Below are 60,948 nucleotides of genomic sequence, written 5' to 3'. Positions count from 1 at the left end.
CATGGTTCTCAACCAGAAAAGGGTGGCTTGTCCTCTTCAGGTTGGAGGGGAGTTCCTGTCTCAAGTGGAAGAGTTCAAGTATCTTGGGGTCTTGTTCAAGAGTGAGGGGAGGATGAAGCAGGAGATCGACAGACTGATTGGTATGGCTGCCGCAGTAGCGATTACAGAGACAGCGTGTGATGCTGTGCTGGTTTGTTGTGGCGAAGAGAGAGCTGAGCATAAAGCGAAGCTCTCAATCTACCGGTCGGTCTACATTCCTACCCTCACATATAGCCATGAATTTTGGGTCATGACTGAAAGAACGAGATCCCTGATACAAGCAGCTGAAATGAGCTTCCTCCGTAGAGTGGCCAGGCACTCCGTTAGAGATAAAGTCAGGAGTTTGGCCATCCGGGAGGGGCTCAGAGTAGAGCCGATGCTCCTCCACATCAAGAGGATTCAGTTGAGGTGGCTCGGGCATCAATACTGGATGCCTCCTGGACGCCTCCCTCAGTAGGCACGTCCCACCGGGAGGAGGCCCAGGGGACGGCCCAGGACATGCTGGAGGAACTATGTCTCTCGGCTGGCCTGGGAGCGCCTTAAGCTCTTTCGGAGGAGGTGCCAGGGGAGGGGGAAGTCTGTTTGTCTCTACTGAGTCTGCTGCCCCTGTGGGAGAAGAAAGAACAAAGCTTCCACACCCCGGAGACCCGGTTTCGGATAAAGCAGAAAATGACGAGTATGAGTATAGTACAAGGAGACTAAACCTACCTTCCAGTCTTGTCTTGCAGCACTTTTTGCACCCCTCCATGTATGAGTATCCAGAGGAGGCAACATGCATATTCAAAAGTGAGAACTAATTCACTAATCACTTTGCTAAACGTGTTTGGCAGTTTAAAAGCCTCTGATTAAATTTTTATAATTTGGGGCCTTGTTCACGAGTGAGGGGAGAATGGAGCGGGAGATCGACAGACGGATTGGTGTGGCTGCTGCAGTAATGGAGACGCTGTGCAGGTCCATTGTGGTGAAGAGAGAGCAAAAAGCGAAGCTCTCTATTTACCGGTCTACATTCTACATTCCTTGCCTCACCTATGGCCATGAACTTTGGGTCATGACCGAAAGAACGAGAACCCAGATACAAGGGCTGAAATGAGCTTTCTCCGTAGGGTGGCTGGGCACTCCCTCAGAGATAGGGTGAGGAGCTCGGCATCCGAGAAGAGCTTGGAATAGAGCCGCTGCTGTTACGGAGTGACATTTTGGACTTTGTTTTATGGTTTCTTGTGATGGTTTATTTTGTCTAGTTGTTTCTATTAAGTTTATTAGTTTGTCCTTTCTCCCTCTTCCGCCTCCTAGTGTTTACTACTTAAGTTTTTTTATGGTTGTTTTCTTTGTATGTATTATTATTCTCCCTTGGATTTTTATTTAGTATCTCTGTGTTTCTGTTTATTTTGTTTATTAGTTACTTTGCCCATCCTCAGCCTTTGTATTTGTTTCACCTGTTCCTTCTGCTTCACTGCTTTACTGCCTCCTTGTCACACCTGTTCCCTGTTCCGTTGATTATCTGCCTTTGTTATCTCACAGTATATAAGTTGGTTTTGTGTCTTTGTTCTGGGCTGGTTCCTTGTGTTTGTCACTATCCCTTTCCCTACCATGACTATGCTTTGTTTATGCTTCGCTTGGAAACTTATGCTACGCTTTGCCATAGTACCTGCAGTGTTTTGTAAGTTTTGGATTTTGACTCTGATTCATACCTGCAGTGTTTTGTTACGTTTTGACCTTTTTAAGAATAAACTAAGATGCGGCTGCCAAGCTCTTGTCTGCACTTTGGTCCGACCCAAAATCCCTTCTCGACATTAGGAACCAGCCATGAGGACCAAGCGGACAAAGTTACAGAGCTGAAGCTATGGGTAAAGCAGCAAGTGGAGACGCTAAGGACTATGTACGGTGAGGAGGTGGAACTTTCGCCCTCACCTCTATTGCTGGAGGAGATGGAAGAATGCTTCGGTGAGGCCGACTGGGCAGATATGGGTTTTGAGCCAAGTCGGAACCGTTGCTCTGTTTCCATCATTGGAGAAGAAGCGGAGGTGGTGGAGGAGTGTAAATACCCCAGTGTTATCCTAGACAACAGACTGGAATGGAGATGCAACTGTGTTGCCATCTACAAGAACGGACAGAGCAGACTGAACTTCCTGAGGAAGCTTAGTTCCTTCAGTGTTTGCAGCAAGATGCTGCATATCTGCTATACGTCTGTTGTGGAGAGTGGGATCTCTTCTCCATCATCTGCTGGGGTGGTAGCATCAGAGCCAGGGACTTAAAAAAGCTCAACAAGCTAATAAAGAAGGCTGGTTCTGTTCTGGAACCTTTTGAAGATCATTGTGCAAAGAAGGATTTTTCATAAAATGAACATTATGGAGAACCCTGAGCATCCTCTTCATGAGACTGTCATACAACAACAGAGTGTTTTCAGTCAGAGGCTTCTTCAGATCTGATGTAAAACAGACCTCTACAGGAAATCATTTCTGCCCACAGCCATCAGCATTAACAACAACTCTTTGAAGAAACCTGCATGATTTGAGCTACAAAAACAACTAATTTCCCATTGGGATGGGTAAAGTATTTTTGAATTGAATTGAATTGAATTTGGGGGCTTCTCAGTGGCACAGTTGGTAGCACTGCTGCCTTGCAGCAAGAAAGTCCTGGGTTTGACTCCCGGCCGGGGGTCTTTCTGAATGGAGTTTGCATGTTCTCTCCTGTGCATGTGTGGGTTCTCTCCAGGTACTCTGGCTTCCTCCCACAATCCAAAGACATGCCTGTTAAGTTAATTTGGTATCTCTAAATTGCCATCAGGTGTGTGAATGAGTGTGTGCTTGGTTGTCTGTGTGTTGCCCTGCAATAGACTGGTGACCTGTTCAGGGTGTACCCTGCCTCCCACCCATAGATTGCTGGAGAATCTATGGGCGCTATGTAAGAAGCGGTATAAAAAAATGACTGACTGAATTGAATTTGAATCATAAAATACCACAATACTAGTTGCCTGAACATAAGTGTAAAATGCTAATTATTTTTGGGAATAATAAATACAGTTTAACTGAGATTAGCACACAACTGTCTGGATATGGCAAACCCAAAAAACTATTTTAATGTCGCCTGAGATACGGTATGCCAGAGTTAGGATCAGAACATGCCAGTTTAGGGCTGTCATCGAACATAACAGAAAAAATGAAGGAATTATGAAGATGCCAGTACCAATATTAGTGTGAACTAATAATCTAACCACTGGGATTTTCTGGATGAAAACCAAACATTAAAACTGAACTAAAAAGCACTTGTGTTGCTCATGATGCTAGCTTAGAACTAACTGAAGTTAACTTTAGCACACAAACTGATAGACACATGACAGTAGCTCAATATAAGCATATTAAAAATGTTTTTGATGCTTGATCAAAAGGTACCTACCTGGTGAAAGTCCTTGGTCTCGCTTTCTCTCCCATGAACATTTGGTCCCTGCTGGTTAATATCCCACAATCCTTGTTTGATTAATCTGTGGTTTCCTCAAGGACCCGGATGTGTCAGACAAAAAAACAGAATTTTGGAACTGAAACTGAATTATAGAACTGAAAGTGAAATAAGTTCTAAAAAATTCTTAATTGAATAATTAAATGCCACAATTACTGCACACGTTTGTCAATAGCTACATTTTAACACACTAATTTAAGAGTTAAAGCAAATTATAAATAACAGTACATACATTTAACTGATAAAATGTTATTTGTTTATCCGTCTTTCCATGCATATATTTTTTAAAGTTCACCGTTGCTGTTTTTGTTTTTGCAATTGCTCTGTATAATTTAATAACACCTAGTTTATGTAATCTATTTTACATATAAAATTCTTTAGGAAACCTTAGTTAAATCTAGACTTTTTTTGCCTATGAGATGATCTCAGTGATACACATTATTACGCCAAGCTGAACACATCCAGCTATTGGCTCAAAAAATTTTTTGATTCTTTACTTTTTTCATAACTATAATAATTAATTGCAGCTGCACCCTAAACTGAGCTCTCCTTTCTGTTCACCTCATAATAATTGTCTCGTATTCTTTGTTGTGGCTTAACCTGAGGTGTTTGTAATGTAGCCACAACCTCTCACCATATTGTAAAGTACAATGAGATGACATTGGTGCTATTTAAAAAACAGAATTTACATTGAAAGTAATTTGAATTGTTTACTATGGTCCAGTGATTTCTATCCAGCTTCTATAAATCCTCGAGTCTGCTTTTTGGTACCTTTAAGCTGCTTGATTTGTTTAAAAAATGCACCACAGCAGTTAGTAGTCTGAATCAGACAATGTTATCTGCAACACCTTTTCAAGCTCCTTATCTTGAACCACAAAAATGATAAGAAGCGTCAATTGCTATCTATCTTTTTTTGTTATTTCATCATATATTTTAGGGGTAGAGTTACTTATTTTGGCAATAAACCTCATCATCTCTTCTGTTGTGGGATGACAACATTGTTTGCTTGTACCTGGAGCCTGTAAATAATGTTAGCTTTGTATTCACAGCAATCGCACTGGGCAGGTTACCTGAACAATATGACGGGTTACAATTACAAGTTACTCCATTCAAAAATTAATAGCTGTGTATGAGTATTTCAACAACACACTACATGTCTCAATAATCAGCTGCAACTTAACATTGCCTTTTTATAAAAATGATGTGACAAAGTTCTGTATTTTTCAGCTTGTCCTGGAAAAACAAAAACTTGTCGCAATGGAACTTCATCTTTCAGAAAACAAATACTGTAATCTGGTATGTATGTTACTATTAGTTTATATATGATGTTTTTCTTTATTATCCAAAATAAAATGTTGGTTAAAATTTGTGTAAATGTTAGCACCAATGAAATAATAAAAAAAATAAAGTCTTAAGGAATTTCATTAAGAAGTTGTAAAATATTTTTTTCTTGTAGTAATTCTAAAGTAAATGGTTTGTTTATGTCAGTCTTCATTATTACAGGAAACAGTTTCAGATTGATTGTAAACATTTCCTCTGTTGCTCCCCCAGGCTCAGGTCATCAGTGAAGACAGAATCCAACCAGGGGGAATCAAAAATCCAAATCATATAGTCCAACATGACTACACAGGTAAAGCTTTGCCCAACTTCTGCCAGGTAACAAGGACTATATATACTAAAAAGCCTTTTTAGTATTTAATTTAATTCAATTTATTTAAATTCAATTCAATTCAGTTTATTAGTTAGGCCCGAGCAGGAAGCCTGCAAGGGCCTATTATAATTGCTCGATTTTTCGTTATCGTTATTATTAGAATTCCGTTGCATCTTTGCGGGGCAATTTGGGGGCTTTGCCATGGCCCTAGATGCACACGATTTTACCCAAAATTATCCCCCTGTGAAATTTTTGTCCTTTAATGTCATTTCAGTGGGCGAGCCCAAACCTCTTAGCCACGCCCCCAATTGTGAGATAGGCCAAACCGAAAGTCGTAGAGATCTGAAATTTGGCACACTGGTAGAACTCCTCAAACCACGAAAAAAAGTATCTTGGGGGTATGCCCTAAAATGCACAGGAAGTCAAAGGCTAATTTCTGGCCGTTTTTCACTTTTACTTACTTCGAACTTTAATGAACGCCTCCTAGGAATTTTGAGCTATCAGCTTCATATTTGATCAATATGCAGTTAAGGCATGGGGGATTAAAAGTTATCAAAATTGTTTTCGGCCATGTTTAGGGGACGTGACTGGGGCACGATTTTGGTATTTGCGCCCAAAGTGAAAAAATGCAATAACTTTCCCAACGGAACGCCAAATCACACCAAAGTTGGCATGAAGGAGGACCTTTGGGTTACCGACGAACCTATGGGGTGATATGCTGATCTGGCTGTCTACACTGAATCTGCTTCAAACTGTGTCAGGTGACTGATCTAGTGGGTCTAACTTCGTTTGAAGCACAGTGACTTTTCATGAAAGGGTGTGGCCGTGGTGGCGCGGCGAAGTTGAACGTCATGCCATGAACATACGTTTGGCTCTAATTTTCACATAGATCATCTGATCTGCACCAAATTCAATATGGGGATCCTAGTCCAGTCCCCAAAAGAGATCTGATCAAATATTTGGCACGCGTGACCTAATTCTTCCACAGCGCCCCCTAGAATATTTAAAACAATCAGCCCCAAGCCATGCTTTGACCGAAGATTGTGAAATTTGGTACACATATGTAACTTCTCAGGACCTACAAGAAAGTCTCTTGGAGCATTGGTCCAAGCTCCACAGGAAGTCGGCCATTTTGGATTGAACTTGCAATTTTGACCCCGGTTTTGCCTTTTTTAGCCCGCATATCTGAGCAAACTCCTCCTACAGCTTTTGATTTAGAGACTTGAAAATCACTCAGTATACTCCTAAGGTACTGGGGATCAAAAGTTATCAAAAGCTTTTTGCTGCCTGAAAGCCTGTAGGCGTGGCCAAGCCTCAAAATCTGACTTCTCGCCATAAAAGACGAAATTGATATAGCTCCTACAAGGAAAGTCATAGAGACCTGGAACCTTCTGAGATTGGTCTGCCTCTGGTTCTGAACAATATTCACTGATCAGATGCTGACATCATCAAAGCCTCTGAGAACAGGAAATGTCATGTTTTCCTTTAGAGAGTAAATTTTTGATGTTCTTCACCTAATCAATGTGAAAGTGACAGATAACATGATGGTCTAAGACAGAATCCAGTACTAACTGGTTTGGCTGGAGGGTGTGGCCGTGGCGGCACGGTGAAGTGTGATGTCACGCCAGCCCATACATTTGGCTCTAAATTACACAAGCATGCTCTAATTTACTCCAAACTGAATATGGTTGATCTTTGTCAGCCCCCAAATAGCCCTATTAGATTATATTGGAATTTGGAACAACAGTGCCCCCTAGGACATTTCAAGTGCTCTATCTCCCTCATACATCATCGGATCCACTTCAAATGTAGTATACATCGTCATGGATCAATACTGAACATGTTGGCACAGTCAACTGATGACATCATTTTAATCACACCCACTAATTAACAAGTGAGTACAGCTTCCATCAGCGATGTCGTACTTCGGCCAAACTTTTCATGCTTCTCGCCAGAGCAGAACTCTGCATGTCCAAAGATTGTTTAACAGGTTGTTCACAGTGTCACCTAGTGGCGACATGTGGAATCGAGCGGCAGTCTCGTCGGCAGCATATAGGCAGTGAGGCAGGCTCCCGGGGTCGCTGCACAGGCAGGGCGTCACTGAGCTGCAAGGGCCTACAATCCTGCTTGCAGCTTTAATTAATATTTATGTTTATTTTCACAACACATATCAAATATTACAAGTCATGTACATTGATAGGTTTTATTTAGTCAACTCAGAGGTAAGGAAACGACACAGTCAGTTATACTTGCGGCAAGGGTAGGTAACACTCTGCAGTGCAAAACTACAAAGTGTTGGCACCCCTCTCTCTTTATTTATACATGCTTGGTCACACACAGTTCAACCCTAACATTCAGGGTGGGTGTGTGTGTGTGTGGGGGGGGTCAGAAAGGTTAGGGTTCATTTGTCTTGATTATAAACAAACAGAGGAAGTGGGAAGTGGGCACCTGGTGAATAGCCCCCAGATGCTGCTAGTAAAATAATAAAAGAATAAAAGCATAACTCATTCTTGTGACCATCTCCCTTCCTGTAACATGTAAGGAGGGAAAAGCACTTAGATGAGTGATAAACAATACAAAAAGTCATAAAAACCCTAACAGTTCCCCCCTGTTTTATCACGAATAAGTCATGAGTAAATACATGTAAAATGAAACACTCTGTGTAAGCACAAACCCTCAGGATGGAAAACAGATTATTTTGTGGGAAACACTTACACGGTTCCTCCGCCCCTAGGCAACCACCAATCATGGCAGAGTGAAACAATATAATAAAGCAAAGAAACAAAATGTAATAATAAAAAATAAAAGAATTAAAACAAGCCTTGTTCATATCATCATTGCACTTTTTCTCATTTCACTTAAACAGCAACTTCTTTCGATTTTCTGCTTTAAGGTCATTTTATGAAGTACAAGTATGAATACACTCAGGCATGGAAGATATATTCATTTACAACATGTCATCATAATCACCTGCTTTTTGGGTCCAGTGTCCATCTTGTCCATCTCTTCTCGTGTGATGTTACATCCTGTGGATCCTGTCTTAAACAGAGAAAGAGCCCTGCTACCAGGTTTAAGCTCAGGCTTATCAGTCCTGTCCACACATCACAGAAAGCCATGCTAAATTGGGCACAGGTCAGTTGTTTTCTTTGCCGGTTTGAGATGTTGGACCATATGGGTCCAACCCCTTTGTACCCGGTCATTCCCCTGTTACCCCGTCGGTTGGTTTGGCTCCTGTAACAGTGATATTAGCTTATAGTGGATCTTGTGGATCCAGGATGGTCTCTCTGCGATTTTCAGAGCTGTCGGTGTGGTCAGGAGAACACGGTATGGCCCTCTCCAGCAGGGCGTGCTCCAGTCCTTTCTGTGAAGTGTCTTAATCAGAACCAGGTCCCCAGGCCTCAGGTTGTTCTGTGAAATCGGAGCAGAATTTACTGGCAGACTACTGGACAACTGTACTTCTTTTGTTTGTAACATCTTATTCATCCATTCAGCTAATGATGTTTCCTGCTGTGCTTTTCCTATGTCATCCATTTCTGATGGCAATGGAAAAGGTCTGCCATGTACTATTTCAAATGGAGTGAGACCAGTTTGATTTGGAGTTATTCTCATCCATAATTTAACCAGAGATAGAAATTCAGGCCATGGCCTCCCTGTTTCTTCCATTGTTTTCATTAATCTATTTTTTATTGTTCCATTTGTTCGTTCAACCAGCCCAGCAGATTGTGGGTGGTAAGAACAATGTTTTTTTAACTGAAACCCTAATGCTTTAGAGCACAGTTCTATTACATTATTTACAAAATGAGTCCCATTATTTGATCTTAGGATTTGTGGGATACCATATGTAGGGAAGAAATATGTCACTAAACTCTTCGCCACTGTGAGCGCATCACAGTGTTTTGCAGGGTACATTTCAACCCACTTTGAAAATGCATCTATGACCACTAAACAATAGTTCTTTCCCCCTGACCATGATAACTCTATGAAATCCATGTGTATTGTGTGAAAGGGATGAATTGCTGCTGGGAACTGGCCTCTTTTGGGTCTCATGTTCCCCTGTGGATTATGTTTGCAGCAAATAATACATGATCTACAAAAGTTTTTTGCATAGTCAGAAACATTTATGGTATGGAAATGTAGATTTACTAAGTGTATCATTCCCCCTCTCGACACATGGGCAATCCCGTGTGTCGCATGGGCCGCCATTTTGTATAAATTCTTTGGTAATATTGGCTTATTTCCCAAATGATAAATGTCATCTTTCTTTATGGCCCCTCTATTCAGCCAAGATTTAACTTCTGCAGCTGGTGCAGATTGTTGTGAATCTTTCAGCACATCTGTATCTATAAATAGGAGATCTGACATTTTCAAAGTGAGGGGAAGTCTAGAAGCTATTTTAGCAGAAATGTCACCAAAGGTGTTTCCCTTTGTTTCCATGGTTTCATCAGATTGATGCGCTTTACATTTACAAAGCGCTATCTTTGCAGGTAGCTGGATAGCTAACAGCAGTCATTTTAACAGATTAAAATGTGTCAATTCTGTTCCAGTTGATGTTTTAAACCCTCTATTTTCCTATATTTTAGCAAAATGGTGAACAGAACCAAATACATATTGGCTGTCTGTATAAATGGTTAGGATTTTTCCGTCATTTAGTTTACACGCTCTGATAACAGCATACAGCTCTGCAGTCTGTGCTGAGCATGTATGGGGCAGGGCCTGTGATTCTATAATTTTAGTTTCAGTGGTTACTGCATAACCAACTTTGTTTTTTCCATATTCATCTTTTGATGTTGATCTATCTACAAAGATTATTTGTGAGTTTTCCAGAGGTGTCTAAGAGATATTTTGCCTAGGTTTTGTGTCTTCCTCAACCTTTGTTTTACAAGAATGTGGTTTCCCATCTTCTGCTGTTGGAATTAGCGTGCTAGGGTTTAGTGGACCACATCTTTGCAGAGTTATATTTGGTTGTGAGAGTAACAATGAGGTCAACGTAATATGCCTTGCATGAGTCAAGAAAGAAAGTGAAGTTTGTAGCAATACAAGTGGCACTGAATGAGGAATTTTCAGTGTGAGTGGGTGGCACAATACAATTTCAGCTGTCTGTTGCACAGCTTCTACTGCTGCGATGCAGCTCTGCAGACAATTTGGAAATCCAGATGCCACAGAGTCCAATTTTTTAGAATAAAATGCTAAAGGTCTGTTTTTGGAGCCAAATGGTTGGGTTAATACAGCTTTCATATAACCCTTACATGCATCTACACAAAGTGTGAAAGGCTGGCTATAACCCGGCAGAGCTAAGGTGACTGTTGTTTGAAGCAGATTTTTTAGCTCTGTGAATGCTACTTCTCTTTCCTTAGTCCATATGATTTTGTCTTTTAATGTCATGTCTTTGTCCTAGATCATAGATTGCAAGGGTTGTACAATGGCTGCATAGTCTGGTAGCCATTCTCTGCAAAAATTACACAGTCCCAGAATGGACATCATTTGTTGTTTAGTTTGTGGTTTTGGGGCTTCCTGTATGGCTGTTTTTCTACTACTTAGGAGTGAACAACCATGTTGTGATAACATATGTCCCAAATAAATCACTTTCTCCTTGCAAAACTGCAGTTTATCCCTAGAGGCTTTGTGCCCCGTCTGGTAGAGATGTTTCAAAACTGTTATAGTAGCTTCCTCACAGTGTTGTTGAGTGTCTGAAGCTATAAGAATATAATCTACATACAACAGGACTTGACTATGTTCAGGCACCTCACAGGTGCTCATAGAGTATCTTAAGGCTTGTGTATATACATGTGGGCTTTCACTGAAGCCTTGTGGTAGTCTGGTGTAAGTGTATTTTTTCCCTTTAAACTGAAAACCAAATAAATGCTGTGACTCTTCATGCAGTGGTACTGTAAAGAAAGCATTGCTAAGATCTACCACTGAGAAATATTTGTCGTTGATTTCTTCTCTTCATTGGCTTGAGCATGGGTCGTAGGTCTGAAGAAAAACAAACATTAACTCTATAGTTCTCATACATCCAAAACTGGGGATATAAGAGGAACCGTCACCGTTGATTAAAAAAAACAAAGGCAATGTCGTCTCCTTAGAAACAAATCCTCTATAGGTTTTCACCTGCGCATGAGCTGCGTCTAATGGTATTCGATTGGGATATGAATCTTCTGATCTTCTAGTATCAGACAGATTTCCAGCTTGCAAGCGCTTCTGGGAATGGCCAGTGTGGAGGAAAAGTAAAGCCGCCCGCATGCTTCTATCTCTCCAGAGATTGCCCCCTTACGTCATAAACGACTTGGTAATGGTGCTTAAAAGTTTGTTTCCTCTGCTTTTATAGCTCTGATGACTCTGGATCAGTGCTTCTGTGTTTTTTTTTTGCGGCTCTGCTCTGTTCTCTCAAAACCTAAGTCGGTCGTGGTAGATGGTCGCTCACACTGAGGCTGGTTCTGCTGGAACTTTTGTCCTGTTAAAACGGAGTTTTCCTTTAGACTATCACTACATGCATACTCATTATGAGGGATTGCTTTAAAGTCAATGCAAGCGACTGTCAACTGTTGCAGCATGATTATCCAGCAGGAGTGAATGCTGTAAGTCACTGGCTTGATGCAATCTGTTGAGTTTCCTTTGACAGAAAACCTTTTAACCAATTTGAATAAACCAAATCTGACTGCTCTGTTTGATAGTTAGGATTAATTGGAATGTACGTACTCGACTTGAAATCTGTATGATTCGATTGAATTGACTTTGTAATGTGCCTTGAGACGTGTTGGGAAATGGCGCTATATAAATAAAACTGAGTTGAACTGAATTGAAGTGAGAAAGTGTAAAAAACTTCTGACAGGTAGTGTTTGTCTGCATTAACCACTTATACTGGAGTAGTTTAGAGTTAATATTACCCGTTTGTCTCTGGAAGTTAACACAGATTTGTTTCCATTCCTCTTCTGAAATGTCTATTCAGATTTATCTTCCAAGATTCACGTCTAGGGGTTGTTGATTCAGTAGACTCGGTTGTAAGCCAGTTGCAAAGAAATTATAATCCCTATAAATTTTTTCCTTGATAATTAATTCTTCTGTAAAATTGAAACAGGGATAATCATATCCCTCACTCTGAGGAGGAAAACGGCCTACCAGTGAGCTATTGCTAATTACCGGAAACACTTTGCTAAGGTATGACATGCAGGGTTTTCTTTACCATGAGTTAACAGAGTTATGCATTTAAATCCTATTGGATCCGCGTTCTCATATATGGGAGCAGGCATAGTGGCCAGAGTGGGTCTAGCAGCCGCACATGCTATACAATTGCTCAGGGCCGACTCACGTGCTGTCTGAGCCATCCATGTCAACCACAAATTGGACTCTAAATCCCAGAGCCCCTTGGATAACATCTTCCGGGGTTAAGGTGTTATAGTCTATCTGAACCACAAGGGTTTTCACTTCACCACCTTTGGCCATAACAGAAACAAGATTAATTCTAACATTTCTACCATGATCTCGTGCGATCCATCCTGGCAAATTTCCTCCTAAATACATATAAAATCCGGAACTCATATTTCCACCTCTAAGAGTAGGTGGCATTATTGTAATATTAGGGTTTTGGTAGGGGTTGCTCTGTATTCCTCCTCATTGCTGAGTAATATTGGATTAATACCTCCAGTTGTCAATTTACCCTTTGCTTGTCCTCTAGCCAAGGTCACCAAATGCTGAAATGTTTCTGCATATGGATTATCTGACAGTATTCATCCCTGTTTAGTGTCCCAAATAACAAAACCCTGGGCCGTTATGCCAATGTTCTCCATACCATCCACCACACCTTTCTGATAGATACTCAGATACACATTATATATAGTCCAGGCTAGCTCACTGCCCTCACATGTAAACACAGAACAGAGATCAAACTGAAATGTGGAGTATGAGCCAAGTACATACTCCAATTCAATACCTCCATGTCTTTTAATGCATGTATCTGATGTTTCAGTCATTTTCCGGAGTACATGACGACGGCTGCGGAAATTGGGACTGGAGGGTGTTCACCACTCTGGAAAACATCACACACCATGAATACAATTATTCCCACAAGTGTCATTATTAAACCTCCCCCACATTTCCATTTACAACTTTGAGAGCGAGCGGTCGGATCTCTGAGCCAAAATAATTAAAACAGTGCTCAGAAATATTCTCCCCTGAAACAGTCTTCACGAGAGGGTACTTTATTCTTCAAAAAGCGCACAGAATCATCTTCATCAAAAATTCCAGAAGTCACCCTGCCTCCAGTCTTCACGGGGCGGTTTTTATACAGATACAAAGCATTGGTGTGTATTTGGATTCTCTTGACCAATTGAAATACATCATATTCATTTACGTAATACATCTTGCATCCACAACATTACTTTCTCTATTTTTCCGAGAATACACATTCAGCCAACATCTGGAAGACATCAGATTGGCGTACGTGACATTTTATAATAACACTCTCATGACTTTATTTGGATGCAAACTCTCAGGTCAAATTGACCTGGCAGGACTTTAGGGATATCAAAACATTCCCAACTGAAACACAATGCAAGCTCTTATTATTCTATGTCACACTGGCCTGGCAGAGTCAGAATATCAAGATTTCCTGCAATAACAAACTCATCAGTCTTTACCTCTCGCCAAGACCTTTTCCCTAATGTAATCTGTTTCCAGACAGGCCTGTTTCCTAATGCACAGAAGAAAGAATTCACAGAATTCATCTTATAATGGTAAACACAATAATAACACTTTTAATCTATTCAAACACAGCTTTATGCCTCTACACAATTAACATCCCAACAATGCATCACCATTTTTATTCTTTGTACCAGATCAATACCACTTACCCAGGAGCTTACAACCTTCACACACACTGTGGGATTTACTCAAGAATGTCAATTAACCATCATACATCAAATACATAAAACAACAATAGCATAACCAATGCTCCAAAGATTAATTGACAGAAAAGACACCACATTCAATGATCACATAATCAAAATCAAGAGTCACATATTTTCCGATTCCCAGTCCTGAATTTATCGGTTGATTAGTTGACTATAATGACTCCTTGTAGCGGATAAATCCTCTTGAAAACCAAAAAAAAAAAAGTATCTGGAGTGGATAAATCCTCTTCTTTCAATCTTGAAAACTAAAAGAAAAAGTCTCTGGAGTGGATAAATCCTCTTTAGCTCAGTGCGATCACACCGGTGAGCCTCCAGGGGATTATTATGCCCCTATATGACACCTCTGGTGCCAGTGACTTTGTAGGCTCCTCACAAACTGGCTGCAATGATACCAGGTTTCTCCATTTCCTCTCAAACGAACCACCTGAGATGTTCTTTCCAGGACTTGGAACGGGCCTGTGTACCTGGGTTCCTGGCTCGATGATGACCTTGAGCCTCACCCAGTTGACTCCTGGTACCACATGGGCCTCTTGTTCCCTCAGGTCCTCTGGAAAATTCTGCCGCTAGGGTCTGCAACTCATTAAAGAACGTGTTAGAAGACAATTGCACCTGTTAGAAGACAAACAGGTGCAAATTCACCTGTTTGTCCTGGTATCTGCTGTCCTTATTTTTTCCAGGAGCCATGTCTGGAAATGTTATGATTAATTAAACATATTACCACAGAGTATCTCTTTCCCAGGTTGGGTGTCATTTTAAACTTACCTGGAGATGAATGCATAGTAAGTTTTGGAATAAATTATCCACAGATGGAACAGTTCATCATATCTTTTAAATATGGGTGCCACCATTGTTCTGGATTGATAAGCACTTGCGAAATACCTACATGTGATGCCTCTTCCGAAATGTGTTCTCTCATGTTTGGTGGCATCACAACTTTACCACCAGGGCCTCTCCAAAGGCCATCTTCTTCTTTTGGTCCTTTTCTCTTCCACACAGTAAGTTCCTCAGGGGGAGAACCCCTTTTGTGATGTTGTTTGATTTTTTTTCCAAGTTTAGGTGTTCAAAGTTCTCAGCTTCAACACTTACTAAATTGAAGCTGCGTGCATAACCCTAACCCTTTTTTAGGCAACAACAAGGCTCGACCCACAAATCTAATTTCATTTTCATATTTGATTGGCTTCTGTGCTGCAGTCACAAATCCACTTCTCAACCTTTGTTTCAAATCAACATGTCTTTTTCCATATTATCTAGCATACAGCTAACATACTGAATCACCTCTATATCCCCCTTTTTGCTGAAACAACACTGTTGTTACAGAAACATCTAAATAAAAAGGCAGACAGTAATCCTGAAAGAGCCAATTGTGCAGCAAACTACAGCAGGTGTTTAAACTTAATGAATGATTCCTTGCGTCTGTGTTCCAATTCAGTGATGCATTACGATTTCTCATACCCTGCTTTTTTACCAAAAGAGCCAGTGGTGCTGTCAAACCAGTGTAATTAGGGACATAGTTTCTGCTATTGGCAGTCAAACCCAAAAATGACAACAAATCTTTGTTTGGGATGATGTAAACTGGCAGATTTTTGTGCAGAAAAAATATGGGTTCCTGTTGTTGAAATAACAGTTCCTAAAAAGTAACCTGTATTCTTCAATCTGTTTTTCATTTTACTCACTTCGACACCTTTTTCTGCAAGATGTAAAAGAATAGAGTTGGTAGCTTCAATACACGCGGTTGCTGTTCGGACTGTAATCAGAAAACCACCTCTGCTGACAACGTGCAGTCCTGGAGCTGCTGTTTGAGAACCTGATTTGAGAACCTGACCCGGGGATAAGGCAAAATCTTAAGGCAACCTGGTGTCTCTCAAGTGCTGATTCTTATAAGTGAACGAGAAGATATCCCTGTAGTGCTCAGCCAGTCAGCTGTCAGAGCTCCTTTTCACAGGCAGAATGAGGGTGTTTCAAGCAGACTGGCAGAGTTCTAACACACCTGCTTTGAACAGCCCCTCAATGGTGTCAGCAATTCCTGCTTCTGCAGCAGGAGAGTGTGAGTACTGGTTTCGCCAGATGGGGAAGACATCCTGCTACTTAAATTCCATAGGGGCAATGTTCACACATCCAACATCAGTAGGTCCTAGAGCCCATAGATGTGATGGACAACTGGATAAAACAGCCTCAATCAGAGGGTGATCAGTTAATTCTCTGCCATGTTATCTAGATAGCTGATGATGTTCCAACACGGCACAGTCAGATGCAGTAACTGCAATACAATAAATGTTAATGAAGGGAGAAAAAGAAAGGGCTGGTACAGCAGTAGGTTGCTAATCAGTGGGTGCAAGGGAACATGTTACAACTCCTCCCTGTTCTTTAGTCTGATGACTGATGACACAAGGTGAGGTACAGCTTCATTAAACATTTCATAAATGTTTTAGAGGAAATGGTCCATATTTTCTCTGCTAAATATTCCTCAAACTTTTCCTGAAACCAATCTGTTTGGTTCTCATTTCTCTCATAAAACAAAGTCACACGTGGCAGAGCAGGTTTTGGGCTGCAAGAAGCCAGGGCCCAAATCCAGAGTTTCCACATAAGGAAACTGGACCTCACCCCAGCACCAGAAGGTGTTTCTGGCTCAATGAAGCCCTGATAAATGTCCACATAAGACTCCTCCTCTTCAGGCCACAGTAAATACTAATGTGATCCAGGGCCATCCGCTGCATGCAGTGTGGCTCCATCTGGAAAAGTCACAACCAAACCATCCATGGAACAAAGTATTGTAGCTCCCAATGCAATTAAAATGTCTCTGCCGAGTAGATTTACAGGTGCGTCAGGTGAAATAACAAATGAATGCAACAGTTTTTGTTTTCCAACCATAGTGTAAAGAGGTGTAGACACAGCCAGAGTCTGTTTCACCCGATCAGACATTTTATTAGATGGAGAAATATTCAACGTGGAAAAGGTGGCGTCAGTGTTCACAAGAAATAGCAATGTGTCCCTTTAATTCCACTGGAACAATGGGTTCTGCCTTTTTCCCATTGTCTGGACCTCTCTGTGGGGTGTGTCACTGTGGTATGAGTGCTGCATTGTGCGGTGACAGGAGCTTGTTGTGCCAGAGGTTGATGCAAGGATGGAGGAGGTCCTTCTGGGCGTGCCCCATAGCGCTGAGGGCAGCTGCGGTCCCCATGATCCGTCTGCCCACATACTAGTTAGGAGGAGGAATAAGCTCCTCCCTGTCCACCCCTTCGTCCAGCCCTCTTTCCAAATGGTCCACCCCTGGCCCAGCCACGAGGACTATATGGGTGTGACTCCCACTGGATAGGTGGAGCCAGTTGATATACATTGGTAGGAGCTATGAGTAACGCTTGAGGAGGTTTTACCTCCCCCAGAGCTGCTGAAGTGGGCGGAGATATAACAGGAGCCATCATCCAATTGCTCCTCTCTCAGCCTTTGCAGTGATAATTTTCTTATCAGGCTTTTACTATTCCTCTTCTATCTTACTGTGGTTAATTGGACAGTTTTAAGTTTTTTGTCTAATGCATCAGGCTGTTTCTTTTCATGTTCTATTTGTTCTTTTTTCTCCACCAAATATTCCTGCATGTGGTGTAACAAATGTCTCTCCCACCTAGCGTGACCAAACCTTTCTAAATCTGGGTTTCCTTGCATATTCCATCCATCACAGTTTGTCTAAAATATTGAAGTCCATCGAGTCACTGTCTGTTTGATACAGGTTTCTACTGCCTCATAAAGAAACATGTGTTCGTCCGTCTCAGAAAAATGTAAGCATGGTGTCTGATTTTTTAGATGAGAACATGCCACGCAGCGCGTTTCCCCTCCAGCCACAGCAAAATAAGGTGTTGCATCGCATTGATGAGAAGTGTGGACCGCATTCTCAATAACTTGGAGATTACTACGTGGAATGCTGTGACCCAAAAGTTGTCTGAAATCTCACAATGCTAAAGTTATACCAGCTAATAATCTGTCTAGTTCATTTAACCATGGCCTCCGTAAACGGATTATTAGTGTTGATGTGCGGTGGTGATGTCGACACCTCGGTGTCTGTGTTACTTTCTTTGCCACGCAAGCAGCTGCATTACACGCCTCCGATTTCTCTCTGCCTATATTTCGTGCATATTTTCCCTTATTCAACACACCCATTCTATCCTTTCTGCGTTTGCTTGATCCCGTTACACCTGTATTTAACTAGCCAGGGCAATAAATGGTTAGACGGTGTTATACGTAATTCCCTTCACTTTGACAACATTTTCCAGACATTGTTTTACTTTATTGACGTTGTGTGAATCTATATGAGCATACCAAATGCGCTGCAATTCATCTATTTTGTCTTCATTCTACATCCGCAAACGTAAAGTTATGCATTTAACTACTGTTCCCTGAAGGAGAGTAACGATACTCAGTGTTGTACTGAGTGAATCGACTGAAAGGGAACTCCCTGTAAATCTCACCATGCATATTAATATTTGATAACTGCGGCACAAAACCACCCAGTTTTCGAATCACAATGCTTGTTTCCTCAAATTTTCACACAGCTCATGCAATGATGTCACCTCTCACTCGCAGCCAAACATACACATACACGCATACACACACTGTGCACAGCAAGGAGAGAAAAGGGAAATAAAAAGAAAGCAGCGCAGACAGTTGAAACCCTACGGTTGCCGGCAACTAGGAGAAAGGTTCTCAGTTAACTGAGTGTAACATTTAGGTCTGGACCAGGGAAGTTACTCCGTACCTCAACGGCCACACTTTTTAGTCGCTTTCAACCGCGGCGGGGCAAACCGGTCCTATAACTGCATCCTGTTTGAGGTAAGTGGAACTTCCGGGTGAGCCAACCCGTTCCTAAGTCCAAACGTCCCCAACTAAACCATATCCACGTTTTGGGTGAGCCAAATCCCGAGAGTGGAACTCTCAGCACGATCCATAACTCCGCGTCCGGTAGAAGGGGGGCTAGACTAGCGACCAGCTCTGGGGCACAGAGTTTTTTATCCTAACTTCTCTTCTAAACCGCCTCCACGCGGCCCATTAAATACACCTCAGGTTCATCACATCATACAGCGGGGAAACTGCCAAGTAAAAACTACTTACCTTCGTCCCCGCTGATGATGTGTTCTCCTTCGGTTATGCTCACGACATCCGGCACGGCACCAAATTGTTGAGGTAAAATAATTCCACCAGATATCATAATGCAGCCTCAACACCCCAGTCCGGATGTTGTGAGAAAAAACAGATGAAGAGCACGAACTTAAGATTAACACAGGTTTAATTTGGTAGATAATAAGTCCAACGATGTCCAATGCAAAAAGGAATACAAACAGAATAACACAAAGAAAGAGAATTACCTAAGGCCTCAGGAAGAGAGCTCGGGTTTCAGCAACGCATGGCTGTCTTTATCGAGACGTCTGCCTCATCACAGATGCCAGAAGATCTTAAACCATCTACTTTAAGCTTACTGACTGAGCCTGCCCCTTATGTAGTCTGGCACTGTAAATCAGCCAAGCCCCCTTTGTGGGTAGTTTATTATCTATACCGTGCCCAAAAGTAGACATTTATTGTTTTACTGCCCATACAGCCAGCATTCACTGCTTGCAGCTGTTGAGAACCTCCTAACCTCTGTTTCAACTTGTTCCAACCTGACTCCTGCTGTGACCCTGTGACTTCTCTCCTCAAGGCTCACACATGTTAAATCTCAGTTTTATGTTCCCATATGCAAACTAAACACATATGAAACTAAGTGATTTTAATTCTCAACAATAGCCATATCGTTTCCTTCAGCTTTTTGGCTATACAAAACATTGAAGACACGTCTTACAAAATGAAATCCATGTCTGTATTTAATAAACCCATTTTGATCATTGTCAACAATACCTGGGAGTGTCTCCTCTAACCTTTAAGCCAAGACTCACTCAGTATTTTAGTGTCAGTGGTTATTAGACTTATGGGATGCATGTTTTCACAAGTAGTGGTAGGTTTCCCTGGTTTAGGTAACAGAATTATCATCATCTTCTCGCATTGAAATAGGAACCAATTTACAATTATAGCATTCTATATATTTCTATATATCTGTCAGGGGCTTAACTAGTTTTTCCTTGAAATATGTATATAAATCAAAGGAATGGGCATCAGGCCCTGCTGCTTTACAACCTTTTAATAAATGTATGGTCTGTAAAGTTTAAGCTGTGTTAAGTTGTCTGTCAACATTGATCCCTAATCCCTCAGATATATGGTAGATATTCAAAAACATGGAATGGATATCAGGTGCAGTTTTATATTCAGATATAAATAAATTTTCATAACAATTTCGAAATACTTTGTTTATTTTCATTGGATGTACAGTAATATTTCCATTTTCCTTATTGTTAGTAATTGCTCTTTCTGATTGCTGTTGATTAATACACCAAGAAAGAAATCTGCTGTTATTCTCCATGATCATAAAATTGTTGCTTTAACCTTAATAAATTGGCTGCAGCATTTTCATGTTATTTCATTATATTGGATTCTTAACATTAACAGATATTTTAAAACATTATCAGTTTTCTGGCATGCTTGTAAACTATGCTCTTCAAGTAAACAGATTTTTTAACTAATTTATAATCTGTCCTCTGGCCAGGTTGTGGCTTTGATCCGGTGCCAGGCTGGGGGAGATCAGGAACTGAATGCTCTGTTGGCTCTGCGCTGTGCTTCCGGCTGACTCCTCTTCATTGGGGGTCGGTGCTTCTTCGGGTGGGGGACTGGGTGTCGGGACTGGGAATTGGGATTTGAGGGCTTGGGTGGTTCCGGGGGGGCCTGGGATTTTAGTCCGGGTTTTTGGTTGGTTCTCTGGGCCCAGTGCCTGTCCCTAGCCTTGGGCCTGGTAGATGTGCCTGTGCCTCCTTCCTTTGTTGTAACTCTGAAAATGGGTGCCTATTGGGGTCAGCTGGGGAGCTGGCTCCCTGGGAGAGCGTTTTGTCCCCCATTCCTTCCCTCCCCATCCCCGGAGACCTGCCTCTGCCCACTCTATTACACTACCACTCATGTAGGACCTTAGGGTGCGGGTTCGTCATTGGAGTAACTCGAGGGTTTTCCATCTCCGCAGTCCCATGTATGTATTTTGTACAACTTAGACACTCACTTATATCATTTTCATGACATGTAGGGCCTTGGGAGTGGGCACGCTTAATAGCAACCAGAGGGGAGTGTGTTTTATTAACCTCACCTCTGGTGCCTGTGCCTACCTCTAAGGGTTAAGTTGCATGTAGACATGGAGTGTCGACATGCAGAGCCTCTTCCCCACCTCTTTTTATTTTTAAATGCACTCTACAACAGCACACATCAACACTACATTTGAGTGAGGGGAGGTAGGCTTGGGGTCTTTCCACACCCCTGTTCGCTGTTCTTGTCTGAGGTTGGAGGGCAGGAGAAGGGGCGGGCCTTCTTGTCAGGGTCTGGACTGCGGTTGGGAGTCAGGTCTTGCGGTTGGGAGTCAGGTCTTGGCGGTCGATTGCTGACATTTTGACTATCTCCAGATCATTTGGATTTTTTTGGATCAAGGTCACTGGCTTCGTGCCTGGTCTGTGGCTGTGGGGGGCGGCAGGGGGATCTTGGTCGAGCAGTGTGTGGTGGTGATTAGGATGTGACTTCGCTTTGGTGGAGAGGCTGGTCTGCCTGCTTGGTGCAGCAGGATGGGCCGTGTGGGATTGTGTGTGGCTAGCATGCTGGGGCACCTCCGGGGTTGAGGTGTGGGGTTGGCGAGGTGCCCGGTCTTTGGTGCGCAGTCATGGCCTTCCTCCGATGCTTCCTGATGCCGGGTAGGTGGGGCGATGGAGCGTGTCTTGTACCTGCACTGGAGCGGCTGGCGGGCTGTGCTCTTCCTGGAGCGGTTGGTTGGCCCGGGTGTGAGTACCTGGCTGAAGCATACTTCTCTCTCATGGACGGGCGGGCTGGGCTGGTTGGTGTTTCTCCCTGGCTGTTGTTGCAGTGTGATGTATTTCTTTGGTTGTGGGGGCACAGTGGTGGCTATTGTTTATGTTCGTGCAGTGTCGGCACTAGTCTGGGCTGGTGCTGGGGCGGCCTGTCTGTCTCTACACCTCCTAGGTCTGGGGGCAGGTTGCCCCACTGCATTATCGGTACCTGGACCTGGAAGTATAGCGTTTGTATGGCGAGTGTGAGTGAGTGTACGTCCATTGTTGTGTGTCTTTACATGTGACTGTGTCATGGAGTGACATTTTGGACTTTATGGGTTCTTGTGATGGTTTATTTTGTAATTTAGATTCTCCTTATGGCTCTTTGTTTATTTCTTAGGTTGTTGTTTCTATGTTCTCCTCTAGTTTCTTTGTTTACTTTAGTTCATAGTTATTTCTAGTTCTTTATTTCCTCCTCTGATTTATTCTCTTGCTTAGTTTGTGTTTTCTGTTGTTTGTTTAGTCTCTTCACTCTTCTTCAGCCTTTGTATTTGTTTCACCTGTTCCTTGTCACACCGGTTCCCCGTTTCTTTGATTACCTGCCTTTTGTTCCCTTCTATGTGCTCTGTGTATATTAGTTGTTCTGTGTGCTTAGTTTCTCGCTGGTTCCTTGTGTTCTGTTACTACCCCATTCCCTACCAAGTCTATCCTTTGTTTATGCTTCGCTTGGATTTTATGCTACGTTTTGCCATTAGTACCTGCAGAGTTTTGTAAGTTTTGTATTTTGGACTCTGATTCATATCTGCAGTGTTTTTGTTACGTTTTTGCCTTTGAGGAATAAACTATGATGCAGCTACTGAGCTCTTGTCTGCACTTTGGTCCGACCCAAGATCCTCCCCCGACAGACTGTTTCTATGTGGACACATGAGGATGAGAAAGTGTGAATGTGGCAGTGTGCACCTGTTTTTGTTTCAGGTTGAATATTGGACTGCTCCCTGTCCTGGATCAGTTTTGGCCCCCCATCAAATGTGGGGCCTATTTCCTCCTGCCACACTCCCTGCCGGTGGCTGGTGTCTCTGCCCGCTGGTGTATTGTTTGTTTTCGTTGTCTGGGGCTGGGTGCTTTTGGCTCATCCCCCGTGGCCGCTTGCTTGGGCCTTGGGCCCTTGGCTCTGTCGGCCTCTGCTTGGGAGGTGATGTGCCCCGGGGTCTTGGGTCTCTGGGTCAATGGCTGGATCTGCTCTGGTGTAGACGGCTACCGGCAAGGCCTGTGGGCTCGTTGCTGCAGCTCCCTGGGGCTTCTGCACTGTGGTTGCTGGGTGGTTCCCCTGGGGCTCTCCTCTGGCAGTCTGCAGTAGTCCTGCAGTGGTTCTCCTGGGGTTCCCATGGTCCGGGGAGCCCTTAGATGTCTATTGCTCAGATCTCCTCTGTGTCTGTCTTGGGTCCAGGGGGGCAGGTCTGTTGCTCCTCACACTCGCTAATTGCATATTTTAATGGAGAAACCATATAAAAAGTGGACTCACACTTACAGCCACAGGTGTTTGGATTCAGGTTTTAACAGATACACGATGTTATATATTGAGCCACAGTTACCACCAAATACATCATGCATTCATTAGTACCTTGGGCTTTCCGGTTACACTGCTTTTGTTATATATGTTTCTACAGGTGCAGAAGCAGTCTTCTAGGGTATTATCTTGTATTCTTTTCACCCTTCTTTCACTCTTCTATTATTTTTATCTTCTCTTCCATTTTCCTTTTTGCTCGACCTCCCTCTCGTTCTAGTTTCTTTGTTTTTTTCCTTTCCATTTCTGTCTGTCATTGCAATTGAAATAATCCAAAAGCAGTTTCTAATATTGTTTTTTTGTATATATCAAGCCAAGCATTATAGCTTTAGCCATAATGTTCCACTTTAAAATTAAACCTGTTGGACTTCTTTTTGGCCCTCAGACAACAGGAAAATAAAAGGAAAATAATAATAATAATAATGGTATTAATATTCATAATAATAATCATAATCTGTCCTCTTATGAAAGCCTTAATGGCTTCCTACCTGATAGTAGCTGATATTTGGGTAGTGTTTGTTCCAAATAGAAATCCATTTCTGAGTCCGAATGAGCGAAATGCAGTTATAGCCTGGTCGGCCTCTGTAACTAGCACCTGGTGATACCCACTCACCAAATCTAGAGTGCAAAACCATTGTACATCCCCTCGTGCATCCAAGGACTTCTCGATATGAGGGAGGGGAAAGGCATTTTAGTTTTACAGTTTAGATGCCTATAACCCACACACATACATAAAGTCTGATCCTTCTTAACCAGCACAATGGGACTTGCATAATGGCTGCTGCTTTCTCTAATTACTTTTCTCTCAAGTGGTTGACAGCTTTATATTCTCGTGGTATGTGCCTGTAACACAATTTAACATATATGTCTTCTAAGAGAAGCTATCATATGCAGAAACGACTGAGCTATACTTTGAGTAATGCTCGTACACCACCTACTTCTTGAACACCTGCAGGCAAACTGACCACATGACATATCAGTAGTACACACATTTAAAATTGGGACATAAGCTTACGACTTGAACCAAAACTGGTAAAACAAGAACTCCAGCTCAAAGGCTGGAATCCAAAGATTCAAATAACACAGCAATACCTGAGTATCTCTCAGAACATGTGACTGACATAATCTTTATTGTGCCACGAGAAATACAATGAGCCTTCTTGCCACATACCTTCACATCACCAGTTACATCATCATGGGTTTTAGTCATACCCTAGACACACACGGTTGAGACAGCAGGTGAATTAAACAAGCTTTCACCATGATGTCTAAAAAGCTCACCATAACATTGACTAATCACATTTATCCCTAAAACACCTGGGACCTGCAAAGACACAATAGCAGGGGGATGTAAATGTAAATAAAACAAAGGAGATGATTGTAGATTTTAAGAAAAACAGAAATAGGTCAAACAAGATTTCCATCATGGGAGAAGAAGTGGAGGTGGTGGAGGAGTATAAATAGCTCAGTGTTCACCTGGCCAACAGACTGGAGTGGAGATGCAACTGTGAAGCCATCTACAAGAAGGGACAGAGCAGACTGAACTTCCTAAGGAAGCTTAGTTCCTTCAGTGTTTGCAGCAAGATGCTGTATATTTTCTATAAGTGTGTTGTGGAGAGTGTGATCTCTTCTGCCATCTGCTGGGAAGCAGCATCAGAGCCAGGAACTTGCAATAGGTCAACAAGCTAATAGGATGCAAAGAAGGATGCTTCACAAAATGAGGAACATTATGGAGAATCCTGAGCATCCTCTTCATTAGACTGTTGTTCAGCAACATTGTCTTCTTCTTCAGATCTGCTGTAAGACAGACCACCACAGGAGATCCTTCCTGCCCACAGCCATCAGCATTTACAGCAGCTCTTTAAAGAAACCTTCATAATATGAGCTAAAACAACATTTAATTTCCCTTCGGGATTAATAAAGTATTTTTGAATTAAATTGAATACCCCACATTGTGGCACCATCTTACCACCATCAATGGCCAACTCTAGAAAGTTAAGCTGCACTTGCAGGTGATGCTCCCTTATTTGGCCAATTCAGAAGCTTGGGGTGAATTAACAGCCCTTTAAAAACAGGTCTGTGCACCAAGTGCTTAAGGGACCTCAAGCAAGGTGCCCGTCGGCTGGCTGTGCACAACCTGCTTTAACTCACAATGAAAAGCCCCGTCAAACAAATGTTCAACAAATTGGACACTCAGCAGTGTTTCAGCATTTTGAAAATCTCTAGGAACATGGTGCTTTACACCCTCCATAAAGCCAGCAAAATCTCCTTTAGTGTTTCACCATCTCGCTGACGTCAAGAAAACAATGCCTCTTACAGTGCAACATACGATTTGTAACAGCTTAACAGCTCCTGTAAAAAGGCAACAGTTTTAACAGGGTCCTCGCGCTGCAAAATAGTGAAACTTTATTTCGTTGTGTGCCTCTCCCTCTAAGTATTTATTCATTGATTCATCTTATATACCACTTATTCCATAGTGGATCACGGGGGAGCTGTCGCTTATCTCCAGCAGTCTATGGGCGAGAGGCAGGGTATACCCTGGACAGGTCGCCAATCCATCGCAGGGAAACACAGAGACGAACAGGACAAACCACCATGCACACACTCATTCACACCTAAGGACAATTTAGAGAGACCAATTTACCTAACAGTCATGTTTTTGGACTGTGGGAGGAAGCCGGAGTACCCGGTGAGAACCCACGCATGCACAGGGAGAACATGCAAACTCCATGCAGAAAGATAGCTGGCCAGGAGACGAACCCAGGACCTTGCTTCAAGGCAACAGTGCTACCAACTGCGCCACCATGCAGCCCTCCAAGTAATCAAATAAAAATAAAGGCTGATCAGAGGCAGACAATGACATAATTTCATCCAGGCCTGTACCTCCTTGAGCCATTGAATTAATCCTATGCCTCCTTTTCCCCTGAACATAGGACATTTTCTGTCACGTAGCCGAAAAACAAACTTACAGAAGGGCTCATAGAAGATGGTGACCCTGTTTTTGAGTGTGCAACACTAGGTCCAGACTTCGCTGACACCTGTTCCTGGCGCAGCTTCTCATTTTCAGCACTTAATTGTGCAATTAAGCTTCTCCACTCTTGCATTTCTTCCTCCATTTCTGTAAAGGGACCCTACAATTAATCACAGGACTCAAAAGAAAAGATGATAGGGAGTGCCCTGGGCTGTCATTGACTGAGCCAAGTAATTTCCCTGCCAGGAGGTGCAATCTTCACCTTCTTTATCACAACATGATGAATGAGTTATTAGTAATCACACTGATACAATGATTAATACTAATATAAAGGTTTAATCTTTCACATGTGCAAAATTGTCAAATTTTCCTAAAACAACCACAGAAAAAGGTGCACTGCTTCTGAGTGTTCTGAGTTCCCAGAATGTGGCAGGTTATGAGAGAGGTTGAGGCATTATTATAATTAAGCTAAAGGCTCAGCAATGCATGATGTTGCTCTTCCTGTGTTACAGGATGAGAGAGCGGGGAGAAATTTTCATGATGCATTTTTATTCTGATTGGCCTTTCATTTCAAAATATTTATATCCATGCATCTTTGTCTCCCTGAAAGGGGAAACTCATGGCCAGAATTTAGATTTCTAAATACCTCACTGGAGTAAGGATTTTGGGCATGGCCTCATGCCCAAAATCAACTGAGGTTCCTGTTATTGGAATTTATGACAGAGTTGTAAACAATTTAGAGGATACTGAATCCCTGTATGTTCAAAGAATGCTACGGGGAAGAAAACATCCCAATTGAATTTAAACTTGTCTGCTATGTGGACTGGAGACATGGAGACAACATTTTGGTTCTGTGTGTTGGCTGGGCAGCCCATCATTGTCTCAAACATGTTGTCTAATCATGTGAAAACCCAAAAAATAATTGTTCTTTTTTTTTACCTTTAATAGAGAAAGATATTTTAAAACAAGTTGTCATAGGGTTTTACTCAAGGTCTTGCTGAAGGGACCTGTAAATAGTTTAGAAGCTTGATCATTAACTCTAAAGAGCAGTAATTCGACATGAGTATTTACATGGGTTTAAGTAAAATCATATCCCAGTCTGCTTCAGATTGATAACCATTACATTTGGAACACAAAGGAGCACCTAACATTGGACATCAAAGAAAGTTTTATTCTCTGACAAGAAAAAATATGTATCTGAGCAATTTTAATGAAACCCATCGTACCTGGCAAGACAAGGAGATCCCACTGGAGATGCTTTCTACATGATACCACGAAGGAGGATCCATCCTAACTGACAACCTGCTTATGATCTGTTATGGGAAATGCAAATCCTTCAGACTTTAGATTCTGATAACAGTTGTATTGTTGTGTGGACTGTTCCCCTGCAGTAGCTGCAGTGAGAGGGATCAAAATTGTTATTTCTTTGATCGTTTGTTGACCTGTAATCGTTGTTTTGCAGCTCTGTTCCCGGGTATTGAATGCTACAAATACAACAACATCAGGCCTCCACACACCTATGCTTACCTGATAAGATGGGTAATGAAATTCAACTTTATTCAAAATATGAGCATAGTAATAAAAACAATGACTTCAAGTTTCAGATCACTGCTGTATCATTGTAAATAACAATAGTTAGCGGTGGACTTGGTATTACTGTAAATGTGTATGGACACTCTGTCATGTTGTAAACAACTTACCAATATATGTGGCCCATGTTCTGCACTTTGCAGTCTATCTTGGAGTCTCCAGACAAACAGAGGACTCTGAGTGAGATTTACAACTGGTTTACTACCATGTTCTTCTACTTCAGACACAACACAGCTACATGGAAGGTTTAACACATTTACTCAGTTCACTTTTTAATGTCTCTAACTTAAACACAATGTTAGCTATGGCAAAAAACCCTTTCCTCATTCATTTTCCCAGAATGCAATACGTCACAATCTCAGCCTTCACAAGTGTTTCATACGAGCAGAAGGAGAAAAAGGAGCTGTCTGGACAGTGGATGAAGCAGAGTACCAGAGAAGGAAGGGACAAAAATATCACCGGTAAAAACATTTCAAAAATTTTAATACAGAAAAAGTCAAGTGAACAATAATTAGAGAAATAATTAGATATATTGTGTCAAATTGTAATTTATGCCCCCCTCGTCAAATGATTGATAACCCTTGGTCAGCAGATCAAAGGGATATATGACAGTCATAAATGTTTATGACTTCCACCTGTTAGACGATCAAACTATCAAGGGGTTTAATTGGTGTTGTAAAAGTTCATGACTTCCACCTGTTGGAAGATCAAAGGATCATTTAGCTTCATCGGGAATTAACAATAGGACATATAGGTGTTAGCAAATCCCAGTCTTTAGGACAACTTCCCCATGCCAACTGTCTCTGCGTTAGATCAGGAATTAACATTAGGACATATAGGTGTTAGCAAATCCCAGTCTTTAGGACAACAGGTGTTTCGTTGTTATCATATGAAATATGGCCTCCATCCAACTCCCCAACTTCAGCCAAGACGATTACAATAGGAATCTATGTGTTTTCTTCTGTAGTAAACACTAGTAAACCTAGGATTTATTTGACTACGTCCATCAAAAAATGTGGTTTTAAAGTAATAGGCAATGCTCACAGAGATCTGGTGATAATGAATGTTTTGTTTTTTAGTGGGTGAGATTCATCTAATGATTCTGCCAAATCTTGAACTTGAACCCAGCAGTTAAATGCGATTGGTCATGATCTATAAACTTCTAAAAAGCCTTGTAGGTCTTGAGTAAAGTAAAATAGATTAATAATAACAATTGACCTAAAAGAAAGACTACAAAGCTCCCAACAGGAAACAACATCATTCGCAATAATAATTTTGGGTATATCTTTTTTTATAGACAAGCAATTCAGCCACTCTTTTTTTTTGTACAAATTTCCTTTAGTCATGATAACACCACATATTGTTTATGTCCATCACCTGTTTCTTATTCTGGGATGAAAAGGTGGTTATGCAGTTTAATGTGAAAAGTTAATTTATTAGATTCAGTGTTTATAAAAGTGACAGGCGTGAATTTAGCTCAATTCAACCTATTAACACAGAAAATCTCTTATTGTAAATCAACCCTAATTTGTGCAAAGGTGCAATGAACATGTTTTGTTTGCAATGAAAGATGTACTTAAGTGCCTACTCACATCATTGCAAATGAAGCTGTGAATAAAACTATAAATGTTGTCTTACCTCTGAGCCCGGTCCAAACTTGTATGATCACTTAGACATTCTAAGGATGCCATTATGAAAGGGAAAATCTTTTATGATAAGCACCCATATTTCTAGTCTTTTTTAGAAATCTGCATTTATTTTTCAATCTTTTCTCAATCAAAAGAGTCTTTCTTAGATAAAGGGAGTACTCAGAGAAGGCAGAGAAATAAGGTTAACCAAGGGAAGGAAGGAGGTGGGTTTTAACCTCAGACTTTTCAGTTCACCATGTAGACAAGGTGCCCATTTGAATGGAGAGAGGTCTCACATTTTCTTTATCATGCAAGTTGAACAGTAAAAACACTCCTGCAACATTGTTGAACGTTGGCTAAACCAAACATTGGTCAACCGAACATTAAACAAATCAAATCTATTTATCATTTAGCACTTTAACACACAAAATTGGTAATACTCTAGGACCATTAACAGATTAGTATGACAATCATTGAATAGCTAAAAATACAAGTGCATTTTTTGTAACTGCACATCTTTCATGTACTGTTCAGCAATATAACAGTTTAAGAAACATGAAACTGTGTAGCAGTCTGGTTTTCAGCTTTTCTTGTTTAGTATGATGTTAGGTTGTAAACAACTACAAAATATTTGACTGATCATTTATAAAAAAAAGCAGTACAGATTTTCTTCCTCTGCTTTTTTTTCTTGGAAGAAATGTTCCAAGACTTGCTAATTTATTAATTGTATTAGACCTTCACTTTGCCATTAACACAAGTCTTATCATGTAACCAGTCAAACTGTACTTCAAATAAAATAAAAATCTTTGAACAATCTCATATTATAGCTGTGACAGTTTCTATCATAAACCCCTAGCTGATTAATCAACTTAATCACTATGTTTATAATTCATGTTTTTTTTCTGTGTATATGTATTTGTGAAGCCAATATTATGTATTAAGCACAATTGATTTTTACTAAAAAAAATGTAATTAATTAACTCTTGGATTAATCTTTATCATTTCTAAACCTACAGCTGGTTAACTTCTGTGCTAAATCCTGCTAGAAAACAGGCAGGTGGCCATCGCCAGTCACAAATACTGACTATTGCAATAGACAGTGTGAAAAAAACCTACAGGATATGTTTGCCAAACTTGATCTGAATTTTAACTCCGCTTCTCAGTTTGGGTCCAGTCAACTTTTTAAATTGCAAACTATTCACCATTCCACAAAGAATGTTTTGCGTTCTTCAACTTGACGTAACAGTAAACACTGAATTGAAGGATTTCATTTTTGTGACTACTGATTATTGTTTGTTTTACATTGGCATAAACTAAAGTGCCTTTCATGAATATATTAATTTTGAAATGTGCTAAGGGAGTTATAACCTTCCTGTCCTTTCCTTGACATTTCTCTGTAGTGCTTGAAAACAATAGCAGATTCTGGTGTTCAGTCAGGTGCTATAAATCCATCAGTGATGGCTACATTCATCCCACACCTTCAAACTGTAAACTGCAGTCATCCCTTACAGTAGCTTACTAAACTCCTTGGTAAATTGATGATATATAATAACAACAAAACATCTAAAGTCTGGGATTTGTTAACATCTATATGTCCTAATGTTAATTCCTGATCTAACACAGAGACAGTTGGCATTGGAAAGTCGTCCTAAAGTCTGGAACTTGCTAACACCTATATGTCCTATTGTTAATTCCTAAATAAATAAACTTTTAATCCCTTGATGTCCTGACAGATGACGTGGGGAACTTGACAAAAAGTGTGGAAATTGTTAACACCTAGTAATGTTATTTACTGATGAAGCTAAATAAATAACCTTTGATCCTTTGATGTCCTGATAGATTGTGTGGAGAAGTTGCCAAAAAGTGTGGGAATTGCTCACACCTATATGTCTTAATGTTAATTATTCATTCATTCATCTTCCACACAACTTATTCCATAGTGGGTCACTGGGGGAGCTGGTGCCTATCTCCAGCAATCTACAGGCGAGAGACAGGGCACACCTTGGACAGGTCGCCAATGCATCACAGCAATGTTAATTACTGATGAAGCTAAATAAATAACCTTTGATGTTGTGACAGAGGGCGTGGGAAAGTTGACAAAAAGTGTGAGAATTGCTAACACCTATATGTCTTAATGCTATTTACTGATGTAGGTAAATAAATAACCTTTGATCTTCTAACAGGTGGAAGTCATAAACCTTTATGACTTTCATAAAACCCTTTGATCTTCTGACCAGGCATCGTAAATCATCTGACAGGGGCCCATAAATCACATTTTTCCTTATAAAGTTTTTTAGAGTAGCTGAATATTTTTCTTAAAGCTTTTGAGGTCTCCTGATTATCAAGAAATGCTGTAGCCCGACCTAGAAGAAACAAAGACATGCACTAGTTTTTCCTATCTGTGTAACACATAAGTGAAAGAAAGTGGTCCTGAAAATGTATTTTATGTGGGCTTTAAAGGATACATCTTTGTCCCAAAAAATCTGAATCAGCTTTATTGGCCAAGAATGTGCACAAACAAGGAAATTGGCTTTGGTTTTAAGCACTTAGAGCGTACAGACATTTACTATAAATATATGTACAAGCATGTGTATGTACAGCCTTTTGTATGAAGCAAAAAATAAAGGCACGTTGTTGTAGTGCAAATATGCTTATTTAGTTCCACAGCAGAGTAGCTGAAAGGTGGGCTGTAAGGTATTTTGTGTTCATAAGAGAGCCTGGTGGAAGAAACTGTCTCTGTGGTGGCTGTTTTTTGCAAACGGTGCTCTATAGCGCTGACCTGACAGTGAAAGTCTAAACAGTTTGTGTCTGGGATGTGTGGAGGTTCCTGACAGTGGTGCTGGATCCCAAAGTAATGTAATGTAATTTAGGATACTCAATTTACTATTAGTACATTTCTAAGGTGTTCAGCTCCGAACAATAATATAGCATTAGAAAATGTTTCACCCATCTGTTTTCTATATATTCCTTCCATTCAGGGTCATGGGCGAACTGGTGCCTATCTCCAGCGGTCGACAGATGAGAGGCGGGTTACACCCTGAACAGGTCGCCAGTCCATCGCAGGGCAACGCAGAGAAACACAGGACAACCATGCACACACCCATTCACACCTAAGGGCAGTTTAGAAAGACAGATTAACCTAACAGTCATGTTTTTGGACTGTGGGAGAAGGCCAATTACACGGAGGAAACCCACACGGGGAGAATATGCAAACTCCATGCAGAAAGACCCCTGCCCTGGAGCTGAACCCATGGCCTTCTTGCTGCAAGGCAACAGTGCACACAGCCACTGTGCAGCCCGAAAATCTTTCAGTCTTTAAGATATGCATGTTATCCGATTAACTGATCCCTTTTGTCAGACTTCATGAATAAAAATAACTGCATGATAACACAGGAAATGTATTTCCTAACTAAACCGTTAGTAATCTTCACTGGCGTTGTCTCTTTGCTTAATCTGAGGTCTAAAGTCTAATGGGAACTTTTCAAACAAATCTTTTCTGTAGAATATTTCTGAGTTGAGTAGCTGGATTTTTTTTTTCAGAAATATTTCAGATAAAAGTTAGACTGGTTATACGGCTACATGTTTCTGAGAGTAAAAAAGGACAAAAAACATTTTTTTTTTTCAGAAAAAGTTTCATTGTACCAACATAAAACATAAACGGTATTAACCCCTTTTCCATTTCCTCTACAATGTCCCAGGCTTTGGGAAAGCCTCATGCTTTGAAGCCCAGGTTGCATTTTAATACAAATTTACCCGGATAATTTCATTTTCCTGTGGCTTTACTTTCATGGGTAAGTGGCCCTGGTCTGGAGTAGGTCTTTTCAGCTTTCCCAGGGATTTGTTAAAGGGGTTGTGGGCAGCGAGGCTTGGCATCAGTAGCTGCATTAATGGGAGAGGTTACAATACCAATTAATTGTTTTTATACCATTAATTTCTCACAAAAAGTAGTTTTAGGATGTTTTTAAACTAGAAAGTAGACCTCAAATCTTGATCTCTGTAGTCAGTTAATCAAGAATGAGCTTACTTTTAAATGTTTTTTGGGAATTTTCGGAACAGCAGAGCTCTGCATTCAAGCTGGTCTGCCTGTTAAGCTAATTGGGTGGCTGGACAGGAACTTCCCCACTAACCACTGCAAGACCTCACCCCGGCTGTCTGGGATCTCCCGTTACCTGTCATCTGTTTGTGGTGGCTGAAAGTGAACATAAAACTTTTAATAGGTATGTGGTGAATAACAGCAAGTACCACAATATAAAACCGATTTATTGTTATTGGAAATTTGTGACGTTAAGTTTGTGTTGGGATTAATTATTAGCTGTTTCACCATAGTTCTGTAAGACAAATGTTTTAATGCAGTACTGATCAGACCACTAATCAGAGGACTGATTATCAATTTCTTTTTTGTTTTAATAAATAAATTTTTTACTAACATGTTCTGTAGTTATCTGATATGAGTTTACCTGATGATAAAAAAAAAAAAAGAAAAACAAATTGTTAATCAGTGTTTAGTAGTTATTGTAAATCATCCATGCAGTTGTAAAGCAACAACCCCGGCCCGATGCAGATTGGTAAAAAATTAAATAAAATTAAATTCACTGTATTAAAAGCCTGCTTAAACACTTTGGTGGATCAGATCTAAAAGACAAGCGATGGTTTAAATGAAACTTTTAATAACATACAGAGCTCAACATCTATCTATTAATTATTTTTTTACATAAGAAAATATTTTTGTCAAAACTGATTCTCATGTCTAATTATTTTTTCATAGGTGCCTTTTGTCCATTTTAATTACAAGAAAACTGCTAAGGTGAATTAAATGATCTGTGAATCTAAATCTGCCAGAGCTATAAAGGAGTTTGAGACTGTCTATATATATCAAAACAATCTCATTTTTTACCTTACATTTTATACCTGGCTGTATCTTTTCTTCCAATAAATTCTTTTGAACACATAACTCAAATACATTCTGCATTTGTGGGTGATTTTCTTGATTTTTTTCTACCTGTAACAGGTTGTGTTTGTAGTCAGAGATTTGCACAGTTGTTTACATTATCTGACTTTATTCCTTAGCTACACACTTACTGGCTTGGTAATATGTCATTAACCTTGCAAAACAGTCATTAGTCATTAACTGTGTTACACATGTAGGTCACATTACCACTGCTCTCTTCCTGAATACTAGCCAATCTCACAAAATAATCAAGGAATTCAATTATTTATATTTATTCATGAAATATGAATCTTAGAATCACAATGTAGGTGAGAGTGCTGGATAGTGGAAATCCTTGAATGAATAAATATCACAACAAAGCCATTAACTATTTTTGATGAGCAAACCCTAAACATGTCACGGTCTGCGGTTGTTTTGGACCAAATGAATACAACCAGGTATATATGCAGGGAGAGGAGAGGAGTAGACCAATGAGAGGGAAGCTAAGGTGATCAGAAGAGAAGTAACAACAGGTGCGGGAACCGGCTGTGGAGACTGAGGGAAGGTGGTTACTATGGTGACTAATGCTGAGGAACGCAGGGACACGAGGAACTAAACTAGACTGGAAACGTAAACAAACTAGAAACCAGGAAGCTGGAGACTGGGTAAGAAAGAGACAACAAATAATGAACTAAACAGGGGGAGAAGAGAAAGCGAAGAGCTTAGATAACAAATGACCTAAACATAAAAAATAAGTTGAAATTATACCTAGCAGGAACAAATAATCAAATACTATTACTGCCAGAAAAGAACTGAAACAGAAGGGGCTAACACAGAGAACTATACTAGAATAATAAACCGTGAAGGGAGAAATAAACACAAATATCTAAGCAAGAGAAAACTATACTAGAAGTAAGGCTGAGGAGAACAACTAAGTAAACAATAACAAAAGGGGATCTAAGAACAAAGAAGGACGAACCACTAGAACTAAAGGTGCTGAAGTACAGACAGAACTATAACCAAACACCAGGATAACAGAAGGAATAACTAAACATAGGTAAACTATTCAACAAAGGGAACAAACTCTTAACAGCAAAATAAAACAAAGCCCAAACTGGCAGATCCTGACAAAATGAGCAAAGATGGGTAGAGTAGCCAAAAATTCTACTCAAGTATGGGCATTGTTACTTAATAAATAACACAAGTAAAGTAAAAAGTGTTAATTGAAAAACCTTCACAGTCCACTAATTCCCATGTAATTGACTAGTATCTACTTAGTAAGTTACTTTGTATTACTTTATTCTGCCAACTAATTATAGTAGTTACCGTTAAAACACTGTTTAATAATCTCTAAACTGCTCACTATTTACCAACAGTAAATAGTGAGCAATAGGCAGTAAATTGCTAAATATTACCAGGTAAGAGCTGTTGTTACTATGTTAAAGCAGATAAGGAAAAAGCTTTAACTTGTTTCTTATCTTTTAAAAGGTTATTACAATAACAGTCATCTAGGGTTGTACAATGTTCTGTTCATTACCTAGCTCAGTTACACTAAGCATCATTATCAATTAAAACATAACTCAGTAAGGTAACACTGTAATGTAAAACAAACGCCAGCATTGTTTCTTGGATTTTAAATAGTTGTTACCATGTAAGTCACTCTAAATAAATCTGTTTTACATAGGCAGGAAATAGAAACTTTCAGTATCTATCATTCAAACTATAGTTTATTTGCTAGCCACAAATACAGGACATGTAACATAAACTTTTATCCATGGTGCCCATTGATGATACTGTGCCTTTCTATACTCCTCAGAAATTTTTCACATACTTTTTCACAAGTATCTGCTACTTGTGCGACTCCTTCTCTTTTCCAATGGTTATTATCAGTCTGACAGAGAAGTACCCCCAATCCTTTTTTTAGTATAACAATGGCCACCAGTGGGCTCAACAGGGACGCACTTTATCAGTTTATTATTTTACTTAGTACCCCTACACATAGCCCATTCTAAAATGGCCAAACTCTAAAACTCAGTAGTTTAATCTAACCTCCCCAACAACCCTGCATTCCAAACTCTTTGTGAAGTGCCTTGAGACGACATGTGTTGTAAATTGGCGCTATATAAATAAAACTGAATTAAATTGAATTCTAAACTTTAATGGGTTTTATTGGTATTATAACTGATGGAAGAAGTGGAACACATTGTTTTCATAAATTTTTTACAAATAATAAGGGGTGGGATGCCTATATGTATCCAGTCTTCTTTATTCTAAAAGCTAATGTTGTGGAATTTTCTTATCAAAGTGGGTAGAAGTTGACTCATAACAAGAGAAAATCCGGACTTTGTCTTTATAAGTTTTATTCAAAGGCATTCAGCGTTTGAAGACCCTGACACTGTGGTTAGTCAGTGAAAAAGAGCCCCGATCAACATTTACACACAGTATTTATACCAGAACATGACAGTGTTATCTCAATACTTCAAAGAGTCTGTGTTTTATGACCCCAGACCCTTCTCGGGTTCAGAGGTGACTAGGTTACCTAGGAACAACCATCTACTCTCCCTGAGGCATCACCCTAACAAATGCCCTTAACCATTAAACTTCTAATAATGGCTTTTACAACTTCCTCCTCTAACACAGATGTTCACTGGAGTGAGGTAAACCAAAGGTCATACACTGTGGAATACTTACTGCAAGAATTTCCATCACACTCCTTTCTTCTGATTACAAGATAATCACAACTAAAGGAAAATTCTTCAAAACCATCACCCCTCTCAGCCAACAGATAATCCAAAGCCATTCTAGTTTGCAAACTCATCGTTCTAATAGCTTAGGCTGATTGAAGTATAAGTTGTGACCGTAGGTAGTAAATGAGCTAGATAACATACTCCAGACCAAGTAGCAGGCAGATACAGATATGATCTATTTCCACACATCCAACCCATGTTCTTAGGACACGAAAACCCATCTCTACTAGGAAAAGTAACAAGAACCCTGGTTAATTTACCTGCCATGCCATACAATTAACCTCCATCCGGTAAGGCTGTAAGATTAAGAGTTAACACAAAGGGATCTGGAGCCAAATATTCTGAAATAGTATAAGGATCAGTCCTGACAGGACAAGGTCTAGATGTATTAATGTGGGTCAAGGCACATGAAACTGGTATAATAGTTTTACAACCCTCCGTCTTTTCAAGGAAATAAGGTGTACTTTCCTCCTGTGTAATACAAATATCTGGATCTTTAATCGGATTTCTAATACCCCGAATTCTATAAAGAGTTCCTGTAGAAGCACACGTTAAATTAGTCTCACTAGAAAATTTACTAACATTTCTGCTTTTTCTTACAGTACAATTCCTCACAGTTTTGATGCATCAGTTGCCACCATACATTATCAGTATGATCACAGTAGTCAGAAAAGTGATGAATCTCTCTTCGAATCCGCTGATGAATATTATTAGTCAGATTAACCACACATTGTCTTTGCTGTACCTTACCCAACATGAACACAAGTTATAAAAAATACTTGCAATACCAATCATTAGCATCAGAACAGACCATCTTCCATATAGCTGCATCGTGACCTTGAAGTGGAATGTCCTTTCTTCTGGTACTGAAAGCAAACAGTTTTTTTTCAAAGAAAACAAATTATAAACACAACTTAAAAAACAAAAAAATCCTGCTGACTCTCCTGAGTGGCTTCAAGCTGCCCTGTTACCAGTCTGGTACAGGTGGGCGGTCGTAGGAAGCTCCTCTAGAAATATGTTTAGAAACAGGAACTCTAACCTGCTGGAAGTTAGGCTTCCATAGTCCAACTAAACAACGGTGGAAATGAACACATTCAAATTTGTAATAATACCATAATGATAAATATCAAGCAATAAACATAAAAGTTAGATAAAAGCATCCGAGATATCCTCCTCAGAGTCAGTCTCGCTGTCAAAGTGGGAGGAAAGAATCTCTCACTGTGGTGTGTGTGCAGTGAGGCAAATGACCTTGTGATTTCTAACTTTCAGGCAATGCGATGGCCTTAAGTAGATTCTGAAATAACATTGCACTGCCCAAGGGATTATTGTGCCCTTGTAAGAACAGTGTTCTTCAACCACCTCTTCAATCACTCGCCAGTGATCAGCTTACAGTTCTTTGTCTTGTGGTGGTCCGCTGTCCTCACACCTTTCAGCCGTGGATGATCCAGTTAGAAGATGACTTGTGTCCTGGAAGCCAGATGAAGCTGGAGGAGCTGGAGCTTTCCTGCAGCTTTCCTGGGTGTCTAGTTGGATCTGATATGGGCCATTCCAGCGCCTGGACTTCCTGTGTTTTCTCCTAGATTCTCTGACCAGAATCCAGTCGCCAGGAATAAAGGACTGGAGAGTGGAAGTGGCTGTTTCTGGTAATGCAGCCTTCACCGTCTGTGAAACTTGAGAAAACACAGTGGACAGGTTTTGACAGTAAAACAACATCCTATCTTCACACAAAGATGTGGAAGAAAATTATCTTGGCAATATCCGCATGTCCAAATTAGGAGACCTGCCACACAGCACTTCAAAAGGACTGAGATTTGCCTCTGTCCTTTGTCTCAATCTCATATAAGTGAGAACAATAGGTAGAGCCTTCACAACACTTGGCTAATTTTCAATTCAAAGTCCCATTCTCAAACCTAAGTGCTTAACTACATGAACTTCATCAAAACATCCAACAAAATCCAAAGAATTGATCTTCTGACTTCACCTGATATACTAGCAATGACCATCAACTAAATATTCTGAATATCAAAAATGTGACATGATGTTTGAGGAAGGTCTGATTACAGGTCAACATTTCATAGTTTCAGAATACCCACAAAGAGTTTCAAAAATGGTCTAACCTGTGGAGATATAAAATTTCACTAAAAATCAACACCATAATTTCAGAGAGGTTTTCAGAATGTGGTCTTAGGGAGCTATGCACCATTTATATAAACAAAGTACAACGTCTCTCTCGCATTGTCACTAAGTCCTCACTGGAGGTATGAGCTACCCTTTTTCCCATGAGTGCTAAAACTTTTGGAACCCCATGTTACTTTATTCTGACATTCCCCTCTTCTGGCGCAGGGTCCAACCCATGCAACAATCCAGCAAAAAGTTTGTACAAAAATGTTCAAGATCACATTACCTAGAACCAAAGAAAGGAATTCTGACATAACTATGTGTCACTATGAATTTAACAAAAGCAACATAAAGAAAAAGAAAAAAATCCAGATGTTTTTAACTGCAATTCAGTTCCAGTAACAACAAAGCACAAACTTTAATTATTCAGTTCATCAATGTCTCACTTAGAAATTAGTCACATATCATCCTAATTTGTCTTGTATAAAGATGAGTATTAGATTAATGGACATCTAATGTAATTCAGATGCATAAACCCTACTAATTTAATCTCATAAATAATTCCCACCAAGTATGAAATCATAACTCTGATTCTTTATCAAAAATATATTCCTTACTTTTGGCATATCTTGAATTGTCAGCTAGCTTAATGGTACCAGGGAAACTTTCAATCTAATAAATCACCAATGATTCTGCATGCAAAACTACAGGTCCTTCTCAAACAATTAGCATATTGTGATAAAGTTCATTATTTTCCATAATGTCATGATGAAAATTTAACATTCATATATTTTAGATTCATTGCACACTAACTGAAATATTTCAGGTCTTTTATTGTCTTAAGACGGATGATTTTGGCATACAGCTCATGAAAACCCAAAATTCCTATCTCACAAAATTAGCATATCATTAAAAGGGTCTCTAAATGAGCTATGAACCTATTCATCTGAATCAACGAGTTAACTCTAAACACCTACAAAAGATTCCTGAGGCCTTTAAAACTCCCAGCCTGGTTCATCACTCAAAACCCCAATCATGGGTAAGACTGCCGACCTGACTGCTGTCCAGAAGGCCACTATTGACACCCTCAAGCAAGAGGGTAAGACACAGAAAGAAATTTCTGAACGAATAGGCTGTTCACAGAGTGCTGTATCAAGGCACTTCAGTGGGAAGTCTGTGGGAAGGAAAAAGTGTGGCAGAAAACGCTGCACAACGAGAAGAGGTGACCGGACCCTGAGGAAGATTGTGGAGAAGGGCCGATTCCAGACCTTGGGGGACCTGCGGAAGCAGTGGACTGAGTCTGGAGTAGAAACATCCAGAGCCACCGTGCACAGGCGTGTGCAGGAAATGGGCTACAGGTGCCGCATTCCCCAGACCTGGGCTACAGAGAAGCAACACTGGACTGTTGCTCAGTGGTCCAAAGTACTTTTTTCGGATGAAAGCAAATTCTGCATGTCATTCGGAAATCAAGGTGCCAGAGTCTGGAGGAAGACTGGGGAGAAGGAAATGCCAAAATGCCAGAAGTCCAGTGTCAAGTACCCACAGTCAGTGATGGTCTAGGGTGCCGTGTCAGCTGCTGGTGTTGGTCCACTGTGTTTTATCAAGGGCAGGGTCAATGCAGCTAGCTATCAGGGGATTTTGGAGCACTTCATGCTTCCATCTGCTGAAAAGCTTTATGGAGATGAAGATTTCATTTTTCAGCACGACCTGGCACCTGCTCACAGTGCCAAAACCACTGGTAAATGGTTTACTGACCATGGTATAACTGTGCTCAATTGCCCTGCAAACTCTCCTGACCTGAACCCCATAGAGAATCTGTGGGATATTGTGAAGAGAACATTGAGAGACTCAAGACCCAACACTCTGGATGAGCTAAAGGCCGCTATCGAAGCATCCTGGGCCTCCATAAGACCTCAGCAGTGCCACAGGCTGATTGCCTCCATGCCACGCCGCATTGAAGCAGTCATTTCTGCAAAAGGATTCCCGACCAAGTATTGAGTGCATAACTGTACATGATTATTTGAAGGTTGACGTTTTTTGTATTAAAAACACTTTTCTTTTATTGGTCGAATGAAATATGCTAATTTTGTGAGATAGGAATTTTGGGTTTTCATGAGCTGTATGCCAAAATCATCCGTATTAAGACAATAAAAGACCTGAAATATTTCAGTTAGTGTGCAATGAATCTAAAATATATGAATGTTAAATTTTCATCATTACATTATGGAAAATAATGAACTTTATCACAATATGCTAATTGTTTGAGAAGGACCTGTATTTCTTCAAACTAGTTTAAACTATTTCATTAACCTTTTAATAATAAAACACATAAATCTAAAAGTCATGCTACATCCTTAATCATTATCCAAAAAAAAAAAAAACATGTTTTTAAGGCAACAATCACTACAAGCATTTTAATTCTATTGTCTCTTAAACAGTGTTAAAACTCAGGAAGGGAGGTGCTGAGCGTTACCATGACAGCAAAGGCATGAACCAACCTGGTAGGTGGGCGGAGTCAGGCAGAACTAACCTCTGATTGGCAGCCTATGGGCGGACCCACAGTTTCTTCATTCCAACCCATCTTAGTGAACCTTAAACTGCAAAACTGTTAACATGCACCTACCTCAGAAACAAGCTGCTTCTTAACTCTCCTGAAAACTCAAAGTTTTAATCAATCTGGGATTTAGAAACATTATTCTAAACATGGATTATTGTTTCATGCAACATATAAACAAACATTTATTCCAACAAAACAAAGACAAAACATCAAAGACAGACAAATGGCCAAATTTGAAGCTTCAAGAATTCAGAGCTATTTTTAACAATCTCTTTTCAGAATATGTTTTCTCAGCCATATCTTTTAATGCTGTAATTGATCAATTGTGTTATGACAATCTTCAGGATCTTTTTTAAGATGAATGCACATAGTCCATAGAGATCTCAAACTATTTAAATTTTGAGAGTTGGGGAGAAAATTATTACTAGAACCCCTCTTTAATAATCCAAATGCTGATAAATGTTCCAATATTTTATGATTTAGTAATCTGAAATTACCCTGTGTACCTTTCTACTCCTATGTATTATTTTAATCTTTAAACCCTAAGAAATCAAACAAGGAGACTGGAGTTTGAGCCGACCATTCTCTTTAGTGTTGAGAGGACTTTTATTTCTTTTCTTTTCCTAAAATGAAGGATTTTACTTATCTTTATTCCGTTATAAAAATCCTAACCTTGGTTCCAAAACAAAACTTGGTACTGTGGTGGAAAATAACTCCTCGGTTCTGAAGGCCTTTTCTATGCAGAGTATTTTAGGGAACATAAGATTAGTTAAATTTTTGTGTGGTATCACTGTCCAATCAGAATCTTTCTTACCTTCAAAAATAACCCAATTTTTTTTCCATTCTCATTTTAAAGGTTTGTTTTACCAAGGGAAATGTGTTTAACAAAACCAATTACTCTCAAAAGTTTTAAAAGTTTTTAGCTGGTGATATCTTAGAAAACAACAAGTGTTTAAATTTTTCTGTGCAGCACAGAACTGATTAGGTTTCCTTTCCTTCCCCAAAGGGAGAAAAAAGAAACTGCAGAACCAAGCCTTTCATAGTTTTTTGTCAGGACCTGATATAAGGTACAGTGTAAATCAACACGCTGCATGAATCAGAAGAGGGAAGAAAAAAATTAATATAACCTCTTCCCATCAGCTGCTGTGAAAAACAATGAATTTGTACTTTCCATAAGCATCAGTTAGCACTTGCGGACAAAAACTGCACCCCACTGTAAGTACTGTGTCAGAGACTGTATGAAGTCCATCTGCAGTAAAACTAAGCCTGTTTTCATGAGGTCTCTACCCATTAGATTTATGGGATACAAACTCTGACAACAGAAAATAATGCCTGAAGGAGAAACCCATCAGGTTTTACGCATGCGATGGGTTTTAAAAATACTCCTTCATGAGTTCTGTCCTGAGAATAACATAGAAACACATGGTTACTGCTGAGTTTTGGAGATGTTGTAACTTCCTCTGCATTTTAATAACTTTTAATAACTAGAATAATTGACCCTGAATATTCCACGACGAAAGAGAACTTGCTTCTCTGAAAGAATTAACTGGAAAGTATCAAATGAGTTAAGTTATCACCCTTTTAAAGATACTTTTCTAACCCTAAAATAATATTTTAACCCGCTATATCTGTCAATGTCAAGCAAGCGTCACATGAGCAGTGGTTAATAAGCGTTCTTCATTGCAGAAAATAGATGTGTGTCTTTTTAAGGCCCACCCAGGGACGCGATATGTTGGGTTTATGATTATTGATTGATTAATCTTGATCAATAATTATAATTACAAATCATAATCTGACAAAATCAATTTCTTAGCCATAAATCCTCATTTACAAATCGAGACCAGAGATATTTCTGGTGTTGTAATTGTGGCTCAACGCCTCTGACAATTACAACCGTTGAATACTCCGTAATAATTAATCACTATTGCCGCAGATGTCACTGTTTAATCGACCGTTTCTGCCGAAATGTGTGGAACGTTAACCTTATTTTGACTGACGAACACAATGAACACAAAACGCTCTCTCTTTATCTATGTGAATATTTATTAATCTTCACCTACTTAACATGCAAAATTCTACATAACAAGGGTTACACATCTAAGCAAAAATAAAGAAAACAGCAGTGGGTGTTGAATCAACCAGCATTTGTGGCACAATTGAGAATATGACAACAAGGTGTGGTGGTGAGTGGAGAGTGGGGGGGGTTGGAGTGCAGCTCCAACTGTACTCAGTGATGTCCTGATTATAAAACTTCCCCCCAACTCCTGAGCACAAAGGATTCTAACTTTTGGCGGCAATCTAGCACAGTGAGGTTGAAGACAAAGGCAAAATTGTAAAATTCACCATGAGGTTATTTTAACAGTCCAGTCTTGGGTTGCGTTGACTCTCAGATGGTGAAACACAAGCAGATCTAGGAACGCGGCGGCTCCAGATATCAACATAACCCATCAAAGTTTCAATAAGCAAGGTTACATGCACATATTCAGAACACATGAGATCCTAACCAGCGATTCTGATCGCTCTACACCTCTGACCCTGCCCAGGCCTTCTAATAAAGAAATACAAGAGTAAATAAAAGATGGGTTTTACTTGGTGAAGCTTCCTTCTGGGTCAGCGAGTGAGAGGGAAAATGGGGGGGGGTTGAAGCGTTGTGCGCGTCCGCAGTTACACTCCAAGAGAGCGGTCAGTCCCGTCCTTTGGTCTTCTTGACGAAAAGGAAAAAATAGGATCTGACCATCAGCAGTCGACTAGGGGTGAAACACGATGGCGGTTCGTTTCCTCGAACTCCGTGTTTTTAGTTACGTGTTAAACTCACGTCTTCGATCGGCAAAGTGAAATTGCTGGCCTTCCTAGTCCAGAAACCTCAGTTATGAATTGTTCGTTGGCCAACGCAAGAGAGAAATAAATGAAGACTCCACGTGGGATCTCTTTTACTTCCAAGGACGCTCCAGTTGCGTGGTAACCTTGTCAAGATTGCCAGCTGAAAAGCGGGGTTTTCAACATGGAGGCCTCCATATATAGCGCCCTGTGACGTCAGACTCGGGGCGTGTCATATCAGCCGCCATGTCCTGGATCCAAAATGGCCGAAAGCAGCAGGAGGCCTGGTGTCTGTGCAAGTAGTCCAATATTCAGCAACAAGTGGTCCAACAACTGGCTATCACTAGCATGAAGGCTGATATTAATTTAACCCATCTACAATGCAAAAAGCAATGTAAAAGCTAAAATTAGCTAAAATGCTAATGCTTACTACAGCATATATTCAAAAGTCTATGAAATTGCCGTTTAAAATTATTCACTCTTCAGCATTCACATAATAATAATAGTAATAAACTAGAAAATTTTGGAAAAAACTTAGATGGGGCCTGCCTCTTGGTGCGTGCTTCTTGGACCAGCGCCAAAGGTTGTGGGGCTGAGGTACAGAACCAAAGCAACAGAACGGTGTGCATCATGATTGAGGGTAGAAGTTCAAGATGTCTATCTAGACCTGTTCTTGTTTCACCAGTAATCATGTGTCCTTGCATTGCTTTGGCAGTCGCCAATAAATAAAGAGTCCAGTTTAGAGATGTGTAGTAATAGGTGTCACCAGGCAATGGCATGGGAGTCAGGCCACTGACTATTCTCCCTGCATTGCTATGGCAGGCCCCAACTCATAGAGGAGACACACACTTACACTGGTACCTGGAAACGTCTGTGTGTTGTCTCCTTTGGAGGTGCGCCACAGTATCTTTATATACCCCTCGCTGCTATGCAGTACACATACACAATCATTCTGTCTGTGGGTGTCTCCCAGCAACAATATAACTTGTTCCTCATGTCCAAATAAGGAGTGCTTCTGGTTACTCTCTTCTGGTAAACTGATCTTCTTTCTGCTTCACCCCATCCTCCATCTATTTACGACCTTGACCTCTCTCTGCCCTTTCTCCCTTGTCATTCACCAATTTATGACCTTGTTGAAGCACCCTCCCAAGGGGTGTTCTGCGTGTTTGTTTATTCACCGTAAGCTGAAAGAATTCACAAGACATTATAATAAATCACACGGAGACAGCTGTATGTTATTCAAATACCTGGCCAGGGGAAGCTCTCTGTCATGTGATCTGACCACACACCGAGACGACTTCGGAGCTTCTCCCTGGGGCCATTGCTTTTATTGAAACACACATGAAAATAGGCAGCGCCCTGTCCACAGTTTTTTCACACATGTAGTCACGTTACACACATTTTCCTGCCTACCATATTAGGACATGTTCCGGTCTCACAGCTGCATCTCGTATCTACTGATATAAGCAGGAAGTAACTCTGTAGTTGCATTATCACTAATTTTCCCACACATGCAGTTCTTCAATATTTTCTGCTTCATCACACTCAAGGCCAAGTTTGTGCAACAACAATTCTGCAGGCCACAATGTCTTATACTAACACAGGTTATACATTTATGAACATCATAATGATTAATGCACACACATAATATATCTCCACAACCTCCATCTTCTTTCACCCCCTCCGGTAATCCCCTGTCGTTACTATCTTTCTGAGGACTTTGCATTGACTTTCATTGATTTTCAGTCATTTCTATGGCTTAAACCTGACCTGACCCCTAACCCTTTGACCAGCTTCATAGGAGGCAAGTACATGGCGGCCATGTTGTGTAGGGAACTTTTAACAGCATGTACTGCTGTTCCAACATCCAGACAACAGTGATTGACCCTAAAGGTCAATTTCTTTCATCACCCTTCCATGCTTACTAATGATTTTTGAAAGCTTATAATAACATACACAATGGTTTTACAATAGCAAGCAGGTTCTATATAACTAATGGAACTAACCCAGACCTGAAGTGACAACCATGCTCGACTTTCAAAATAAGACAAAACAGGCTCTACAAAATAAAAGCCTTTAATCAATAGATGATTGCAGGAGTGGGCTTCACACTACTGTTGGAGATCCCCGAGTGATGGGAATGGGACAATGCTGGTCCTTTGAAACAGGCTTACTGAAACTTCCAAAATAAAAGCCCACACCTTCCATAGTTACTATGGATTTTGTGAGCTGACAAGTGCATAGAAAATAATTTTTAAATAGCAAGCGGGTTCTATTTAACTAATGGAACTAACCCAGACCTGAAGGGACAACCATGCTGGACTTTCAAAATAACACAAAACATGCTCTACAAAATAAAAGCCTTTACATTTTAAACAATAGATCATTTCAGGACTGGGCTTCACACTGATGTTGGAGCTCACCCAGTGTTGCCCATTTAAAATAAGGCTTACTGAAAATTTCAAAATAAAAACCTGAGTCCTCCAGAGTTAGTAGTAATATTTTAAGCTGATAATAGCATAGACAATGAATTTTAATAAAAATAGCAAGCTCCGGTCCCAGAAGCACGCACCAAGAGGCAGGCCCCGTCTAAATTTCTTCCGAAATGTTCTAGTTGTTTATGCTATTATCAGCTTTAAAAAAATTAGTACATATGGAAGGTTGATGTTCAGTGTGAAAAAAGGCTTTTAGTTTTTAGAGTATGTGTAGGTCTTATTTTGAAAGTCTAGTTTGGTTGTCAGCTATGACTGACTTATTGTGAACACTCATGGAAGCTTCTGGCCTGAGCTCAGCCTCAGAGCCACTCTTTGTCAGAGGTTACTTAAGTTCACTGGCAGCTGTGTTCTGTTGCTATGGTAATTAATGAGCGCCCAACAGCTGCTGTTTCTCACTCACGCAGCACCACACTTTGTGTCTCATCATGGCGGCACATGCTCCCGAAAAACTGCCCATAACTCGGAAACCGTAAGGGCTATCGACGTTATTCTTGGACCATTTTTATCAGAACGGACAGAGGAACGATAATAACCATCCTTTTATGTTGAAAATATAGTAATAAAGACACAACACTAGGTGAAAAGAGAGGGAAAATGGAGAAAAAGACAAAAATGCCTGTACATGCTCCTGAACAAAGTCTAATATCTCGGAAACGTACATGGTATTTGAAAAATTGTTGAACTGTGGGCGAAAGCCATCCCTCGTCCCCGATCATGGAGATTTCCATAGCTCTACGTCATTCACAGTATAAAATAGGAGGATGGAAAGAAATGGTGTCACTCATGGATTACTGGTCAAACTCTCATTGAAAATACATGGGAGAAGGTCTACAGAATTTTACTGACTCTTGCCGATCGAGGGGGGTTTGACTTAGAACAATTTTAAAGATATGTGAAAGCAGAGGCCCGACCCTACAAACTGACCGAAAATAGTGACTTTAGAGTGAGATTTGTGGCCGTGAGGGCGAGTTAAAAATCATTTTTCCTGAAAAAATCCTTACTTTCTACACTCTAGTAACTGCCATCTCCACTGTAGAAATGGGATTTTCCCGCAAACTTTGTGTCGCTTGGAGTCTAATTTTAGAGAAACCGTAGCAGTTATCAACAAACCGTTTTCATTTCTGAAGAGCCGGCGGATTTCTCTACAAACTGAAAGTCAAACTGTGTTTCTAGGTGAAAGTATGGCGATACAGCAGAGCCTCAAATACAGTGAATTTTGAGGATTCCTTCCGCCCCTGACTCCATTCATTTCTATGGGATTTTGGGGGGTGGTTTTTCGTTTCCCAGGGTGCCCCCACAGGTCCCCTGTGAATTTGGCGTATGTAGCTGACTTTCTTCATATAGCTGCCATTGACTCAATGTAAAAGAGCACTTTGAATAACTCCAGTATGGAAGGTGGCATATGCACCAAACTAGGTGTGTATACTGCCCCCGGGCCCCCCCAGGTCTCCACCAGGTTTGGTGACTGTAGCTCACTTCCTTCACATAGCTGCCATAGACTCCCATTCATTTTCAGTCAAGTGTGCGGATGACGCAGCAATCCACCACAAAATGGCACCCATGCAAGATATGTGTGACATGGCTAGACTCCAGGACTCAAGTAATTAACATTAATTCTGCTGTGCACTGTGTATAATCAGTTTATGTGCTTCAGGACAGCAAAGTGAGACTGATTCTGGATGAAATTCTGCTGTGAACTCTCAAGAATCAGCTTATGTGCTGCATGACAGCAAAGTGAGACTGATTTAGAATCAGATCTGGCAGTGAAATGTGAAGAATCAGCGCATATGCTTCAGTACAGCCAAATTAGACTCTTTTAGGTTCAGATCTGGCTGTGAAATGTGAAGAATCAGCGCATGTGATGCAGCACAGCCAAATGAGACTCTTGGTGTGCGTTTGGGCTTCCTGCTTCACGTAGGAGAGGTTTTTCCGGACATGTGTGGTACCGTTGGAAAGGGCAGACTGAGACGAAGAGAAAGTGCCCATCCATGTCTTCCCAAACCATTCTTGTCTCCCAGACAAGCCCTAAAGGTTTGAGCAGGGTCGTTTGGCAGGGTTGTTTTTGATCCACTATCTTGACAGAGTGTGTTTGTGCTTCCAGCTTCGGGTAGGAGAGGTTGTTCTGGACATATGTGGTACCGTTGGAAAGGGCAGACTGGGACGAAGAGAATGGGCCCAAGCATGTCATTGTGGTGTCAACTCATGAGCCGTAATGACCTCCTGAATGTAGCATGTGGAAACGTTTGGGGCTGCTGTAGGGGCTGTGGTTAGCATAGGAGGCTGAAAATGGAAGGGCTTCCTCCTCTGTTTGTGCTCAGCAGACCCTGTACCCTGTTCAGTCTCTATGTGGTTGCGATAGTAAGTTACTAGGCTCCACATCTGCTTTGGATCTTTCCCAGGGAGGTGGTTGGCATGCCCCGTGAGTGTGGTGCTTCCAGCTGGCGCCCTTCTGGTAGCTGCCCCAGGCCCGCATTCATTTGGGCTTGGACTTTTGCTCATAACTCTGTCAAAGCAAACCCAGCCTGCCAGACACTCGCATCCAAAGGGCCTTGGGGCAGCAGGCCGGAGGAGCTTGTTGATGGGCAGGGCTAGTGTTGGCTAGGGTTGGCAACTATTGAGCCGATTGTCGTAGGATGGCGAGTGAGATAGCTATGGAAACGCCTCGATTCCCTGAGTGAATGTGCGCAGAAATGGTGACTCTGAGCCTTTCCCGCTTTGGGCTAGAAGGCCTCAAAGTCTTGGGATGTTGAATGTCTTTTAATCTTTGATTTGGTAGGAGTAGGTGCTACAGCTATAAAGGTTATATATTTGGCTAGCGCAGATGAGCATGGATCACGTACATTTTGGCATGCCCCGTGAGTGTGGCCAGCCCTTCTGGTAGCTGCCCCAGGCCTGCATTCATTTGGGCTTGGACGTTTGCTCATAACTCTGGGTGTGAGTGTCTGGCAGGCTGGATTTGCTTTGACAAAGGGCCTTGGGGCAGCAGGCCGGAGGAGCCTGTTGATGGGCAGGGCTAGGGTTGGCAACTATTGAGCCGTTTGTCATAGGATGGCGAGTGAGGTAGCTATTGAATGGCCTCGATGCCCTGAGTGAACGTGCACAGCAATGGTGACTGTGAGCCTTTATCGCTTTGGGCTACAAGGCCTCAAATCCTTTAGACTTTGAGTGTCTTTTAATTTTTGATTTGGCAGGAGTAGGTGCTACAGCTATAAAGTATATTTATTTGGCTAGCGCAGATGAGCACGGATCACGTACATATTGGCATGCCCCGTGGGTTTGGCCAGCCCTTCTGGTAGCTGCCCCAGGCCTACATTCATTTGGGCTTGGACGTTTGCTCATAACTCTGGATGTGAGTGTCTGGCATGCTGGATTTGCTTTGACAAAGGGCCTTGGGGCAACAGGCCGGAGGAGCCAGTTGATGGGCAGGGCTAGGGTTGGCAACTTTTGAGCCGATTGTCGTAGGATGGCGAGTGAGGTAGCTATGGAAAGGTCTCAATGCCCTCAGTGAACGTGTGCACGAATGGTGACTGTAGCCTGGGCTAGAAAGCCTCAAAGTCTTGGGATGTTGAATGTCTTTTAATCTTTGATTTGGCAGGAGTAGGTGCTACAGCTATAAAGGTTATATATTTGGCTAGCGCAGATGAGCACAGATCACGTACATTTTGGCATGCCCCGTGAGTGTGGCCAGCCCTTCTGGTAGCTGCCCCAGGCCTGCATTCATTTGGGCTTGGACTTTTGCTCATAACTCTGGATGTGAGTGTCTTGCAGTCTGGATTTGCTTTGACAAAGGGCCTTGGGGCAGCAGGCCGGAGGAGCCTGTTGATGGGCAGGGCTAGTGTTGGCTAGGGTTGGCAACTTTTGAGCCGTTTGTCGTAGGATGGCGAGTGAGGTAGCTATGGAAAGGCCTCAATGCCCTGAGTGAACGTGCGCAAGAATGGTGACTGTGAGCCTTTCCGGCTTTGGGCTACAAGGCCTCAAAACCTTGAGACTTTGAGTGTCTTTTAATTTTTGATTTGGCAGGAGTAGGTGCTACAGCTATAAAGGTTATATATTGGGCTAGCACAGATGAGCACGGATCACGTACATTTCGGCATGTCTGATGGGCCTTTGGGAACATGTAAATTGGTGGTACCTTGCTCTAGGTACGTGCTAGGCTTGTGGCAGGCGGTCCACTGTGATCAGCAGGCTGGGGCACATTGATAGACACCTGGCATGACCTGCTTTGGAGTCATAATTTTTACAGCTGAAACTGGTCAAAGGTGTGAGCTTAGGTGCTTCAGAACAGCCAATTGAATCTAGGCTAGGCTAGGGTTAGAGTAGTTTAGGGGTAATACCCACAGGGGATAAGATAGCATGGGGATAACTCTGGAAGGGTGTGTGTTTGAGCAGCTCGAACACTGGATTCTGACTGGCACATACTCCAGTGACCTTAGGTTTAGTGAAAGCCTCAGGGGTAGTTGACAGTTTTGTCTCCGTACCAGAGGCACAAGCATTTTGGGGCTGCAAATTACTTGGTCTGTCCACGGAGGGGTGCTTAAGTGTGGGGTGCCAGGGTTCGAGAGGTGGGCCTGGTCCTGGAGGTGTGTGTGTGAGATCCAGGGAGTGTGCGGTCTAGAATATCCCATGTGGAGGCACTGACGTTTTGGGACTTTTGGCATACATTAACATTATGGAAGCTGTCAGGCAAATGGCCTGAGTTTACCCAGGGCCCGGTGCCTGAAACCTGGGTACACTAATCTTAACCAACTGTGCAACACATGTGTTGAAAACAACCAAATCTCAACTTGGGTTTTGGGACATTTGGCATACATTAACCTTATGGAAGGTGTCATGCAAATGGCCCAAGTTTACCCAGGGCCCGGTGCCTGAAACCTGGGTACACTAATCTCAACCAACTGTGCAACACATATGTTGAAAACAACCAAATCTCAACATGAATTTTCGGACTTTTGGCATACATTAACATTATGGAAGGTGTCAGGCAAATGGCCCGAGTTTAGCCAGGGCCCGGTGCCTGAAACTTGGGTACACTTGGCTGAAGGTTTAGATCTGGCTGTGAAATGTGAAGAATCAGCGCATGTGATGCAGTACAGCCCGTTGGATCAGCACATACGCTGTACGGTCCGCAGCACATGTGCTGCAAAGCGGCAGCACTGCTGAGGGGGCCCCGGGCGGGGGCGTCTGCCATGCCCTTTGGCCATTTCAGCTGTTTGCATCGCATTCCTCAACGCTTTAGTCTCCTCCTTTGATGTGTTTGGGACATTTTGGGGAAAATTCCAACAGCTGAGCAGCCGCCGTACCACACATGTGCTGCAATTCCCACTCCGGCCCATTTTTGCAAGATATAAAATCAGACAACATGTCCAGTGTGCACTCTGTGATGTTAGTCTCTCAAAAAGCACGAATTGAGGAGAGTGCGTTCGTGCCTTCATACTGCTGCTCAATGGCTGCAGCGTCAGTGCGGCATGGCCTTTCGATGCCTCCTGTGCACTTCTGGTGAGGCGAAAAAACAGTCATACAGAATTGCTCTGAAAAAGCATGGTTTGCATGCACCTTTCTCTCATTTTTGAGCACACTGTATTATGAATTCTGTCATGAACGCAATTAAGCTTTTGTCCAGCAGGAGGCAGGAAAGAGACAATATGTAATATCATATGTCAGATCATAGGCCGACCTGTCATATTGAAGTCAAGCTTCAATTTGTTGTTCTGCTGAGAATCCTGAGTGACAGAGAACAGAACAGTTCATAAATGGACTAACCATTCTGCTCAGCTTCATGTGTAACAGCTCCTGCGTGGGGGAAAAACGGGACCAAACAAATAAAGAAAAGAAAAAGCACTCCTGCTCCGGACACATATGATGTGAAAAAGTCCAAACCTGCTTCTAGCAGAGAGGAGGAGGAGGAGGAGAAAGAGACTTACAATCTCACCACATATATATATATATATATATATATATATATATATATATATATATATATATATATATATATATATCAAGGCCAGTTACCTGACTCAGGAAAAATCACAGTACTCCATGAAGCTGCTGGCCAACTTGGTGAATGTGTGAGGGGGGTTTTTGCACAGAACTGCAGGAATATTGAGCTGCTTAGCCTGAATGGCTGCACCAAGATCACTGACAGCACTTAAATAGGGTATGTTTTATCTCTGTTACTGTTCTGTGTACATATGTTGTTTTTTATTTAAGGATTTCTGTTCAGAGGTTTACCTTTTTATTATAATGATAAACCCTTGCAGGGTTTCCTCAACCTCCAGGATCCACAATTCCTGTGGAAATGGGAGTTGGACTGGAATCGCTGTAAGAGTCCCATGACACAGAACTATATATTTTAAATCAATTATTTATTAATTTTATCAGAATTATCAGCCACTACTTCCTGTAAAACCTCTTTGCAAATATTGCCAAGCTGTTAACTGCAACATAAATGCAGACATAATTTAAAGACATGCATTTGCAAACTGTCCCAAATAAGGTGGGGTGTTAAACATAGAAATTCAAGCTTTTTATAGCTTAACGTTCTATCAAAACAAGACTAGGATATGAATGGGAATGACATGCCCAATGGCATTGACCTTGACTCTGAACAAAATAACACAGTGTAGCATGGACATGCAAATAAAGAATTATCCTGCAAAAACTCAAAACATATACAATTACCATGATGTAACTATTGCAGGAAGGTGGAACACCCCACCCCCCTACACACACACACACACACACACACACACACACAAACATAAAATGCATATGGTCAATTGCTAAAAACACATGGGAGTGGTAAAACAATAACTTAAATAGAAGTGCTTAAAAGAACAGTAGTCAGAGCCCTTTTAAAAGGAGAGAAACGGCAGAGCAGGAATCCCAACCCAACAAAACAGGAGCTAATTGAGAAGCTGAAATGGTAATATTAATATCCATCATATAATTCCCAGGTCACTTAAAGATCTTATTCTTCCCTCTGATATAAATATCTTCTGTTTTCTAGTCAGTGGCCCCCCCACGTCTGTGAGCCACGGCTTCCCTCGGTTGAAATAAATATATTACAGTTTTACCCAGTACAAATAAATACATTAATATAAAAAATAAAATATTTACAATGAAGCAAACAAAATTATACAAAAAATGAACACATCACAGGCAACCATCACGAAGTCATTACCAATATGTCTCACACCGCCACGTCCTCAGGGAGACAGAGGCTATGACACCAGACTCTGTGTCATAGAGGGGTTAGGGGATGTCAGCTGGTCCCTCACAGTATCTGTAGAGTGGCATTGCCCGGAACCAGCGAGGCGACAGTCCACATCAAAAGAGAAGTCAGACCACTCCTCGCGCGGTGGGAAGGAGATTGTCTGGGGGAGGGTGAAACTTAAGGGGCGCTTTAAGGGGGTCAGACAGTCCTCACAGGTTGTCACAGGCAAACATGACAAAGTTGTTGCCGATATGTGACTCTGACCTATCAGGGCCACAAGTTCCCACCAGAGATAATGTGAGGATTCATCTGTTGGCCTCCAGTTTCTGCCCCTGAACCAGCAGACTCTGCCTCAGTGTGTCCACTTCCTTTATGTGGGAGATCTGCAGCATCCCAGCGTCCCACGTCCTCGGGGACACAGAGGCTATGAAACACTGCCTCTGTGTCATATGGCGGTGTCATTTTTTTGGAAGCCTGCAAAAAAAAAGCAGCATTTATTACCAGGTCTGCTGGCACAGTCATTCACATTTATCTCACAGTTTGTACCAGAGGTTCCTTACAAGCAGTTGCGGCGACAGTCTACATCAAAAGAGAAGTCAGACCACTTTTCGCGCGGTGGGAAGGAGATTGTCGGAGGGCGTCCGCCCCTCAAGCATGGACCCCCTCAAAGCGCCCATTAAGTTAAGGTGCTCCTTCTTGGAGAAGTGGGTCTCCAGCTTGGCCACTCTCTGCTGCACTGCCTCCAGTTTCTGTCTGCAATGGGACAGTCCGTCTCCGGACAACTGCCTCCTTCTTCCTTCGTCATCAGTCCCTGCTCCTCCTCCTTTTTCCTGCGCTCCAGCTCCCATTCTACAAAGGTGTCAAAGAGGCTGGGCCAAGCCTCAGTGTGCCTCAGTGTGTCCACTTCCTTTATGTGGGTGATCTGCAGTATCTGGCTCTCCTCTGAAACCCCAGCAACATCTGAGGCAGACTAAAAACACATAATCACAGATAATGGTTGTACATTTAAAATATTATTTTATGTTGTTCAGTGATGTTTTAATGTTATATGTCATATGAAATGAACTTCAATGATCACCCACCCTGAGATGCAGTCCCCGCTGGAGGACTCCGCGACGTTGCAGCTTCATTTTTAGCATTATCGGTGATACGGTAATCATTGAATTAATCATGTCTGTTGTGGATGGAGCTCACTTCTTCTTGGCTGCTGCCTTCTTGACTTTGGGCTTAGCTGCCTTCTTCGCTGGACTTTTCTTGGCTGCGGGAGCCTTCTTCACCACCTTCTTGGGGCTCTTGGTGGCCTTCTTAGGGCTCTTGGCTGCCTTCTTCACCGCTGCAGGCTTCTTGACCTTCTTAGGGGACTTCTTGGCCACTGCAGCAGGTAGTGCTGCGTCCGGAGAAAGCTCCCCAAGTACTGTGGGTGGAAGCTCATCACGAGGGAAATGTTGTCCAGCCGATGGAGGGCTGCAAATGCATCCTCAAATATTGCCTGCGTCCTGGCGTCCCCTTTACTGACTTGAAGAATCTCTTTTTCAGGGATAAATCTGCTTGGTCCGCTTCCTATGGGTCTTGGGATCCTTATGCCTAAATCCTTTTTGGTGAGCCATTCACAATGGGTGCATATCTTAAATTAGTCTGTCACTGCGATTTAATTATTCTCCACGTTTGGCGATGGTGCGATGGCGTGCCTCATTTCGTTTCCTCCGTTTCTCCTCTGCTTCTTTCCGCGGAGCAGAGAATAAAAATAGTGTAATTTTAAATGGCTCTTTTCCCTCTAGTCTTTGTTCTTGACTTTGGGCTTAGCTGCCTTCTTCACTGGACTTTTCTTGGCTGCGGGAGCCTTCTTCACCACCTTCTTGGGGCTCTTGGTGGCCTTCTTAGGGCTCTTGGCTGCCTTCTTCACCGCTGCAGGCTTCTTGACCTTCTTAGGGGACTTCTTGGCCACTGCTGGCTTCTTTGCTGCCGCCTTCTTGGGCTTCTTGGCAACGGCCAAGTAACTTCGGGATAAAGATTGGCTCTAAGGGCTGGGTCGGTTGGGCTGGGGTGCGAAGCGGGGCTGGGCTTGTGCCGCGGCCGGGTGTTTATGTACACGTATACACTGGATATATATGTGTGTGTGCAAGTGTCAGACTTTTGTGATCTGACTATGGAGGTCGTCTTCGAACAACTCGTTTTCAGGGTCCGAGTCTGTAGTGTCCAAGTAGCGATAGTGATCTGGCTTGTTGTCGCTGGCGTCCGGTGTCACCGAGGCTGACGTGCTGCATGTGTCACAGTTGGCTCCTTCCTCCACCGTCTTGGTGAAAAACAGTTTGACCTTAAAGTTTGGGGAGAAGTTCTTGTTGGCTTTATCCTTGTTGGCTTTATCCAACTCGTTCTTGTTAAGTGTCAGAACCAGGAAGTGTCTGTCATTGGTCTCATTCCCATCATCATTCCTGGGTTCTGAAACGTTCTGTCGGAGAGCTCCCGAAGTGTTCTGGAGCTACCATTCTCCAGTCTATCCGATGTCTCCTCTGGTCCTGGGATGAAGAACGTGTTGATCCAGAAATGGAACATCTTTTCCTTCTTCATCATCTTGTTCTGCTTGTGGAAGAACTCCACCTTGATGTCCCCACAGACAGGAAGTGGTTGCGGGAACTCAAACACCATCAGCTTGTCCTCCCTGCGGGTGTGGCCGGGGTTGGAGGTATGGATGTTCACTTTCAGCCGGTAGACCACAAACTGAGGGTTGCAGGTCCCGGCAGTGAACATGGGGACTGTCTCAAACAGCATCTTGTGGAAGAGGAGAGCCACGGGTTTGTAGTGCAGACAGTTCCTGAGCAGGAATTTGTAGTAAATGACGTAGCGGCGCTGGCTGGGAATGGTCACACCTTTCTTGTCCATGGTCCGGACCTCTCCGTAAAAGTCCAGGGCCTCCTCCTGGAAAAGTCCAGGGCCTCCTCCTGGAACTTCCCTCGGTGCAGCAAATAGGCACAGATCATGACACCGGTGCGGCCTTTTCCTGCCTTGCAGTGGATGGCAGCCACATGCTGCTCGTCCTCGCTTAGCCACTGATCCAGGTCTTCACAGAACGGCTTGATCAGCTCCAGCTGGGACGGGTTGTGGTCTTCGAATGGAAACTGAGCCACTCGACAGCTGAACTTTGAAGTGTCATAGTGTCGCTCTGCACACAGGTTATAAATCTTGTAATGATTCTTGTGTTTGGAGTCCAAGAACCGAACAACTTCATCAATGTTGTTCCTGTAGACGCCCTCCAGCCGCTCAGCTGGGAAACCCATGGTGATGATGTTGGGATAGATATAAGTGAGGTCCAAGTCGAACCCGTCCTCCTGGTACCACCGCTTGTTTCTGGTAACGAATTCCTTGATTAGATTAGCAGCCATGGTTCCACAGGAAGTCCTGTAAGGGTTCACTGACACAGAACTATATATTCTGAGTCCATTATTTATAAATTTGATCGGAGTTGTCAGCCAGTACCTCCTGTAAGACCTCTTTGCAAATATTGCCAAGCTGTTAGCTATAGCATATATGCTGACGTGCTTTAAAGACATGCATTTGCACACTGACCTGAATAAGGTGGGGGTGTTAAACATAGAAATTCAAGGTTTCTGTAGCGTAAAGTTCTATCAAAAAAAGACTAGGATATGAATGGGAATGACATGCCCAATGGCATAACACAGTGTAGCATGGACATGCAAATAAACAATTATCCTGCAAAAACTCAAAACGTATACAATAACGTGATATAACTATTGCAAGAAGGTGGAATACCCCACACCCCTACACACACACACACACAAATATTCACACAAAGGGTGTGGAGATGGGCCATTTGTCCATCTGCAAGAAGACGACAACTTTTGCAAAAACTCAAAACATATACAATAATTACAATAACCATGATATAACTATTGCAGGAAGGTGGAATACCCCACCCCCTACACACACACACACACACACACACACACACACACACACACACACACACACAAAGGGTGTGGCAAGGGGTATGGCAAGGGGTGTGGCAAGCAATGAGCACAAATAAGGTGTGTTGCTACCTGGGCTGTGTTCAGTCTGCAGAAGACATCCTTGACCTTCTTACCTTTGCTGAACTTTTTGGAACAGTTTTGGACCATTTCCCTCTTGATCTGCTTTTTTGGTGAAGAGCACAAGACTGCTTGACGAAAATGGCTTCAAATTGGTAACTTTGTGTGATTTTATGACTAAATTTAGAATGTTTTAATTTTACAAGCTGGACAATTGAGTTTATTTTGCAAGAAAACCTCTAAACCCTATTGCTAGGCTTTTTTGTTTGAATGTCTGTGCTGTGTGGAATGTATTTCTGATATATTTTTGAGGAGCCCTGTTTAAACCTTTCTTTTTACTTTTTTTCACAGTCAAAATCCTGATCGACGCATTGTTCATTGTCTGCTGTGTGAAAAACCTCAAGAAATTCTTACCTCACATTTAAAAAGGGTGTGCATGAAAAACAGCACAGACGAAGAGAGGAAGGAAGAGTTGGATAGGGCCAAAGCTTCAGTTAAAAAATGGACATCTGAATGTAGAAACTGGGACTACAGAGATATGTGCGAAGAGTTCCCCCACAAGGCTTCCAGACATACTTTGCTGAAGAAATTGCAGAGACAAGAATATTTTGTGGCCAATGTACCGTCCAAAGAAGACCTGGAGCCTGATGAAGAAAGGCCAACATCCAGTGTGGCTGCAACTCTTCCTCAAGCCAGAGAGGAGGAGAGAGCCTCTGAGGAAGAACCAAAGTCACCTGAAGTATCTACTGCACATTCAAGTGACCCATCCTGGCAAAGGTAAGTGAAATTCACCTCAAAATATACTTTTGACTGAATAACCCTGTAAATCTTTTGTGCTCATTTTCTCTTTGTATTTTCTCAGACCAACCTCAGCAGGCAACACAGACGTGAGACAGAACATGCAGAGTATGGGACTGTATGAAAGATTTCCACCAGAGACACCTCTCATAGCAGGATTCAAGAAGTACTTGCTTCAAACTCTGCATGTCCGCAACTGCCAACAGGAGGTATGATGAACTAACCAAATATGTTTTAGTATCATAAAGTGTGCTAGGCCTACTGTTTTTGCTTTATCCCTCAGATAAACACATCACCCACAATTACATTGTTTCAGTTTTATCTGATTATAGAATACTACACTCAGTACATTGTTTTTTATTCAGAAAGGACCCAAAAAAATACACCGTTTCAGTAAATGAGTTTCTGTATTTTCAACATTTTCAACATGTTAGCAACTAGTGATGCAGTGTAAAAACACCACAGTAACTACAAACGTGTGTGTAAAAAACATAAAAAGTTGTTTTAATGCTTGTTTTCAGTTTGAGGGGACTCCTTGTAAAGGGTGTGAACACAAAGATTGTCTCAGGATTAGTCTCCGCTGAATGTCCATTATTCAGATGCTTAGTGTCCCCTGTTCAGTGGCTGTTTTACCAATTTGCAACTTTTGCAAGATGGCTGACCAGCACACTTTAGGCTGCTCACAATGCTAACATAATTTCATATCATTTAGACATGCACTCATTATAAGTAAAACATATAAAAAGTGGCCACGGCTGTGTCAGTTTTGCTTCACAAAGATAATTTCAGATAAAATAATTAAATTGTTGTATCCATGTGTCAGTGTTGCCAGCATGTATGCAGCTTCATCTTCTTTTCATGCATTTTTTATGTTCCATTATAGGTTGATAATGTCTCCAGGATGCTGAGGTACATCCAGCCCAGTGGAGAAGATGTTAGCCTGGACTTTCTCACGAAGATCACAGAAACTACAGACTACATCAACAACCTCCAGAGGGCAAAGATGACTTCAGCGACCATTTTAAATTATATAAAAAATATTATCCGTTTTATCCAGTTTTTAAAGCTTGAGCTGTCCTTCAAAGATTCTGCTTCAATATATTTACCAAAATGCCAAACTTACATGGACCTGCTCTCAACGTTACGGAAACCAGTTTCCAAGCAGCACAGCCAGGCTGTTTGTAAAACCAGGTCAGTTGTTACCATGTCTGCTACTTCATGTTTGAATGGCTTATTCAGTTTTTCTCAGACCTCTGAGTTTGCAGGACAGATGGGATTGTGTGATACAGAAAAACTAATGTTCTTTTATGTTTGTTTAGATACGACCGCTATGTCGAGGGTCAGCGCAGTCTACATGAGTGCCATGAAGTGATGCGGGTTTGCAAAAAGGACATGCTTGGCCTTTTTGCAAAACTGCTGGAGCACAAAGAAATCTCAAGAGAAGAGAAAACGTTGTTCCGGTACTACTGTGAAGCTATCATCCTCCTGAAACATTATCAAAGACCAGGATTGGTAGAAGGATTTACAGTGAGTACTTTCCCT

General features: G+C 41.5%; 1 protein-coding gene and 1 pseudogene across 1 annotated transcript; one reads left to right on the top strand and one right to left on the bottom strand.

Moving 5' to 3' along the window:
- The first annotated feature begins 4,446 nt into the window (after positions 1–4,446).
- On the top strand, positions 4,447–32,805 carry LOC124879567 (forkhead box protein P3-like). Its single transcript, XM_047384264.1, has 6 exons — positions 4,447–4,788; positions 5,044–5,122; positions 27,936–28,012; positions 28,207–28,308; positions 28,403–28,524; positions 32,670–32,805. Exons 1-6 carry the CDS (start codon positions 4,750–4,752, stop codon positions 32,803–32,805), a joined length of 555 nt encoding a protein of 184 aa, XP_047240220.1. The 5' UTR covers positions 4,447–4,749.
- Positions 32,806–56,690: 23,885 nt separating this feature from the next.
- Positions 56,691–57,945, bottom strand: LOC124875017 (annotated as a pseudogene).
- Between the last annotated feature and the right edge of the window lie 3,003 nt (positions 57,946–60,948).

This window comes from Girardinichthys multiradiatus, chromosome 1 (genome assembly GCF_021462225.1).
Source record: "Girardinichthys multiradiatus isolate DD_20200921_A chromosome 1, DD_fGirMul_XY1, whole genome shotgun sequence".
Classification (NCBI taxonomy): domain Eukaryota; kingdom Metazoa; phylum Chordata; class Actinopteri; order Cyprinodontiformes; family Goodeidae; genus Girardinichthys; species Girardinichthys multiradiatus.
The sequence above is the reverse complement of the archived record's forward strand: the minus strand, read 5'-3'. Positions and strand labels throughout refer to the sequence as shown.

Coding starts and splice junctions, on each gene's coding strand:
- LOC124879567 (XM_047384264.1), top strand. CDS start 4,750: ATGGAACTTCATCTTTCAGAAAACAAATACTGTAATCTG. Junction 5,123..27,935: donor AGTCCAACATGACTACACAG/GTAAAGCTTTGC, acceptor GTTGTTTTGCAG/CTCTGTTCCCGGGTATTGAA. Junction 28,309..28,402: donor ACAACACAGCTACATGGAAG/GTTTAACACATT, acceptor TCATTTTCCCAG/AATGCAATACGTCACAATCT.